This window comes from Emydura macquarii, unplaced genomic scaffold (assembly GCF_026122565.2).
Source record: "Emydura macquarii macquarii isolate MOO-44397 ecotype Brisbane River unplaced genomic scaffold, CSIRO-AGI_Emac_v2 contig_2365, whole genome shotgun sequence".
NCBI classification, from domain to species: domain Eukaryota; kingdom Metazoa; phylum Chordata; order Testudines; family Chelidae; genus Emydura; species Emydura macquarii.
This window is the reverse complement of record NW_027132502.1, coordinates 935,254-1,005,864: the sequence shown is the minus strand read 5'-3', so window position 1 is coordinate 1,005,864 and position 70,611 is coordinate 935,254. Positions and strand designations below refer to the sequence as shown.

At 49.6% G+C, this 70,611-nt stretch overlaps 1 protein-coding gene across 4 annotated transcripts; it reads left to right on the top strand.

Moving 5' to 3' along the window:
* Window positions 1-10,637: 10,637 nt before the first annotated feature.
* IL1RAP (interleukin 1 receptor accessory protein) lies at window positions 10,638-68,657 on the top strand. Of its 4 annotated transcripts, none has more exons than XM_067561013.1 (11): window positions 10,638-10,793; window positions 26,988-27,055; window positions 38,591-38,876; window positions 39,632-39,824; window positions 43,935-44,100; window positions 44,685-44,756; window positions 47,456-47,585; window positions 49,945-50,093; window positions 53,841-53,990; window positions 54,552-54,695; window positions 67,960-68,657. In XM_067561013.1, exons 1-11 carry the CDS (start codon window positions 10,762-10,764, stop codon window positions 68,655-68,657), a joined length of 2,088 nt encoding a protein of 695 aa, XP_067417114.1. In that variant the 5' UTR covers window positions 10,638-10,761. The 4 variants fall into 4 exon arrangements, with proteins under 4 accessions (XP_067417114.1, XP_067417115.1, XP_067417117.1 ...); XM_067561014.1 differs by lacking the exon at window positions 67,960-68,657 and adding an exon at window positions 61,141-62,904; XM_067561016.1 differs by lacking the exons at window positions 53,841-53,990; window positions 54,552-54,695; window positions 67,960-68,657 and adding an exon at window positions 52,460-52,682.
* Window positions 68,658-70,611: the final 1,954 nt, after the last annotated feature.

Genomic DNA, 70,611 nt, shown 5'->3' with positions numbered 1-70,611 from the left:
CCAACAAAAGTTGGTCACTTATGGGAAGTGGTCTTCTAAGAAAAGGGGAGAGGGCAATGTTTGAGGATACTTTGGGGTGGTCTTTGAAGACAGGAGCTTGCCTCGTCAGAGTGGGCTCCTGTGGAAGCTTCACTGCACGTAAGAATTACTTTGCTCACCACTGAAATTCAACCACCTGAGTGAAAGACAGCCACTGATTCAACAGCACACGGCAATCCAGAACTAGAGGTCAAGACCGGAAGGGAAAGGAAGGTATCCATCAGTGCCAGTGCTAAAGGAATGACATATGGCCTCCAGTTACAGATAGTTCAAGGCATCTGATGGGCCTACAGCTTGGACCACCTACAGTCCTTATGAACCATGTATCCCACCCTAAAAACTGAAGTGAAACCTATAGCCGGCAGTGTCAACCCAAGTGTCCACATCACAAAACCCACCATCGCCTCTGGCGCTAGCTGGCAGCCTGGCACCCGCATCATGGAGAGAGGCCAGTGATAAGCATCTCCTCGTGCCTCTGGGGATGGCTCCTCAAGCTCATGGTTAACACCAGGGTGGTATGGGGGAATCTTGCCCTGATACCCCCCTGTGCTGCATCTCTCCTGTGGATAAGCAGAGGACTTTTGGTCTCCAGTGCTGATAATCCAGGAGCTTTCAACAGCACTAGACACAGAGAAACAAAATTAAGTTAACCACAAAATAATAAAAGCTGGCAGGACCTTTGTTTTCTGAAATAGACTAAACTGTGAGTTTATCATTTGTCTCATTTTGGCCAATCACTCTGATCTGAAGCTTCTCTGCTACATTGTGAAACCCGCGAGGTCAGTTAACTCACAACCTGGCCGGTGCATCTTTAAATCGCTGGGTAACAACTTGGAAACTTCACTGGCAGACGCTGTTGCCTCTTTATGTCTGCTAGTTGATGGCTTGTTGCCAGGAGCCAACCAAATGTACATGTGAGAGCCAGTCTTGCCCTTGTACGGTTCAAGGGCTCTGTTTGTCTGCCCCATTCCTTTTCTCTCTGGAAATCCCTTTCTTTTGTGCTTTTCTATCCAACGCATTGTCCCTGGATTCTGCCTCTTCAGACGTCCTTAACGCGTCCTTAATTATGTAGAAAATGCATCTGGAGATCCACTTGCGAGTGCAAGTGCACTTTTCTATGGAGTGTTCTGTGCAGTGGCGCTGCCAGCAAGCAGTGGTTGGAGAAAATGATTGTTTAATCTCGCCACGCATGGAGAATTCTTTGATTTTTCTTCATATAAATTCAGTACCTCCTCCAGTGATTTTTATTGCTCTTTGCCGAATCCTCAAGTAGTCAAAGTTTTTGCAGTTTCCTCCCAATGTTTCAAAGGCTTTTGTCCCCGGCTTATTGCACCCTGAGAGGCTGATGACTTAGGGCTGCTTTGCAAACTTTTGCTTCCTCCTTTTTCCTTCACAGGCAAAGCAAATAGTCTGTTTTCCCCCCTCTTTGTTATCAGGATGATAATGATGGGTCAACAAACTCAGGGCTTGATCCAACCACCATTAAGGTCATTTGGAAGCCTTGGTGGTTAGGCTAGGGAATACTGGGGCAAACTTTGAAAGGGTGACGTGTTAGTCCAAAGTCTCTCCTAATGTAAATCCCCTGAGGTCAGTGGCATTAGAGCAGAATTAAGCTGGGCAATCACCTTTGTGTGATGTGTCCTTTTTTGTAATGATGGCCAGGCATTCCTGAGAGAGAGGCTGGTCTTGTGGCTATGGCATTAAACTGTGATTCTGGGGATCTGGATTCAGTTACTGATGCTACCACAAACTCCCTGTGTGACCTTGGGGGAAAAAAAATTAAATCTCTCTATGTTTCAGTTCTCCTTCTGTAGAATGCCAATACTTCTCCTTATCTTCTGCCTATCATCTTATCTGTTTAGGCTGTAAGTTCTTCCGGGCCCGGACCATCTCTTACTACATGCCTGTTCAAGGGGGTCCCGATAATAAATAACAGCATGTCTGGAAATACACTACTCTCTGAAACGTATTCCAGACGTGCTCCTGGTCACTCTTTGTGGAGGGAGTGTTGGTCCAATCCTGTTTTCATGAAATAATACATGAAAGAACAAAGCCACAAACCCCTCCCCCCCACTTCCTACCAAGAGACACTTCAGCCTGATACATTGTAACTTTGATCAAAAGCTAAAACCTCCACTGACTCATTGTTTTACCCTTTGAAAAGTTCACTTACTTTCTATAAGTCTATCTGTTTTAAGACCATTTGATCTGTTAATTTTACTCACTTTCAATATATATTTGTAAAAACCCTATTTTAAGTATAAGAAGCCACCCTGTGAAATGTCATATAAACACTTTCAATTGTAAAAGACACTGGCAAAAATGAAATAATGTTTGCTTTAAAAATAATATGTGAATTCTTCAGCTAGGAGTTGGCACTGAGTGATTGGCGTGTGAATGGCTGAGCAATTGAGGTGAGTGTAGACAGGGAGAGTGATTGAACAATTGGTCTAAATAAGGGATGTCGAAACAGACGTAAAGAAAACATCAGCCTCACCTAAAACGCTTGAGGAAAGAAGAAAGGAGTGAGGATAATAACTTTTACCATTCAAATGGCCCACCCTGGTAACTTTGGAGCCAGCCCATTTCAAAGAACAAAATCTGATCAGGCTTGCAACAATGTGGGTGATTAAAAATCACACCAAAAATGCAGTTGCAGCATGACAGTGCAAAACCCATAGACTTAAATGGGGTCTTTTCCCTATAAAATGGAACAAGAAGTTGAAGGCTGGAGGTTCGGGTCTACATCACCAACCAGCCAGGAGTACCGATGCGCAGCGGCAGAACCTGGATCCTCATCCTCGTGCTATGGTCACCTGGCCAGTGACTACCACGAGCACCAAAAGGCTGGTAATTGTAACATCTGTGAGACCCCCTGTGTATGTTTGTCTGTCTCCTTGTCTGTGTATGCCTGTCAGTGTGTGTGAGTGTGAATGAAAGCACCAATTGAAATGTGTGTCTCTGTAATCGTAGAATTGATACAATGTTAATACTGTTTTCCTAGTGTTTACATTATTGATACTATTTCACTAAAGTAAAGAACAATATTGATGTTATTACAGTGTTGATACTTTTCTTTTCTTTGATACTATTTACCAAATTTCTGTATTCACAATAAACGTGGCTTGTTGCCTTATCCCCTGAAAGAGATCCTGTGATATTTGTTATTTGAATAACAAGAGGAGTTCTGCCCTGACACACGTTTAACAATGCCAAAAATTCTCAGCTAGTGTGAACTGGTGTAACTCCAATGGAGCTACGCTGGTTTACACTAGCTGAAGATCTGGCCTATTGACTTCAGTGGAGCTTCTGATTTACACCAATGGAGGATGTGGTTGCTTATTTAAAATGTGCTAACTTATAACCACTGGGTTCTAGGTTTTCACTTGTAATAAAACAGTGATATTAATATCAGAGCCCTGCTAAACCCAGGCTGCATTACTCAAATAGCATGTAAGGTTTTCTGCAGTCTATGAATAGTTTCTTTCACTGTAACCTTTTAAGGGTTTTTCCTAAAGCAACCCTTAACTCACTTGCACATAAACTGTGAGTCTAAAGGTTAACAATTCCTTATTGCTGCTGCCGGGAAATTAAAGATTTAAAAGGCCATTGTCAAAAGGATTTTTATTTGATTAATTTAGGGAAAACAATGAACTGCTATTGATTAGAATAACCCTTTGGGAGCTGCGAGTCAAAATGTGTCCCTCTACTAACTGTATATACCTTTCCTGCATTGCATGACCACACTCATTTGTTACTGTATTGTTGTTTTGCAGGAGGTTTGCTTCTGAGAGTTAGCCCCCCAGGGTTTTTTTAGAATAAAGAGTTTTGAAAAATTATTAAACACACACAATGAAATGCAGGAGTTTTACAACCAAGTAGGAGAAAAAAAACGGTATGTTACGTTTTGTGTCTCCTAGCCACGTCAGTCGCCTTGAAATGGTGCCATCCGAGTGGGGCGGTGCAGGCTGTCAGCATTGCTAAGGGCCTTTATCCCCTCGAATGGGCAGCTACAAACTGTCGTCTAGTTGCATTGCACTGGAGCAAGATGATTTGCAGAGGCCTTTGAGCAACAACCCCAGCCTGCCACTCCATGGAATAGAATCTCAGAGTAGGAGACCCATAGGCATGACTGAGGGCTTTTTTACACGTTCTAACTTTATCTAACACCTGAGTATTCCTCTTGCCAAAATGTCACTTCATTGCAACAGCATCAATGAACAGGCTGAGCTAAACCACAGGTAACTGGTGCTCGAGTTAGACGCTACAGATGCTGGCATTGCTCAGCTTGAAACGCTGACTCAGCTTCAGTCGCTCTAGACAAGATGGATTCACCTGCGAACTCCGGATCAGACCATATTGACAACATCTGGTACAGTTTGATTTCTGGTCTGGCTGGAAACAGAGCAGGGAGCAGTTTTCCATTTGTTATTTGGGCAGAAAAATGGAATTAAAATTGCCTATAACAATGGATTTGATCGAAAATGTGAGTATGGGTGGTTAAAATTATTGGTGGGCTGAGAAAACTTGTTCCTTTAGATCTCAAATATGAATCTGATCCAGATTAGTATGAATGGCAGTTGTAATATTAGCTCCAGTGTCCTGGACTAAATCCCCTCTGTGGTTCCATTTGGATGTGCTACATTTCACTCCCTGTCCCTCACTGCTGCAGTGTTCTTGCTGTTTGCTCTTAAACAGCACCTGCACGTCAGCCTGAGTGAATAACAAAACTATCATAATAACAGTAATTAACATCTTTTATACAGATCCTGCCTTCCCAGTCAAACTCTGTATGTAACGAGCTGCTCTTCCTACTGAAGTGTAGTCACCTTTAGGGTGTAACCCTGCAGCTGTTTAACAGCATAGCACAATGCTACCCAACAGGGTGGGGAGTGAAGAATAGCAATATGTAAATTAATCCTCATACCATCCATGAGTCTACATCAGCATATTAGCTCCATTTCACCAATTGCTAGCACTTTTAATCTACAGACAGCAGCTGCATAAAATGTTTGCTGTGGAATCACAGCAGACTGGCCTGATTTTGGGTTTCACCACCAGCTTTAACTTTGGATTAGACTCCTTGAAAGGTTTGCTAATGTTCACAAACCTTTCAAGTCAGCCTGAGGCTGAATCGCATCAAGATCAGGGGCCAATTCTTCGTTTTGCTGCAACGGCCTACATAGTTTGGATAGAGTTATAACTTTAAGATTTCGGGGTGGTTTGGACCTTAGGTGCTGAGTGAAACCCTCTGTGTGAGTGTGTTTGTGTGTGAGAGAGAGCGCAAACATTATTACTGCAATACCAAAGCTCCTCCCCAAGATTAATGACTAAGCACCATACAAACCAAAGTAAAAGACAGTCCCTGCATAGAGAATCTTGCAGTCCAAGCAGACAGTGGGAAGAGAAGTGGGATACAGGAGGGTGATAATACGACCTTGGCTTTTTAGTTACATTTTTCCCCATGACCTCAGGCCAGATGACATTCATATGGTGGGGAGAGGGGTAACCACAAAATATGCATGTTATCTATATACATTCTTTATATGTGCATGGATCACATCCCGGAGAAACGGTTCCCGTAAATGCCTGTCAAGTGGAACACCAAAATTATTCCTGGCATGGATTTTAGACGCACTTCCTGCTCGCCGCTTCACCGCACCAGGGAAATTTAAAGTTAGGAGAATAAATTCTGACAGTAGAGGGCGCCAAGGCCCTGATGTCATGTGTAACCCCTCATCTTCCCCTGGCCCTACAAACCTGAGGGCCCCCTCAATTCAGGAGTAGCAAGGAGGCCTTTCCTTTATGTCTGTGTGTGGCATGTTCCCTTTGAAGAACTGCTTCCTCACAGCTCACAGCTGAGAGACCTGCTATGGTGGTCTCTGAATCGTCAAAGAGGCCATGGACCACAGCAGGGCTATTGACACTACTGGGCAGTGTGTATAAGATGCTTCTTTGCTGCAAACAGGTGCCGTTTGCTCATAGAAGCCTCTCTCAGAGCATGGTGGGCACGTTCCTTCCAGAAGCTGACTCCCACTTCTCCTTTTCTCCTAGGGGGACGCAACCACCCGGATGTAGGGAACGTAGACACACATGAAGGCATGTCACCCCTCAACCCCCATTTGGGCAATACTGTACTTGTGGGAGAATAAGAAGATTTTCCCAGCTTGTAGTTATTAGTGTTGCCCTTGTGTTTAGTTAAACGGGCCCAAAACCTTACAATGGGAATGTGCATAAAGGTAGTAATTGTACAAAGGAGTGCAAGACTTCTTAGTGTGCCCGTGAACCACGTGTAAAAGGCCTGGTGTGCTCATGCTACTCAGGCATTTGCTGCACACTTGCCATTTATTAATCCAGGGGCTGCTGTGAGGGAAGATGAGGGCGAGATGGAGTGGTTAGGGACGGCCCTGTTTTTATGGGACAGGTGGGATGAAGCAGTGCCCTCCACTACCCATGTTTTGATGCGTCTGTTCATCTGCTGCTGCTGTTGCTACAGAAGACCAGAGACGCTCTAGTCTAGGAATTGTGTTGGGGCAGGTCTCTGGGCTGTGCTGTGCCGGAGGTCAGACCAGATGATCACATTGGTACCTCCTGGCCTTGGAATCTATGAAATGGCAAAAGCAAGTAACTAACTTGCCTAGGTCTTTATTCTAATCCTGACCTTTTCTTCACCCGTCAACTCTGGGAGAAGAGTCACCAGGAGCCTGGCTTCCCTTCCCCCTCCCGCTCCGTTGCTACGATGGGAGACTGAGTCCCCTGAGCCTTTCTGCACAGCCTCCTAGCCGTGTGTCTGTCCTTTGCCTCTCTTCAGGTGCTCTTGTTCCTCCAGCATGCACGCCTGTCTCTCAGCACACCGGGCCCAGCATCATCCGCTTGAGATGCCTGGCAGACTTGTCAGGCCTTCCTCACTTGTATGCACGTGAAGGCAGTTTAAGAGCATTGTGGGGAAGGGTCTTTTTTCTTTTGCAAGATGTTTTCAACAAGATATTTAAAATCTCCCTCTTACAAATAGTTCCAGCCTGACCCCTCTGGCTCCGTCCCTCCAGGAGGTTGAAGGGGGGTGTATGAGGCGAGGTATCAAGGGACAGAGGACACAGCAGTTCCTCCCCCTCCCCCACCATCCCTGATGCTTCAGCCCTGCTCTTCCTATCCTCCAGCTGCCTGAGTGCAAGACCATGGGGGAGGGCAGAACCCTTCCCTTGCGGCTGAACAGCTGGAGCATCTGGAAGAGAAAAAGTCTCCTTTTTTTTTTTTTTTTTTTTTGGAACATTGGGAAAGAAAGAATCCCCTCCCCCCCCCGGCACATCTGTAAGGGCAGAGTCTCCCTTCTTCTGCGGCACAGCTGGCACAGCTGGCAGGGAACAATCCCCTTACTCCTCTCCCGCGGTGCCGACACATCTGGCAGGGCAGAGCCTCCCTTCCCCTGCTGCACCTCTGTCACAGCTGGACGGACAGGACTGCCCCCTCTGGTGCTGCACACCCTTCCCTCCTCCGGCTGCACAGCTGGAGGGGGATGATTCCCCTCCCCCCCCCCCCCATCACTCTCCCCGTTGCCTCCACATCTGGCAGGGCAGAATTTCCCTTCTCCGGCTGCACATCTGGAGGGGAACAATCCCCGGCCGCCCCCCGCCCGCCGTGCTCCTTTGCCGGCACATCTGCCCCCCCCCCCCCCCCCCCCCCCCCCGCACAGCTGGAGCGCTCATTGCACAAACTGCCGGGAAAGCTCCTCCCCGCCAATCCCGCCGCGGGGCAAGGAAATCCTCCCTCGTTTGCATAATAAGACGTCACGGGCGGGGGGCGGAGCGCAGGGGTGCGGGGCGGGCTCCGGGCGCCCCAAGGAAAAAGGAAGCGGCCGCGCTCGGGGCTCGCTGGGGCTCGCTCGGTGCGGGACCCGCTGCACCCCCGTCGGGCCGCGGGACCCTCCGCCCCGGGGCAGGTGAGTGAGCCGGGCCGGGCCGGGCCGGGCCGGGGACCCGGTGGGGGGGGGGGGGGGGGCGGATGTGGCCAGATGTGGCGCCCCGATGTGGCAGCCGGGGCTGCGGGGCTCCGGATCGACTCCGCTTTGCTCCGCGGGGCGGCCGGGCGGCTGGCTGGTTCCCCTCCCGCACGCGAGCTCTCTGACTTCCCAGCCTCTGCGGGAAACTTTGCCCGACTAACACGGCAGGTCTGGGATCGAAACGTGAAACCTGGAGAGTGTCGCCGTAAAACTGCCCCGCACCGACACTCCCCCCTCCCCACCCCCCCGTGTGTTCTAGCCCCAGGTCAGTCCCGGAATCCCCCTCCCCAGCCCGCTCCGTGCCTCAGTTTCCCCCCTCCACAACATGGGGAAATTAGTTCGAACCGGTTGAAAATATGGGACTAAAAAAAAAAAAAAAAAGCACAGCCACACCGCAAATTCATACCCAGGCGAAAGTCCCTTTATCTGAAACATGCCAATCAACTCTAATATGTGGGTTTCATTCATTTACATGTGTGATGTGTTTTGAGATCCTTAGAGGAAAGGATTATAGATCACCGCTGGTGTTATGAAATGGCGAGCCGGGTAAATAATGTGCTATTTAACTTAATTTTTTTTTTTTGGCTCCATAAATTTAAATACACCAGCTTTTCAGACCCCTTAGAATAGTAGAAATTAGGCGGAAAGGTCAGCTGCACTAAACAGAGCAAAGGTAGCCCCTTGGTAGCGGGACGCCTCCAGCATTAAAATGACGGTAGCTAAAAAGGCCCCAAATGCACATCTCGGCTGCTTCAGCAGCTCCAGCAGCCTTCTGTTCATGATCAGACATGCAGACTGATTGGGTTGAATTCCCTCCTTCGGACTAGGGTGCACACAGGGAAATTGGACGTGTTCCTTCCTAGCCAGACGGCCACTGGCACGGGGCATAACTTTTATTTTCAACATTTCAAGGGGAAGAGCCTTCAGCAACTGCACTCTTCTGCTGTAGATGGGGAAAAGGGGTGAGCGTGGGGGGCGTATTTAGGACACAACATGAAAACAGAATGAAAAGGATGTATCCTGGCATTCAGCGTTCCCTCCTGTTTGGCAATACAGAAAACAATCTGAAACCAATTAGAGACTGGCGGCAGCAGGGACCCTTTTCACGGTGTATGCTTGTGGAGGTCAGCTTCTCCCAAATGTAAAGCAGTACACTGCAGTATTTAGAGAGAAAATGATTGTCAGGCTTCTTTGATCGGGGCAGGGAGCGAGGCAAAGCATCGGGGCTGCCTCTTGTAAGCTCCGCAGGTCTGTGACCTGTCTTGGTTTCATTTTTATTTGTTTTCCACATGGGTTGTTTAATAAACCCCACCAGGGACTGTCTCTCACATTGTGGTTGTACAGTGTCTAGAATAATAGGTCCCTGACTTTGAGGCCTGTATGTGCTGTTGTGATACAAAACACACACACGCACTTCTGTGATCTTTTTGGTGGCCACACTCAGGGTTCAGCCAGTTATGATGCGCTGGCAAAATGTTTTAAACTTCCTTTACTATTTTAAATAATTGGCGTCGTTTTCATTTATTTTGTCACTGCGCCAAGGGCTTCTGTTATGTCTGGATTTCTGAGATCCCAGCATGTCCTCGATCATCTGTAATTAAAGCCGTGCATTGTCCTGACAGTCTCTTTTTGACTCTGCTGCCTTCTTTGAGGCCCCAGGCCGGTCCCCGAGCAGAACTCCCTGAGCTTAGATTTACACACAGAGCGGGTTTGCATCACGGGGTCCGATATCATGTATTAACTGTACTATAGACCGTATGGAGAGCCATTTACAACAGGCTGGGCGCTGGGCAGTCCTACAGTATTTGCTTATTGCATTGTTATGCGCCTGGCGGAAAACATATTTATCGGGTGAATGGAAAGCGCTGGGAGCCGAGGCCTCACCTCGCTCAAGCCGCTTCATGATTATGTTGTAGGATGCTGTCAGAGGACATCAGGCATCCTGCTCTCTTGTGCCCCATGGTGTATGTGGCGCTGACCGAGGGTCAAAGCCCTAAGGGCTGGATAGGCTGCTCATGTGGAAATACCCACAGAGAGGTTCCACTCTGGTACGGGTTTATCTACAGGAGCATCTGTGCGTGGGTGGTATCACTCAGCTGGCGGGGGCCCGAATTGTCTGGTTTCCATGCCTCATTTGGCTAAGTGGTTTTGCTCTGGCATAACATGGGAGAGCAGGGGAAAGGGGCTGGGCATGGGGCAGCGGGCAGAGACGGGGAAAAGGGTTGTAGGCAGCTGGTTAGGAGGTGGAGAACATGGTGTTGAGGCAGAAACACGGGGGTAGGGGAGCATGAGGGGCAGGAAAGACCTGGCAGACTAGGACAAACTGAGGGGTGGCCTAGGAGTGAGAGGGGTTTGGGGAACATTGGGGTAAAGGTTTGAATTGGAGGTGACGGGTCGCTGGGGTCCATGAGGGTGAGACGGACGGTGGGGACACGAAGGACTTGCGGTGCATGAGGGTGAATAGGAGAGCTGAGAAGTGAAGGGAATCTGCGGGTGAAGAGGGGAGGTCCGGGAGCGGTAGGCTACGTAGAGGCCTGGAGGGATGGGGATGGGGATAAAGAGGAGCCCAGGGGGTTGGGAGAGATATTGAGGCCGAGGACTGGCCAGGCAAGCTGCAGGAGCGGGAGATCTCAGCACTGGAAGGTGGAGGGGAGAGAGAGGAGATTTTGTCTGAGCTGCATGCCTGTGTGACCTTGCGGGGTGCTGAGAGTCTGCCTGTAGAAGCCATGCCGTGGGCTCCGGCTGAAGTCAGTGGGAGGTGAGCGCACCCCCTTCCATTCCCTCCCCTTTCTTATCACCCCCTTGAGTTTTATCTGTCAAACCCCCTCATTTTAGCAGGATTCTGGGCTGGCACAAGCTGTATTTGCCTTGCCGAACGCTTGCTGCTGCTGTGTGGGAAGGAGAGAACCCAGCTTGTCGCTCTGAGCCCAGGATACGTTCTCAGGGCTGGTGGTTAGAAAAGCTGTAACCTGTGTGGGGATGTGTGTAAAGAATGCCAGCCAGCTGCTTCGGCCATGCTGTTTGGGTCCTTCATTTAATCTTACAGTCAAGGTGAATTGAAGTGCTTTAGAAAACAAAAATAGATACACCTAAAAATACAAATCGCTCCACGTTAAGGATGTGCTGAGACGCTTGCAGCGTTGAAGATCTGAGTTCAGGCCCTCCCTGGGGTGTCTTTCTCCAGCACAGTGGGTGGTCTTCACGGACAGGGACAGCAGAGCGGAGAACTGTATCCTGGATCTGTTCTGCTGATTTAGCTGAGTTGGTAGCACGGCAGGACCCGGTGGCTGAGAGCCGGTGTTTCCTTCCAGCAGTGCTGTCTCAGCAAGGTTGAACAGATGCAGTGGCAGAAGAGAAGCTGAGAGCGTTGTCATGTTTGCCATGCGTAAACTGACTTCTCCCGTCCTGCCAATTCCAGGCCACCCTGGAATCTGGAAATGACTTGCGGGCAGAGCTGTGTGGGAATCCTTTTCCAGTCGTGGAGCCGCGTGGCCCGTAACCCTACAACCCACTTGGCTACAAGCTGCCACCAGTTAGGCTGCTGCTAGATTGACACCGAATACCCGCTTAAATTGGGCTTATGTTTTGGATTTTTTCCCCAAAACATAAGGCTCATCAAATATTTCTCTGAAAAAAAAGAAAGCACATCACATTGCAGCGTTCGCAGGAGGGACAAAAGTTGAAGTTGATGAGACATGAAATTGAATAGTCAGCTTTTGTTGTGTGACTGAGAGAAAGGCAGAAGTACAGCAAAAAAAATAATGAAAAAGCAAATTGGCTTTTCAAAGCGTTTTCAGTTTTAGTAATCAAAGATGTTATCAGAATTGCAAGGACAGTTTGTTAAAAGAGAAATGTTTCATCTGTTACTGTCTCTTTAATTTAGGTTTTTTGCAGTGTGCTAGATTCCTTGTATTAGACAAATCAAAAAGCAAGACAGACAATTTTTCTCATTGGCCTTGATTCTGCCTATACTTATGTATGCGAGTAACTTTATGCACATGAATAATTCCGTGATACGCGTGAGTGACTGCAGGAGTGTGGCCTTCATGCTTAGAGCTAACTGGGGACTCATTATTATAAATTATTATTAATCATTATTTGTTTTACCATAATGCCAAGGGGCCCTCATCACGGCTCAAGAGCCCATTGTGCTAGGTGCTGTACAAACACAGAACAAAAAGACAGTACCTCCCCTAAACCGCTTCCAGTCTAAGAGAAGAGACAACAAACAGAGGGATACAGACGGATGGGAGAGTACCAGGAAACAATAAGATAATATTCGTCAGCATGACATGCATAACTTTATCTAGCTATATATTTATACCAGGGTTGATAAGAAGCACACTACATTTTCCTCAGAGGGATTTTACATTTGTTTATGCTTGTAGTTCTTTCTTTTTGTTTGTTTTACCTTAGGTCCAATGTATAAATAATGAGCCATTTGCTGTTAATTCCAGTGTAGGGGAATCAGATTTTTAAAAGGGTAAAAATCATTCCCATCTGTTAGATTAACACTGGTGGTTTAAGGTGTTACATTGTGACTCGGAATTAGGCCAAATATTCTGTTGCTTGATTTAAGATTCTCCTGGTGATATTTAGTCTGGCTTTTTTAATCAGCTAAGAAACAAAGAGAGGAATGAAGATAGATTTACAGAATGCACTTGGGCACATGCTCAACCTGCGTTTTAATAAAACCTAACAGCTCAGTCTTGCTCATGCTGAAGTTACTAGTTGTTTAGTCTGACTTCTGTGAGAATGGGAATGAACCCTTATTCCGGGGAAGGCTTTACTGAAAGACGTCTATTTTTTCATAGCAATAAATTGCCTTTCTATTGCGCCCATCTGCTGGGGCTTCCTGTGTGCCTAGCAAACCAGCCAGAAGACAGTTTGTTCTAAGGAGAGTTGCTAAGTAATTTTTTTTATTTAATCATGATTTAAACCCATGTTTTCAGTGGAGGGTAACCGGTGCATTCATCCATAACACCACCAAGGCCTACAGAACTAAGAGAATTAATCTAATATTTTGCACTTGCCTGGCATCTTCTATCCTCACATCTCTAAAACTTTAAAACCATTGATTAAGATTCACACTTTCCCGGCGAGGTAGGAAAGCGTTATTGTACTCCTGAAGTAGGCGGGGAAACTGTGGCATGGAAAGGATATGGCCCAAATTCTCATAAGCATCCACTAATTTAGAGCTGCTCAGTTTTGGGAGCCCAGATCCTCCAAGGTGTGTAGACGCCTGTCTCCCATTGACCAGTTTGAGTCACCTAGGTCCTGTCTTTCAGAAGGGCTGACGACTGTGGGTGCTCAGTACCTCGGAACGGCAGGGCCCATTGGGTGTCTTACGTCGGTCAATCAAAAACGGAGGTACCCTAAGTGAATGGTCACTTTAGAAAACTCTTCCTAAGGGACATAGTCAAGGGCATAGCAAATCATTTGCTGAGCTGGGAGCGAAACCCAGGAGTCCTAACTCCCAGTCCCTAGCTTTAATTAGTAAACCACACTGCAAAAGGTAGGCATAGCGCAAAACCAAACAAACCCCAGCTCACCAAAAAGTATTCCACCTCCGCCCTCTTCGATTGGTCGATGACTGCCGATAAAAGACCCTGAGATGCGTGGAAAACGTTTACCCCTACGTCTAGGGCTTTACAAACAAATTTGGCATGCAGATAAATGATTTAATTTCCTCGGCACTATCCTGCCCTTATTTACACATGATTCTGATAAGGCAGGGAAATCAATATACTGTTGCTTAACTCGGTCAGGCTGGCAAAGATGTGGAGGTTAGCACACAGGCGTGTGCCCTCAGCCGAGCTGAGTAAGCACACACGCTTGCACAAGAAATGTCGCTGGCTCTCAAAACCACTTGCTTTAGCAACCCTGGCTAGTTAAAGTTCAGCGAGAGGCAGGTGGACGGGAGGGGCTGAATGGAGGCATGGGGGATATCTTGGTGTCCGTTGGACATTCCGGTGCCGTCAGAAAGATAACATCCAGTCAGAACGATGGGCTGCTCTGAGCCACGTGTCTTTACCCTGCTTGTGCAGGGGACATTGATGGTCTTCGCTGGTCCCTCGCCCATCGCTGGGTTGGCTCTGAGGGCCCCTGTTCGCCCCTGCTGGCTCCCAGAAAATGCCCACCTCGCGCTTCCCTGCTGTGTCTGAGAAGCTGCAGAGCCTGCCGGACGGGGGGTGAGCACCGCCCTTAGTAAGAGGGGGCACAGGGTGTGGGAAACTGGCCCAGGTGGCTGGGAGGGGCTTGCCAAGGCGTGGGGGTGGGGAGAACAGTGCCAACGGGCAGCCCTTCAAGACTTATGGCTCAACAGAAGTGGGGACCCCGGGGCCTGTTCTGGGGAGGTGAGGAGCACAGCCCTGCCATGTTCATCTTTCCCTGACGCCCCATGAGAACCAATCCCCCTTCCTGGAGCTCTGCGGGAGCTGAGCAGCCTGGGGTTCTCCTCCCGCTTCCGCTGGAGCCGGAATCCCAGTGGGAGTTCAGTAAGCACGTGCTGCCGGCCAGGCCAGGCAGACCTGCGCTGGGAGCGCTGACTGGTCCAGGCTACGGGGCTGTCGGCTGTTTGGGGCAGGAACTGGCTTTTTGCTGTGAATGTACAGACAGAGGTGCCTCGATCCCTGACTGGCATCCACTAGGCATTCCTGCAGTGCAAATAATAATCAGTAAGAGTCTGGGATGGGAGACCGAATCCATGGAGAGGGGCTGGGAATATCTTGGTCACTGAATGCAGCGTGCCCGCTACTTGGCAAACACAGTGCGTCCATCCCTCCCAGGTGCTGAACCTCACAGAGACACCTACGTGGTGGTTGCCAAAGGGGGTGAGCGTGTCGGTCCAGGGCCGCCATCCTCTTCTTTTCTTGCTTCTGCATTGAGCTGGATACAGCTCAACGGCAGCGGTTCATACTGTGCAACTGCCTATGGGTTTTCAGCTTCACCACTTACCGCAGGGCCAGAACAGCATACGGCAGTGAAATTCAGAGAAGCCCTGTCCATATCCACTGGGTGCACGAAATGGGCTTTTGCTGACAAGCCGTGTCAAGGGGCGAGAGGGGAAATTCCGATTTGTGTGTGTGTGTGCATAGATCTCTTTAAAAAAATTCAGCCGCTGAGCAATAAAGAGGCTTCAGGGTTTGGTTGTGCAGATTGAACAGTGTTAAAGCACCCACTTCCTGGCAGCTGGGACTTGAAAACCCCAGGGATGAGACACTTGGCACTTGAATGGCTGTGGAGGTTTTAGCCTAAAGTGCATTCTCTCTCTTGTTCCTGTGCCTTGCAGCCTCTGGAAATGTCAGCAGTGCATACATTACCTTTTGTTTGTCATTCAGCACGGGAGGCAAATTCATTGACCTCCTGAAATCAATCATATTCTCCCTGAATGATAAATATGAATGATGATCACGGCACTCTGCTGCTGCTTTGAGTTCAATTCCATCCCTCCCTTTTTGTAGCTGTAACATATTGGGAGACAAAAGTTCTCCTAGCAGGCTGCTCGCTAGACACGTTCCATGATCTTTTGGGGGCCCTTTGTTTAACGGTACATTTAATGCTGCTGGTGAAAGTTGCTGAATGGACAGCCCTGAGGGCTGGAGTCATGTCCTCTGGTCAGGCACAGCCAGGACAAGTTCCCCATAATCAGTGATGTGCAGGGGGAGACTTAGGGCCAGCGAGGTTTCCCCTTGTTAAAATCCTCCCTGCCGATTTGGGGAGTTCACGCCCTGATCCCTCTCTCCAGTGGTGGTCTGTCTTCAAGGCTCATAAAAATACTTCTCAAGAGCAGATTTGTTTTGCTGTTGTAATCCAGCCAGCCAATACATTTACCTGGCCCCCATCACCATAGTATCTGAGAGCCTCACAATCTTTACTGTATTTGTCCTCCCAACACCTCTGTAAGGCAGGACAGTGCTATTCTTCCCACTCTACAGATGGGGAATTGGAGCACAGAGAGGCTAAGTGATTTACTCAAGGTCACACAGGAAGCCTGTGCCGGAGCAGAAAACTGAAGCCAGGTCTCCTCAAATCCCAGGTTAGGGCCCTAACAATTCAGCCCTCCTTCCTCTTGGTGCAGGAGATTGCACCAAGTATAAGGTCTCTCCTGTGCTCACCGCTTCCCATTAACACTGCTCAGTGCACTCAGTGTATTTTTCAGGGATAAAGCATAAACCCTGGTCAGCAAAAATCCCAGCCTCAGATGAGTTTGTTTCCCCACCGGCATCTCCTGAGCAAGTGGTTTTGTTTAAATGGGGAAAAAATGAAAAGATTGCACAGTCCCATACTTGTTCCCCTCAGCAACTCGCTCGGCCCTGTCTCCTCTGCACGGGCTTCAGCACAGGCTAAGTGGGATGTGACTTTGCAGGGACCCCTTGATCAAATGACAGCACGACACTGTCCCAACTGCTGCATTTCTAGCTGAATTGCAAACGGCCAAAGGGATTTTAAGAAAAATCAATATATAAATGACATCAAATCCACCTTCTAACAGAGACACAGGGCCTGATCCAAAACCCATCAGAGACAGTGGGAGTTGGAACAGGTCCCAAGTACAGAAAAGCACAGCCCTCCAGGGACGAGTGTGTGAAAACAAAGGGTTGTAATGGACGCAGCTTTAACAAGAAACATTGCTGCCTTGTGTTTGCTATAAAACAAGGAAATTATAGACATACTCCAAAGGAAAATGGATACATGGTTAAAAACAAAGAGCCGGCATTGCTTCTCAGCTAAGGTCTCAAACAATTGGGCTTTGTCTGCACTGGGATTTTAGACAGGGAGGTAGCTATTCTACTACTGCAAATCCTTAGATAATTGATACCAGTGCAGCTTTCACCAGGGTGCGCTGAACTAGTGGAAATCATGCTGCATGAGTGTAAACTGTGACTTTACTGGGAGTTTAGACTGTTGCTGTTCCAGGGTTGGTTCAAATCCCAATGGAGAAGAGGCCTTAGCTATTGGAAATGGTCTGAGGAGGCCCGGTTGCGGAGCTGGAGGTGTAGCAATGTATCTGGGGTTTGGTGGTAATTGCACAGTAAAAGATGAGGCTGGGGAAAAAAGTGACACGTCATGGTTCTTGAAATGGGACCTTGTGACACTTGGGTATTTTTCTTCGCTGACGTCCAGACGAGCGACTTGCTGGGTCGATGGACAGGCAAAGAATCAGAGATGTTTGGAGGGTGTTAACATGGGGGGGGGGTAGGCAGGAGACGGGTTTCCCATCCGACAAGAACGTTTGAGATTTAAAAAAAAATGTCCTATCCCAAATCAGGAATCAAAACGGAATGATGGGTTTTATGCTACATTTTCATGAACTAACAAACTGAAAAAAAGGTTGGTTCAGGTCAATCAAAATGTTTTGTTCTGATAATTTCAAAATGTTTCATTTCATTTGATAAGAACATAAGAACATCCATACCTGGTCAGACCAATGGTCCGTCTCGCCCAGCATCCTGTCTGCCTACAATGTCTGGTGCCAGATGCTTTGGAAGGAGTGAACAGAGCAGGGCAATTAGCGAATGATCTATCCCCTGTTCTCCAGTCCCAGATCTGTCAATCAGGGGCTTAGGGACACTGAGGGCATGGGGTTCGTCCGTGACCATCTTGACTAACAGACATTGATGAACTTATCCTCCATGTTCATGAATTTTGACCTGTTTTTCCTTCTGTTTTTAATATAAATTAAGAGAAATTTTGCAACAAAAAGTCATTTTGAACCAGAAAAAACAATTTTCATTTCAAAATGTCCTGTTTTGACAATTTAAAAACACGTTTACAACTGCATTGAGTTGGCAAGGTCTTCAGAATGAACTATTCCCTACAGACGGTTCTACAAATCGGTATTTTGGCGGGGGGGAGGGGGGGGAAGGTTTGTTGAAAAATTCTCACCTGGTGCTAGTCAGCCTGCCAGGGGATCTTCCACAGCACAGATGCTGCTGGCACACCCAGCTCATTGGGGCATGCCAGGACTGGAATATCCATTCTCGTAATGCAGTCCACAAGAATCTGAAAGGGATCGGTGCCAAGGAGGGAGATGAAGTGAGGCAGGTATGGTGGAGCTAGGAATAAAGGCATGAAATTAAGAAAAGGAAGTGTCGGGGCACCGCCTGAGATGTGCCCTATAAGGAATGTCTCTAGATGGGGTAAAGCTCCAGACATGAAATAGAAGCAGTCCTTCATTGGCCGTGCCCCTGAACTAGATCTTTTCTAGAACTTCTCTGACAGTCTGATCAATGTACTCTATTTCACCAAAGCTAATGGGACCTCTCCTGGTCTCACTCCTGGATCTTTAAATGGCCTCAGCACCGCAGGCTGCATTGGTTGCAGCTGTCTCTTTTTCCAGGCAAACTTTAGTCGTACATTTCTTTTCCGGTAAAGTTGTCAAAAGCCCTGTTTGACCATAGCGCTGCTTTCCAAAATAGAGCAGTCCTGTCTCATGTCATGGCTTATTTGTCTTGTTTATTATAAGTATATGAACTAGTTGTAGGGCTTGAGCAACTGGCTCTTTATTGCACTGCTGGAAGCTTTTCATTTAATTGTTATTCAGGCGTAAAGAATAGAATGTCCTGGTTGGGTACCTTGTGCTTGAACACTGAAATGCTCCTGCAAATTGCTGCTTGAACTGCTTGATGCTGATGTATGCATGTAATTTACCCTGGTTGGTTTCATAGCTCTGACTCAGCCTGTGTCTGGATCCACCCCGCAAATCTCTGCATTACCGAGTCCCAGTTATTTGTCTTGTTCAGGAGTGCATGCATTTCCAAGATATGACTTATTACTGAACTGGTTTATTATAAGTATATGAACTGCGGTGTGCTCTGCCTGCTAAACAGATCCTGAGGATGTAATCGGGAAGCCTGTTAGACTCTGTCAATGCAGTGTGTGTAATCTATAGAGTAGCATCCACCCTCTGCTTAGCGGTACGAGCTTTCAAAGATAATAGCCAATGGCTCTGAAATCACCTCAGCCAATGGACATCCCTGCGGGATGTTTGCCCCCGGACATCCCCACTAGAGCAGAAACCAGAGGAAAGCCTAGACAATGACATTTTTCAGACATTTTTCGGACAACCCCTCCATAGACTTTTGCCTGGAACAAGACACTTCTCATTAATTCTAGCTGTGAGTTTCAAATCTGCTGATTGTGGAGATCTCCAGCAGGTGAGATTTAAATGCCATCATCCAGCCGTGAATTCTTCACATGGCAATCTTCCCCTCGCCATAAACCGCTAGCTGGCATCCCACTAGGAGCTTTCCTCAGCACATTAGCAGCGAACATCTGACCTCCTGTCTAACACAGGCCGGAGAAAACTGCTCCAAAATAATTTCTAGCGTAGGTCTTTTAGAAATACACCCAACCTGGATTTAAAAATGAGAATCCACCACAAACCATTGTTTCCATGGTTAATTACTATCACCATTAAAAACGTTAGCCTTATTTGCCGTTTGAATTTGTCTAGCTTCAACTTCCAGCCGTTGGTTCATTTTATACCTTTCTCTGCTAGATTGAAGAGCCCATTATTATATATTTGTTCCCCATGTCGATACTTACAGACTGTTATCATATCCCTCCCGTATCCTTCTCTTTGTTAGGTGAAATAGATTGAGTTCATGAGGCTGTCACCATGAGGCTGTGTTTTCTAATCCTTTTATCATTCTCATTGCTCTTCTCTAAACGCGCTCCAATTTATCAACGTCCTTCTTGAGTTGTGGATGCCAGAACTGGATGCAGTATACCAGCAGGGATCACACCAGTGCCAAATGGAGTTAAAACAAACTCCCTGCTCGTACTCACGTTTCCCCTGTTTATACATCCCAGGATCCCATTAACTCTTTTGGTCTCAGCGTTGCATTGGGAGTTCGTATTCAGCTGATTATCCACCACAACCTCCAAATCTTTTCCAGAGTCCCTGCATCCCGGGATAGAGCTCCCTGTCCTGTAAAGATGACAAAGGATGTGTTCTTTGTTCCTAGATGTGTACGTTTACATTTAGCTGTAGCAAAACACATATTGTCTGCTTGAGTCCAGCTGACTAAGCAATCCAGATCACTTTGAATCAGTGACCTGTCCTCAGCATTATGTACCGCTCCCCTGATTTTTGTGTCATCTCCCCTCCTTTACTTCCCCTCTCCCCACACACTTTCCCCAAAATGTTCGATTGCTCTGAATGCTGATCCCAGTGTCAGGATAGGCAGTCTTCACCAAAGAACAGCAAAAACTTGTTTCCCTACCTGTTATTCACATCTTACTTCAAGGGCTTGCTTGATTCCTCCTTCATAGTGAAAGATTAACCCTTTTCAAACTGCAGGGCTTCAAGATGATGGGAAGAAGAAAAAGAAACCCTTCTTCGGCTCTGACAGCCCTTGTGCAGGCACTCCTGCAAGAAGCCTGAACTCCAACTTGCCTTCCCATCTGCTGCCAGTCACCCTGGCCAAAGCAGAGTACTTCAGAAAGGCTTATGTGACCCCCCTGAGCCATTGCAATGTGTGTCATATGTTTACGGGGTTTGTAATGAAAACACGTTTACCAAACACCTGCTAGGCAGAGGACTAAAGCTACTGGCCTGCTGGGAAGATACAAAAGACAAGGGCGTAGCAAGGGTGAGGGCCTGATATAAATTAAAGTAGCATCTGACACAGTGTCCCCTGCAGATGGTATTACCTGCCCCGAAGGCAGGTTTTCTGCTAACTCCCAATAGTTAGAGATTGGTTTAAGAGGAGGGTTTATCTCTATTCTGACTTGCGCTAGTTTCCTACTGGTGTCACTCCATTAACGTCAGTGGAGTTACTCCTGACTCTCACTGGCCTATGTGTGACCAGAGTTTTAATTTCTTGGGTGAGGGAAAAGGGAGTCAGCTTCTCTACCTATCTCAGGTACTAATATGGCCCCATTTCCATAGAATCCAAGCGCCTCACAATCTGTAATGTATTTCTTACAGGCGCTGGATTTTCCATGTGGTGGGAAACAGGACAAGTTCAAAATACTTTTCTGTTCTGGAACCAAAACAAAAATTTCAAGCTTGCCTGTGAAATTAAATTCCCCCAAAGTTCATTTCCTGTTCAATACAATTGATTTTGATATTAAAAAAAAAAAAAAAATAGACAGTAAAATAAAAGAAATGTTAAAACAAAAATTCCTGGCCAACTCTAGTTTTTCGCCTCATATCGGCCCTGTGTGCCAGGGCAGGGCTATTATCCTCATGGTACAGATGGGAAACTGACGCCCAGAGGTTAAGTGACTCACCCAGGGTCACACAGGAAGTCTGTGGTGGAGCAGGGAGATGACTCCCAGTCTTCCAAGTCCTACGCTAGTGCTTAACCATTGTGCCGTCCTTCCAGTGGTGATAGGCAATTGTTTTGGGCCTTCATCGGGGCCTTTTATTCTTAATGTGCTGCTGGATCACTCTGTCTCGCTGCTTCTTCTGTGTCACTGTGTCACTCTGGACTTAGTCCATGCTAGATGTAACGCTACTGGCTGTAGTGGAGTCACAGCAGGGACGGAGTTGGCGAGATGCATGTGTTTTTCTAAGGACAGAATTCAGCCTACCCTGTGTGAACGTGTGTAGTGACGCCCCCGTTGCATTCTTAAAAGCTTCCTGCAAAGAGAGACTTTAATGAACATTCAGCTGCCCAGAGAGGAAAGGCTGCGGTCTGAAAACCCACAGCGTCTGCTGCTGCTCATGGTCTCAGCACAGTTCAGCGTGACGTTAGGCTGCTCTGAAGGGCTCTCCGTGGAACGTGCAAACTCACCACAACAGTGATTTGCTTCCTGGGAGATGTGTGCGGAAACACTGATAAACTCGAACAAATGGCAATGTCATTCAATGCCAAAATCGCCTCCGGGAGAGTGATCTGGTCAAAAAAGAAACGACAGCAAATGCCAGCTAAATGGAACGCAGATGGTTTATGCTACAATAATTCCCGCCATTGTTCGATTTACTCCTGCCGATACTGAAAAGCAAGAATATTTCCTTAAGGGCTGAAGGGCCTTTTCCCAGCTTCCGTTAGTGCATTTTCTTTTTGCAGCTGCTTTTGTCGACAGCCCCTTTCTCCCCCTCTTTGATTCTCTTAGCTTCTTTGCTTTAATTACATTTTTTTTTTCTTGTATCCCCTGAATGCCAGGATTAAAAACCTCAAATAAGCAACTAGCCGTCTTCAAGCCTTGTCCTGTGCAAGGACGCGTGGGCCTGATTCTCCAGAAGAGCTGAGCTCGGGGTGGGTGTGTTACCTGTAAATCATCAGAGGGACGTCCTCTGATGAAACAAACAAAGGAATCCTCTCCTCCTTCTGCAGGGCGCTGAGCAGAGGCGGTTCCAGCCATTGGGAGCCATTCCTAGGAAACTCTGGCCCTGCTGCCCCATCGCAGGGAACACATGGCGAGAGGTCCCTCTGCAGAGAGTCCATTGCTATGGGAGGGGAGAAGGGGTAGTTTTGTCCTAAGACCCTGACAGCGCCTGCCCTGTATCTGTCACCCCTTTAGCTGAATCTTCTAGCCCCGTTCCTCCCTGCAGCCCTTCTAGGCAATCCAGGCACTACAGGAGAGAGGGAGTTGCCCTCCTTGTCAGTCTCAGCAGGGAGGCCAGAGACCGAACTAGCCTCTCACCCCAAGGGGTCAGCTCCTTTCTGGCCTGACTTGAGGTCCACTGGTGGGGAAGGATGGCCCAGTGATAACCTGGGATGTGGGAGGCTCAGGCTGAGTTCCCTGCTCTGCCCTCATCTCCCCGTGTGACTTGTCTCCCGGTGCACTGGTTCCCATTTGTCACTTGGGGTGGGAGCGCTGCTCCCAGCGGTGCTGTGAGGATAAACGCACGAAGGAGTATGAGGTTCTCAGCTGCGATGGTGCCGGGGGCCGGATGAGTACCGTAGTGAGACGTGCATCCTGGTAGCCTGTGCCGTGCCACCCATCATCTTCCTCCAGGCCTGCTTTTCCCAGGGGATGAATTCAAAGGGGAGAAATGAAAGCCGATAAAGGGATGGGTGGAACCAATTACTGGCCAACTAGGCCCACCGGCTCAATCCACTTTGCTAGCCTTCCCATATCACCAACCCTGCTCTTGGGCTGAGTGTATTAAACTCCCATCAAAGTCAGGGGCAGCTGAGAGCGCACAGAGCTACTCAGCGCCGTGCAGGATTCACCCTGGGAAGACGTGTGTAGAGAAAGCAATGTGCAGAACCCGCTCCTGACGTTGGGGGCTGTTATTCCCCCCCCCCCCTCCCGAAGTGTCACGTTACTTTAAACGCACTCCCAGTCGGAGTGCTTAGTGGGAAGTCTTCGAAGGGAGCTTTCGTTCTGCATGCAGCAGCTTCTCCGCGAAAAGTAAAAACCGGCCAGGTCTTTGAGGGGGTTCCTGGACAGAAAGGACGGGGCCTCTTCGTGGAAAGTACGGCTTTGTTCTCCTTTAGAAAGGGCACAGGATCTTCGGATAGAAAATTGCTCTAATTACTGTGACAGACGCTCCCTCCTGTGTTGTGTGGACACTGCCCTGGCGTTTGATACACTGTAAAGCAGTGAGAGATTCTGGGTGGCATGTGAGAACCCCAGTGTGTGCACGGAGAGCAGAGTATCCACTTCCTGAATTTGCAGACTTCCTGTTGCCGTTAGCCGGGCAGTAAGTGCCAGCTCAGACTGGTTCCTAGGGTCCAGATCTGAATTCTGTGAAAGACAGACCGTCACCCTGTGCATTTCATTGTACTTTGCTAAATGGCAGAGCCGCCCAGGCAGATCAGCGAAGTTCCTGCAACCTGAGACACTCTGTGTCTGTCCGTCTCCAATGATAAGATCTCTGGAGAGCCTGGAATGAGCCAAAAATAAATCAAACTGGGCGTGGCTCTGGATGATGCAACTGGGAGGAAGAAGCAGAAATGCTGGATCTGCTACTGGGGCCAGTTTGTGGAGCCATCAGGGGACCACCTGGCTCTGGGGAGTAGAGACCCATTAGCTTTCCTGAGACTGTCTGGGTGAGCAAGTCCTCGTCCATACGACTAAAGGATGCACAATCTAACCCATTGAGACTATGGCTAAATTCACATGGTGATGGGTGAGAGTAAAGCTGCCCAGCAGATGGCAGTGGGCCAAACTCAGCCCTGGGGTAAGCAGGAGAAACTCCCCTGAAGCCACTGATGGCATCGGCTTACACCAAGGCTGAATTTGTCCTGTATTGCTTAAATTTGGAGGGACTGGGCTCAATGAAAAGTAGGGAAGAGGGCTTATTTGTGGATTTATCTTGATGAAAAATCAGGGAAGCTCTTACTCCTCCTGGCGTGGACTCTACGGACACAAGAGAACACATAAGATGCTGTGACGTCATCATCAGCATCGACAGCAGCTGTACGGTGCGAGACCCTTGCCCCCCCGTTCTGATGAAATGCATCGCTCTTCCAGCTCCAACCCTCAGTGCTGTCAGCTCTCTGTTCCCAGCTGAGCAGCCGCAACCTCTCTCTTTCCTCCACCCCACCAGCCTAAAAGAAGACAAATAAATAGGAGTTTTATTGTCCGTGAGGGATGCAAGCAGGCAGCAGAGTTGGTGTTTATGTTTTAGCCCCAGAGACATTCAGAGTGACTCCGGGAGCCATTTATACAGCATTTCACTTTGGAGGAGAGAAATGCCATGAAAAGACTGGGTAATTGGCTCCCCGAAGAAGAAAATAACTCATGAAAAGCAAACACCTGGATTTTCAGGTTTCTGCTGATCTCTAGTACTCCGACTCTAGAGACTATCCTGGTACCTGCCAGCAGGAATTGGCTCCCTCCATATTTAGAGAGCGAGCCAGTGAGAAATTAGAGTAGGATCTCATTTGTAATGTCTCACAATGTCTCCCAGGGCTGTCTAGGGACCATCCCTGTGGGACACAAGGCTGTGTAACGCTAAAGCCAAGCACATTCAACGTAAACCCGCCTGCCAGTAAAAGGTTAAAGAAGCTTAGTCTGTTTAATAAAAGAAGGCGAAGAGGTGATTGAACTTGGGGCGTTTTTGGAGAGTAGAGGCTCTGTAGCAGTCAAAGGCAGACCAAGATGTCTTTCTAAAATAAACATGCTTTAGGCTCAATCCCAAGACATGGTCTGGATACAGAAATTACTGGGTGAAATTCTCTGGCTTGTGTTCTACAGGAGGTCAGCTGGTTGATCACAACCGTCCTTTCTGGCCCTACAGTGTTGCTGGTTTTTACGCGGGTCTGGAGAGGAATAACTTTCCTTCCTCCCCTTCCTCCTCATCCCTTCTCTGAGCAAAATGAGCTTCCCAACGCCACCGTCTGAGACCCAGAGGATGGCCTCCTCTCCCAGGGGGGCAGCAACCTGGCGCTCCCTGTCCCATCACCCTGCCCATTCCAGGCTCCATGCTAGCCCCCTTCCTGGTGAGACAGGCCCCATCAGTCCCCCTCTTTCCCTCCACTGAATCCAAAGTCAGGAGAGGTTTGGAAAGAAGCAGCAGGCTGGGAAGGCAGAGTGCTTTGGGAAGGCTTGCTGGGGACAAGGAGGGAGGGTTCCTGGGACAGATGAGGGCACTCGGTGAGAGAAGAGGTGGGCGAGGATTCATTTTTCCAGGAGCCCCGATCCCGTGTCTGCTTCACACACATGGAAGCGGCTGCGTGGGCGTAAGGGCTCATTGTTTAGACGAGGGTCTCTGTAGGCTCCCGCAGTTTGTGAGGAAGTTGATGGAGATGCCCCATAGTACTCTCTGCTCATTACGCTCTGCGTGGAAGGCTGTGCTGTTGCATCGCTTTGTTCTCCGTTATTAGCCAGTGGAGCTTTGCTCTTTGCCAGGCCAGCCATTCACAGCCCTGCAGCTGCCTGCTGCCTTTCGCTGGAGACTCTGCAGAGAAGAGCAGGATTCTTGCATATTTCTCTTTGCTGCTAGGCAGGGGCAAGCATCATGACCAATAATTTCAAGTGCAGGCGGCTGAAGTTGGGCCCTGAGACCCATACCCTGGTTTGCAGAGTTGTTGAGCACACACGGATCCCACTGACAGCTAAACTTTTGATCAGGTTCGCCTTAGCCACTTTGGTTGTCTGCCTGCCTCCATGATCTCCTGGCACCTGGGAAAGTCAACTGAAGATGTCAATCCCACTAATTAGAGCATCTATTTAAATGTCAGTTTTCATAATCTGCAGCTTATAGGCTGCACCCTGGGAAGGCGTGGAGATGCAGGGAACTTTGTTTTTAAATGACCAAGAGGATTTGTGAGAGCAGAATGCTAAATGTCAGATGTATGTGTTGGCTCGAATTCCTGTGCCCTGAATTTGTAATGAATTGCACCAGGCAGAGCACAGGACGGGGAACCAGAAAGTCTTGGTTCTGTTCCCACTTGTGGAGATGGGCTGATTTAAAAAAACAAACCCCTCCTGAAGTGACCTGCCTGAGGGGTTAGGTACTGGGAGCGGGCGCCTTTTACTATTTATAGGTCACCGGTTCCAATCTGGATTCGACCGAAAGCGGTTGCAGTGAAACAAGAGCCTCATTCCCCAGTGACATGCCCACTGGAGCTGGGGGAATGATTTGCAGTGAACAATTTATTTGTCAAACTTAGCCTTCTCTCCTCTTCAAATCAATGGCAAGCAGACTTCGCAACTTCAGAGCGTAAAATGTGTGCATTACTCAGAATCATTAGGGGAATGCTTTATGCAAACATATGGCAGCCGTATGCTTCCTTCCCATGTTGTATGCTTGCAGGTGGCAGATGACCAGGGTATCTGCGCGGATACGCTGCCCCTGAATGTTACACCGAGCGGACATGGTTGAACTGAAGACATGATTTCCACTTTCTGACTCTATGCTTTGGGCTTAGGAGGCTCGTGCTCCCATGGTGTCGCTCTGTAAACTTTTAAACAAGCCTTAAAAATCAGATTCAGGGGCGCTGGAAGGTGCCCGAACAAAACTGCCAAGGACAAAACTTCCCTTCAATGAGAAAAGAGCTTAGAAATAACTGGAGCTTCTTTTGTGTGTTTGTGTTGACAGGATGAAGCCTCATTGCCTCCTGCTAGGTACTTTATGGCTGGGCGTGGCCATCCTCAGCAGCTGCTCAGGTAAGAAACGCTCTTCGGGGAAATGCCGTGCAATATATTCGGTTCTACTCGTCCAGCTCAAACTCATCCCTGGGCCTTGAAACGCAGTGGGGGTGGATTTATCGCCTAAAAAAAAGTGTTTATTTTTCCCTATTCCTGGATGCAATGGCCACATTTAAAAATACTGTGGTGAAATCGATGAACGTGGTATTAGATCTTTGCATTTAATGTGTAGGTACTCAGCTACTGCAGGAACGAACACGATCGAACGCCTAGATAGATAGATAGAAGTGTCCTCCATCGGAGCATCTGAAAATGCTTCGCAAACACAAGTTTCACAACACTCTGGGCACTAGCATAACCCCCTTTTACAGCTGGTAAAACGGGCACACAGTGATGGGGGGGGAAGGAGTTGCTCGAGATCACCCGCTGTCAGGCAGAGCCGGCAATTGAACCGAGACACTTTCCTTCCAGAGAGTGAGAGTCTGGCTCTTGAGTTCTGACTCATGCCTCAGTGCCGGAGGCTGAGAATAGAACTTCCTGAATGGGACAAGTTCGCATGCCGGGCTCGTTGAGTCACATTCCTAGCAGGAAAGATGCTGTAATCCTCGCAGCCCCGCATTCAGCTGGGCTGCTCGTGAAGAGGGGGATTGTGTCTGTGTCGGCCCCAGGCTTCCTATTTGGGGCAGAGGAGAGATGTTGTGATTTACAGAAGGAAAACGGAAGGGGTGGGAGGAGGGGAGAACAGGCTGTGGCTTTATTAGGGAAAATACTTGAAGAAATAAACGTTCCAGGCTGGCAGTGGAAGGTCAGTAGGTCCCTCATTCGGCATCGGCCTACCCGCACTGTTTACCGAGCCTGCCCTTGGACAAAACCTCCAGCAGATGGACAGCCACAGAATCCTCATGCCATGCCACTTGCATCAGCGAGCTGGGCCAGATCCATCTCTGTCCTGGTGCAGAGCTCAGCGCAGGGACCTACGGCCGGGGCTTGTCCTTTTCCCTATCCTGGGGCTGCCAAGGGCCAGCTGGGGTCCCTGTGCAGGCTACGGTGAGGGCTACCCTAACTAATATCCTGGCTGCCATTGAGCCTGTGAGATGTGGAGCGGCTGAGGAGAAGCAAGGGCGAAGGAATGTCCTGGCCCTGCCTCCTCCACCGGGGTCTGCCCACAACGTGCCGCCTGCACTGGGGGCTCTTGCAGAAGTGGGGCTTCCAAGTCGCTCGGGAATCCCCCCGCATTGCGTCTGCTTCAGGAGGTGAGGTTGTGCCACCCGCTGGGGCAGCGTCGTCACAGCCTGACACCCAGCGTGCAGTGAACTCAGAGTGCTTGAGAAAAGGGCACCCGCGTGTGGTCACCAGAACTACCTGGGGAACACGGAAACTGGGCACCAGGGCAGCGTGCGGACCCTGGTGTAAGCTGGAGCTGAGGTGCGAGTACCATGGCCTTTGGGGCACCTGGTCCGTTACCCTTGGCTAACAACAGGAGGCATCTGACTGCATTTCCCTGATGAGGCTCAGTGTGCAGGGCATCTCTGTCCCCTGACCCAAAGCATCCAAAGCACCCCTTCTCGACTAGTGTATTGGACTGCAGGGAGGGCCTTTGAGAATGTCTGCAGAACATGGAAGACCGGGGAGGGCTTTTCCCAAGCCTGTGCAGAGAGTTTCCTTTTACCCTTTCACTCCTTTCAATTAGTTCGCCTCTCGCTGTGCACACAGCGGCTCTTGCCTGCCTTCTGTGCCCGGGTCTGGGGAAGGAAATGGCAAACTGGTCTGCAACACAGCCCGTGTCCGCGAACTGTTTCTCCTGCTGGCTCCCTTTGTCCCAGGGCAGGGTTCTGTGATAGTCCCTGACCACTCTGGGACTCAGCTCAGGTTGTCAGAAATATAAAGCGTTTGACTAGCAATTTCACAGGACTAGAGAGACGATGATAATCATCCACACTGAGCTTTACGACAAAGTTAGTAACCAAGAACAGGGGCTGTGTTTATACTGAGACAGAACGATTGACCTGGACCTACAGTGGGATGGAGCTTTTCTCTTCCTGTGAACCCTCTTGAAGAGCCATGTGACTACCTCTGAAATCTCTGGGTCAAAAGCTTCCGTTAGCATGCTGAGATTGTGTCGTCCTGTACTCCTCTCTTGCCTGGTTGTCACACCTGAGTAGCAAAGCCACATTCCTTTTTGAATATCTGTTTTGGCTCGCAAGATCTTTTCCTTTCCTAGACACACATGGATAACAGGCCACTCTTCCTTTTAAGTTCAGTACCCCTTCCCTTTGTGTCGATGCTCTTAACAAGTCTGGGGGTGCTGCCCAGTCCATTGTTATTGCTAAGTTTTTGGGGAGGCGGGGAGAAGGCCGTGGGGGCAGTTTTTAATAGCTGGCCATGCCCTTGATGTTCATTTTAATTCGCAGGCTAGGCATAGGATGGCCGTTAGGGCAATAACTACCAAACAGAAGAAATAAATGCAATAGAGAGAGAGAAATTTGAGAAGGCCTTCTACTGACATGCCATTTGTGCAGCTCCTCGGTCAGTTTCCCACACTGACAGTGAGCAGCTGTCTGTGCAAAGGGTGCAGAGCGAATATTGTCTAAAGCAACTGGATCTGGGCCACCCTGCCATCGGCTCATGCAGAATCACAGATTGACTTCAATGGTGCAGGATGAAGACTTTCAGTATACTGGTGTAAATCCACAGTAACTCTTCTGCCCTCAGTGTAACAGAGGCCAGAAGTAGGCACCGGGGGTCAAAGTCATCCCTGGTGTAACTTCCTAGCAGGGGTGAATTTAGCCTGTCTGTCTTGCACTCAGTATAACAGGGCTACTTCAGCCAGGGATAATTTGAGGATTAATCAATTACTGTCTGTAAAGCACTCTGAAGATGCAAAGCCCAGTATCAGTTCCTAGGAATTATTGCTACACGGCTGTTATTCTAGTGACAGCGATCCAGAGGCCTTATTTTTCTTATGATTCGTGACAGTCCCAGAAGCCTGGAGCTTGCGTATGTTAGTGTGAAAAGTAACAAGAAAAGTGGATTGAAATGTCTTTTTTTTTTTAAATGCAGAACTGTCCCCCTCCCCCTTCCAGTAGTTCTTGCCTTCTTCCGCTGTTCACCTCACCTGGCTGCTGCAATTGCTGGCATCCTCAGAGCTCAGCTGTGTTTTTAGGACCTGCTCCAACCAGTTTTTAAGCACAGTTCTGTGGCTGCCTTCATCTTAGATGAGTTTGTTTATGATGCTTTGGGGTTAGTTTGTTCCCTACCGGACTTTCCAAGTGAAGTTGTGCTGGGAAAGGAGGCCTGATTCATGGCCTGGGAAGTTACCCGCAGGTCTAGAAGCAGTGCCAGCTACCCCCATGTTATACCTACCAAAGTGCATCAACCCTGAATTGCAGGGATTCCTTCTGCAGACAAGAAAGGAGTTCAGTCTCCATGTCCGAGTCACAAGGGGAACCAGTTGCCCTGGGGGCTGTTTTTGTGTGTGTGGTGTGAATGTCTGTCCGCCAGAAGCTGCCTAGTGTCACGGGCACGGGGCTGTTTGAGACAGAAGCTTCCAGAGAAGCTATGGGAAAATAAGGATCCTGAGATCACTCAATACCAGGCACGTTTCCTCTGCTGTCCTGGCCAAATCGTTGTACCCTGAGTACCTATTGCACTTGTAACTGGCTACAGTATTCTTCACTTCTGGTCTTAAACTGGTGTTACTGGGCGCACACAGCTGCTGTGTTCCAGGCTGAAGGTGGCTGCATCTCAGCCGTGGTAGAACGAAGGTAAAGCCCTTGGGGATCCCGCAGGATTATGAACAAGTGATTCCTGAGGCAGGGATGAACTGTGATCCATGTTCCACAGAGGAGGAAGTGGCGCACGGAGAGGTTAAGTAACTTGCCCAAGGCTACACAATGAGCCTGCGGCAGAGCTGGGACTTGAACTCAGATCTCCTCGGTCTCTAGGCTGAGCGCTTTGCGCTGATTTGTCATGCTACCTTCTTTCAAAGGTTGTTTTGCTGCACTCGCCACCACACCAGGAGCTAACCGGCAAGTACTGCCCTGCTCTCGCCCATGTGTCAGTTTCCTCATTGAAGTGCGTGGGAAAGTGGTGATTTACTTCTCGTTTTCCTCAGGCTTAAAAGCCGCTCAGAGCCCCATCTTTATCGTTTCACTCTCGGTTTAAAAACTGCTGAGCCTGCCAGAAGACACAGCATGTTCCGTTGTGCCCAGGCTGCTTTAGGGTCACCTGCGCACCTTATGATAAAGACAGTTTTAATTTTTAACCCCAGATGCACAGTGAAGGCACAGAAATCACTGTGCCTGTCAGAATGTCACAGGCAGCGCCGCCGAATGGTTAGACAGCAGGGCTGTGAGTCAGGAGCTCCGGGGTCTGTGACTGGCTCTGTCACTCTTTGTAGGACTTCTGGTGAGTCTTTTAGGGCCACTTGGAAAAGTGGCTTCTAGTTCCATGTAACATAATTTTGGGGTGTCCAGCTTTGGACACCTAGGGGTGAAATCCTGCTCATGTTGAAATCAATGGCAAAATTCCCATTAACGTCAGTGGGAGCAAATGGTGACATCCAGCCGATAAAGAGTAGGGCCTGATCCCAAGTCGGTTCTTCCCTCTCCCCCCCCCTCCTCTCTTCTGTTGAGCAGCTACACACGTACATAGGCCACGCGATGGTGTCGTATGAAGGTTTGCTCGGTAGCATCTGCCGTGTGCCATTTCCCGTGTATAGGAGGCACGGCGGTAGAATGGGCGTGGGCTGGAACATGTGTAGAAGTCAGAATCCTCAGACACAGTCTGTGTGAATGGAGTGTGTAATTGCACAGCTCCCGCTGCCTGTGTGAGCAGACCCCCATTTGGCTGCTGGCACGGGCTAGTGTACTCAGTTTGCCTTGTTCTCTTCCTCTGTAATGAGCAAACCAACCTCTGCAGTCTTGGCTTGGAGCGGAAGGTGGGGGATTTTTCGATCTTTAATACTTTGTACTTAATCGCCTTGCATGACCAACTTTCCGTGCCTCATGGACGCTGATTCTTTATCAAGCTGAATGTGAGCCTGGCTCTCTCTCCTCCCAGCTCAGCGTATTGCTGAGGCTGAGTCATATCAGCTGTGATTAAGATAATGAGGCAGCAGCAGCTAAAGGTGGCAGGAAGCTGCTAAGCTGATAGCAGTGCTGTGGTTTTCAACCGTTGTTTCATTTGCGGACCCCTAAAAAATTTCAGATGGAGGTGGGGCCCCTTTTGGAAATCTTAGACATAGTTTGTGGACCCCGGGTCCATGGACCCACAGGTTGAAAACCACTGTAGTAGAGCACTGCTGTCTGTTGCTTCTGAGATGGGTGTGTTGGAGGAAAGCCCAAACAGATTGGAGGGAGCTAACTCTGGTGCCTGCTGGAGTAAAACAGCAGGAGCTCGTCTGCATAGCCACTAAGAAACGACCAACATCGCTGGCTCACAGTCTGCTCTTATCACGCAATCAAACGCTTTGGAGGGAGGGCAGCCTTCCAAGGATTCAAGACCATTAAAAAGGATGCATCTATTTGGCAAGCGGCGTAGTAGTAGGTGCCAGCAGGGTATATGGCTTGTTGCGTAAGCAGCTCTTTGTAATTCCATCTCCAAGATTTTAATTAGTGATGGGCAAAACTGGGGGTGGGGTTGGTTTGGCAGAATTTCATTGCTCAGGAGTTTGGAAAAGCAGAAAATGAAGAGGAACTGGAAAGGGCCTAGAGCTGGGTCCTATTTCTTTGGAACCACAGAAGTTTGTGGAAGTTGGGATAAAGGATTCTGGATTTGGCATATCTGTAATTTAACCACTTTTAAGGGAGGAAGGGCTGCTTTAAAGTCCTTCCCCTTGTGGCAATTTACAAAAGAATGTACTCAATAATAATCTCTCTCTCTCTCTCTCTCTCTCTCTCTCTCTTATATAGCTCAAAGCACTTTACAAAGGAGGTCAGCCTCATTATCCCCATTTTACAAATGGGGAAACTGAGGCACTGAGCCAGGAAGTGATTTGCCCAAGGTCACCCAGCAGGCCAGAGGCAGAGCCACGAATAGAATTCAGGTCTCCAGGGTCTCGGAGCAGTGCCCCGTCCACTTACTGTGTGTGCAGGTGTCTGATGAAATTTGGGCGTGTGTGCGCGTACGCGCCTGTGAATCACGGGTGCGTGTGCTGTGCATGTCTGGGGGGAGAGCATTTCTGATTGGCTGCGTGTCCCTAAGGGGCGTTCCTAATGAGGGGGAGGGAGTGTTGTGAATGAAGCTGCATCAGATTTCCAGAATGTTTCTTTTCTCCTTTTCGAAGGTCTAGCGACTCCGTTCTTTTCCTTCCTTCCCGAGCACCTTCTCCAGCGCTGCTCTGTGCAGAGTGGAAACCCACCCCCAGCTTTGGTCAGCTTTTGAGCAGGATCCTGGCTCCTGAAGAAACTGATTTCCTGCTAAGCCTGATCCCACGCGGTACAGCCAGGCTGAGAAAGAGGGCAGGTGTAGAAATCTCACTGTGGGCGAGGTCCGTGCTCTGACACCCACAGCCCTGGCCATTCAAAGTTCATTCCCCCATCCCTCTGTTAGCTAGTTTTCCGGGTGCATCAGAGAAGAACTGTAGAAGGAGGGAGTCCGTTCTCATCTTTATCTCAAGGAACATTACACTAGCGCGTGGCCTTAGAATGGCCTTTGTCTCTGCTCTCCACCCTCCTGCGGCGGGAGTTCATCCCTTGCTCCTGACACTCTGCCTAGAACACGTTTGCCCACCTGCCTACACCTCAGTTGCTCCCTATCCCTTTCCCATGCAGGACTGTAACCCAGCCTCTGAACAGCTAGTTCCACACCCCGCTATTAACTGCTGCTGGCTTTCCAAACCCTGTCTCCTTCTCTTTGTTTCACATCCCTCTTCTCCTTTCGCCTTCTGTATGCGTTACTCCTCTTGCTTACACAGTGAGGTAGTTTGGTGGGTGTAGGGTATTGGAGTGGGACGCAGGAGAGCTGCGGCTGATTCCAGCCTCTGCCGTGAATGCCCTGTCTGACCTTGGGCAAGTCGCTTCGTCTCTCGGGAGCTCAGTTGCCCTCTGTGCCATTTGAATAGTAATGGCCACCCTTGGCCAGTTCAGACGGTAAAACTCTTCGGGGCAGGGAGTGGCTCTTACTCTGTTTGTACAGCAGCAAGCTGAGTGGGACCTCAGGCGTGAGACTGCAGTGGTACAAATTCATACGAATGACAGTGATACTTGCATGAATTATTTGAAAATTGAACTGTATTGGCATCGCCAGGGTGAGTATCCGCGGACTGTAATTGAGTTTTTTCAGCTCTCTCTGTTAGGCATCTTTAATACGCCCATTGCTGCAGTCTCTGAGGTTCTGTCTACACAGCGAAGAAAAACCCACCGCTGGCCCATGCCAGTTGGCTCGGGCCGTGGGGCTGTCTCACTGGACTGTGACAGCCAGAGCCTGAGGTAGCTGAAACCCAGGTAGCTCCACTGACTCCACTGACTGCACCCTGAGTTCAGGCAGGTCCTCTGGCCCTGATCCAGGAAGCCCTCCTTGGTATCGTTGTTCCAGTCAGGGCACAGGGCATTGTGGATTATGGGCGCGGCGGAGCATCCGCTTTGAGCAAGGGTGGAACTCTAGATGACCTCCTGAGGTCCCTTCCAACCTAATCTGCTATGATCCTATGAAACCCTGTGTGTTGTGGAAAGATATTTTACGGGATTTGAAGTGTCCTGGGAAGGACGAAATGCCCTTGTCACTACTGACATGGCCACTGGAAGTGTTATGCGCTCTCTGGCACCAGCGGCAGATAGGTTTCTGCACGTCTAATGAAGCCTGATGGATTGGGGCGGGGGGAGGAGTGGGGCAGGGAGCCGGCTCACAAAACACTGCTGAACACAAACAAATCAAGATCAGTTTCCAGCACCGATTAGATCTCCTACATCCTGGGAAAATGATACAGCCAGCGCTCTCCAGGCCTGACAAACCCAGCAGGTTCTGCATTGTTCTGCTATAGTGGCGAGTTAGTCACAGCAGCAAAGGGCATTAGCCGCACTGGGAAAAGAGCCACTGAAATGAAAGAAAAGGGTGTGTGTGTGTGTGTGTGTGTGTGTGTGTGTGTGTTTTCCTTGACAAAACCCAACCTCTCAGGCATGAGGCACCGACTATTGTAGATCTAACTGCACATCGGCACGGGAGTGCTGGCCACACGGCTGCATCCTTTCACAGCAGCCTGAGCCTGGTGGAAGGGGCTAGAGCGGAGTCCAAAGGTTTAAACGTCAGATATACCGCTTGTTTCTGCCATCCACATTGCGACTGACAGGCCTTGGCTTTCTGTCCTGCGCCCTTGCAGTGTTCAGAGGGCTGGGAGCAGTCACTGCCTCCCTGTTATCATAGAAGATGAGGGTTGGAAGGGAGCTCAGGAGGTCAGCTTGTCCAACCCCCTGCTCAAAGCAGGACCAAACCCAACTAAACCATCCCAGCAAGGGCTTTGTCAAGCTGGGCCTTCAAAACCTCTAAGGATAGAGATTCCACCACTTCCCTAGGTAACCCATTCCAGTGCTTCACCACCCGCCTGGTGAAAAAGTTTCCAACCTAGACCTCTCCCACTGCAATTTGAGACCGTTGCTCCTTGTTCTGCCATCTGCCACCACTGAGAACAGCCTAGCTCCATCCTCCCTGGAACCCCCTTTCAGGTAGTTAAAGGCTGCTATCAAATCCCCCCTCATTCTTCTCTTCTGCAGACTAAACAAGCCTAGTTCCTTCAGCCTTTCCTCATAAGTATTGTGCTCCAGCCCCCTCATCGTTTTCGTTGCCCTGCTTTGGGGTGGATGGGGCAGCCATTCTTTAGCAGCACGGTCACCTGCTGCATTCACTGAGGCTTGGAGCCTGCACCGTCTCCAAGCTGCGATTCCTGAGCATGTCTTGACTCCTGGATCCAGGCAGCAGGTTCCTTTTGACAGCCTTACTAAACGGTCAGGAAAACGTACCCAGCCCAGCTAACATGTCTCCTTGCCCACCTGTTACCACAGTGGTTGCCAATACTGGAAAGCCAAAATTATATTTTGCTTGGCCGTCCACAAAACACCCCCAGCCACAGGTGCTGGAACGAGGCGTACGGCCGCATGCTCTGGCTTGAAGTGGTTTCCATTATACACAGGGTTTACGATTTGGTTCCCTGGCTCTCAGCACCCCCCACTGTAAAAATTGTTCCAGCCCCCCTGCCACCGCCACGCCCTGGGAGGATGAGTAAGCAGAGTTTTACAGTGCTGCCTGGGGGGTTCTTCCAGAGTACAAAGGATTGTTCAGGATTGCAGAGCTCGTTGGCCCTGAGCCCAGGAACTTCAGCCCGGCCATTTTCACATAGGTTTCTTTCCCCGCTGGCCCTGCCATTTGAAGTAATAAAGACGACGGTCACCGCCCAAGGGGCTAGAGTGACCTCAGTGGCAGACAGAGCGCAGGTGAGAACGGACCCCAGGAGTCCCGTTGTCCAGTCCCCTGATCTGATCCCAAGACATCACAGGGGAAGGACAGCCCTTCCCGTCCCTTCATGGGACGCAGAGGCGGGGATGAGGCTGTAGGCTTTCTTTGTGAAAATAAATAGCCCTAAAGCAAATGGCAGTCAAGCTCCATCATGCATGTAGCAGGCAGTCACTGGCTGAGCTGTCTGCCTTGTTAATAACTTTGAAGTCTTGCCCTTGCGTAAATCAAGAGGCCTAGACCTCCTGGTTCTAAGCAGCGTAGCAATGTACTGGTCCCATTCAGCGTTGACTGTGATGCCGGTCAGCAAATTCCCACCTCCCTGTCTTGGACTTGCAGGAAAAGGTTTTCAATACCACTTCACCTTGGCCTGACTCTGGCCCCAGGGCAGTCCGTAGGAGTTTTACCACTGACTTGACTAGGAGCAGCATTAGGGCGATGCTGTGTGCTTTTGAAAATACCGTCCCGAGAGTTGAAAGGGAAATGATTTTTAATTTCAGTTTTCACTCTTTATGCCGTTTGCTTTCTGCACTCAGATTGAAGAAGGACATGACTCTGCTCAACTTGGCTTCGGGTTTACCGTTTTCACTAAGTTTCTCCTGCCAGTTTGGGCTTCTCACACGCCCAGGGAATACACATTCAGTTTTCATTTGCATTTTTAAAATCTTGGGCAAACGTTTATATGCAGATTGGGCCAGATTCTTCAACTCATACATTTAAGTAGCTCTTAGTTTTACAAGCTAGGGTTGCTGAGTCCTGTTAGGTTGTGTTAGCTCCGCTCTTCACCCTGTTGCAGATTTTGGGCCAAAATACTTCCCACAGTCCCTTTGAGGAAGAGAATGTGCCAAAAGGGCCTGGTCCCTCAAAGGCAACGGGAGAGAAGGCAATGGGAGACAGCAGGATTGGCCCAAAGAAAATAGGTCTGAGGACTCTGGTTTTCTGCCTAGCAATGCTCCTGCAATCTCTGCACGCATGAGAGGCTCTGTGGTAAATCCACTCCCGCCTGCATTGTCATAGTATCTGAATGTACTGCTGCATCTGAACTGTTTTCTGTGTGAGTCACTCTGGTTTTCTGGGTTAGCGTGAGTAGGCGGCTTTGCACTAGCTGACACCTCCCACCTGGCAACAAGACACGGCCCTGTGTCCTATGTGTGCCCTCGCAAATGCTGGGGAAGCGTGCCGGGCTGCTGTCTGAGCCAGGATGTGGTGTCACACCACTAGCCTCCCTCAGCCAGCAGAGGGGAATTGGCTTGCCAGCTCGGTGGCTTTGGGATTCAGTTCCATCCCGTGTCTGATTTACTGGGGCACTTCCGTGCTGATGCAAACTCAGGAAAGAGAGACGCCCGCTAAAGAACAATGGGCCTTTTGCCTGTGACGTGTCTTTATTCCTTTGTTATCGAGGAAGATGCATGTGGGTTTGCTCAGCAGCTTCCCTCCTCCCAGCCCAGCTCCTGCCTCTCCCAGACCCTGCAGTGAATGCCCACAGATGCTATTTTATGACGTGGAGCCGTGGGAATGCCGCTCAGGGCTCTGTTCCTTTTCCCGTGCTGCTTCCTATGTCTGGAGAACCTTCCCCAATGGAGTCCACTGTGCCTCCTTCCATGCCACGTCCCCCAGCTTTACTACCAGCAACCTTGCCACGCTATCATATAAACAGGTCCCTGTGTAGTTGGCATCATAGTGCCCCTGAATTCTGCAGCAACCACCCCTAAGTTCTGTGGCAACGTTCATTGAGTCTATCGCCACGAAATATCCTACCTTCCCGGCCCAGAAACACACACAGCTGCGGCGTAATGTTCCATCGAGGAGTCATTTTCAGGTAGGATTTCTCTCCATGCTCTCCAGGAAGCCTGGCTCTACCAGCTCATGTCCTGTGATGTGGCCCTGGCAGGGACGCGTGTCTTAGGAAATTGTAGGAAAAGCACAAAGAAGGCCGCTGGTGTCCATGTGCCCGGTATTCTGAAGGCAGCATTCTAGCACACCAGCGCAAGGGGCCATCTCTGTCTCCACTGAAGTCACTAGACGTGTTGATTTCAATGGGAGCAGGAGCACATACACAGCCGTTCTTTTCTGCCCGCATGAAAGCTACGTTGTCTGTTCTGCTCCTAGAGCGCTGTGATGACTGGGGAGTGGACACCATGAAACAAATCCAGGTCTACAACGGGGAGCCAGCCAGGATCAAATGCCCGCTCTTCGAGGCCTTCTTAAAGTACAACTACAGCACGGCCCATTCGGCTGGCTTAACCCTTATCTGGTACTGGATCGGGAAGGACTGGGACCTGGAGGAGCCAATCAACTTCCGTCTCCCGGACAATCGGATCAGTAAGGAAAAAGACACCCTTTGGTTTCGACCCGCCCTGCTCAACGACACTGGGAATTACACCTGCATGCTCAGGTAAGCAATGCAGTAGGGCTCTGGGTGTCAGACTTTTAGGGCACTCAGATGCCTTGTATGTGACAAGAAATGTGTTGCTAGCTTGATATCTTAATGACGGGTGAAGGCCACGTAGGTAAGAATGAATGGTGAAGGAATGTGACAATTAAAGCATTCTCGGCGCCACGTGAATTCATATTATAATAAGGCTTAGCACCTGGCAGACATTAATGCACGTGCCTCTCGGTGCTAACTGCAAGAGAAGACTGGCAAAATCCACACGCCCTCTCCTTTGAGGAACAATCTCTGTATAGGGAGTGGAGAGAGCTTCAGATGCAGGGTGATATGCCAACTGGATGCTAGTTTGCCAGAGTTTCCTGATACTCAGAAAGAGTTCCAGGGATTAAAACCAGCTCCAAGCGCAGGAGAAAATGAATGGAGCGTCCCCAAAGCAACAAAGAGATCTCCATCTGGCTTCCCCGTCATGCCTCAGACCCCCTTGTTTTCATTACAGTCGTAAAGGATGGTACAGTCCATGAGTTGTCTGTGCATGGGGAAAACAGTCGTTAGGCTTTTCTAATGCATTGTACGGCTGCTGTGTCTGTCGGGAGTTTTCTTCCGACATGCAAATGCAACCATTCAGGCTGTATCTACCTCCTCAGAGCCGTGATTTCCACGACACGAACCGTGGCTTTTAATTTGATTTCATTCGATGCCGTAAGTAAACTAGACCAAACTAATCGCATTTCCCTCCCCGTACCCTCCTTTGTCCTTAGAAACACAACCTATTGCAGTAAGGTTGCTTTTCCCCTGGAGGTTGTTCAGAAGGACCAATCTTCTTGCGTCAGCCATTCAATAAAACCCACCGAACAGTTGTTCTATTTGGAGTATACTAACGAGAAGATCATTTGCCCCGATATTGATGGATTTTATCCACCCAGCGTAACGCCGACTGTCAGCTGGTACAGGGTAAGAAAAGGAGCTTTGCCGTTGGCCGGGCAGCGGGTTGCAGTGCTTCTCGTCCGAAAGCTGGGCCATTTAAGAACCAGGAGACAAACTTCTACCCCCAAACTCCCTGCAGCAACTCAGTTGAAATTAGCAGAGCTGCTGCTATGATCTCGCTCCCTTTGAAATCAGCAGTAAAACTTCCCTGGCCAGCAGTGATGCGGGATTGGGGGCCTAACAAGGAAGAGTTTAGCCTCAGGGTGGCCTTGTGGGAAGGGTGGTAGACTGGGACTCTGGAGATCTTGGGCAGGTCACGTGCCTGTTCTGTGCCTCAGTTTCCCCATCTGTAAAGCGCTTTGACATCTATGGCTGAATATTACCATTCGGTCAAGAGCTTTGAAAGTGACGAGTGATTTTTGGGTGCCCGACTGGAGGTTCGACCTGAAAATTAGGCCCCTTTCTGGGGTCTACAGTTGGGTGCTCCTCGCTTTTGAAAACCTTGATGTCTTTTCTGCGGTTTTCTTTATTCTGACGAGAACGAGATCCCCCTGGCCCTGGCTGGCGATAGTCAGAGCAGTGTCCCGCTCTGCTCTGAGTAGGACTAGATGACACAGTGGTAAGGATGTTAGTAGCTAGTCGAGAATCCCCTAGGAAGTCTCAGTGGATGTGCGGGCTGAGAGGCTAAAATCACTGATGTTTATACGGCACATTTTGATTCTTAGCTGGAAGGTGCCATAGGCATGGAGCTGCTCACTAGCGACATTTGGGAATCAGTATATCTGGTCTCACTAAAACCCTTCCTTTTGGGCCAAGAGGAATGTCTTCATTTTGGTGTTGTAAATGACTAATTTGCAGCATCCATTGGCATTCAAATATTGACAGTCAATTAGCAGAATGAACAAAAAGCCCCATTTAAATCATTTTGCAGACAGCAAGCCATTCTTTGCCTCGTAAAAGCCATTAACAATGGTATATTTCCTTTGTCTTAAACCGTTACATTAAGATAAATCTGAGTTGGAAATGCACCATTCAGAAATCATCTCTTAGAAAATGTACAAATCTTTGGCTTTTATGACAGTCAAGATGTCATCAGCATAACCCCATTCTGAAAAAGGACCTTGGCACTTGGTACAGGCTTCTTACTTTGTCTGACAAAGAGGAAGGCTTATTAAAGTTCCTGTACAGTGGATTTCTTTTGGTCAAATCCTCAACTGACCTCAGTTAACATAGTCCCATTGAGAGCAATAATGCTGCTCCAATTGACACCCAGCTGAGGATGTGTCCTTGAAACTTGATATCAGTTTGTGAATACGGTGAAGTTTTCTTCTCCTTTTTTTTACTTTTGTATCTTTCTTTCTTCTGGGATCCTCACCCTTCCCACAGCTCAATATAGCAAAGAGCTCTTTCTCTTACAGGATCTGATAAGTTAGAGATGGAATAAATCTACTAGGTCACTATCACCTTGCCTATTCAGGATAATTTCCTACAGAACCTGAACTCACTTTTGTAGAGAGAAAGAAGAGGCAAAACCCAACACAGATAAAGGGGAGGGGTGGAGACAAATTTTTATCCAGGCAGTTTTCTTGGTACCCAGATTCTTCAGCGATAAAAGCATTAGAAGTGCAAAGATGGTTAAGGTTTTACTTGCCACAGTGTTCCATCACTTCCCTTGCAAACCTTTCCACAGCCCCCGTAGCTCTCATAGGAATTTTCCTCTGACATCTGGCCCGAGGTTTTCCTTTTTAATTTCATCCCATTACTCTGACTTTTACCCCTTCGGACTGATCTAAATTCTTCTTCTTCTTTCTTGGTGTTTATACCCTCCAAATAATTTGTTGATAGTTATGTCTCCCCTTTGTTCACTGCTTAGCTGAGCGGTGTGCATTTATGGGCTAATTTTCAGAGGTGCTGAGCACCCACAGATCCGGTCAGCATTAGTGGGAGCTCTGGGTGCTCAGCACAACTTTGAAACTCTGAAAATCACAGCCTAAAAGAGCCTCGTGGCCCAAGGAGTTTAAGGAACGTTATGGCAGGAGTCCCCAGCTGGCACTGTTACAGTCTCACATATTCGCCTTCATACTGTGTGAGCAGTGTAAGTCTGAAGACACTCTGTCTTGTTAATTTTGTGATGTGGGTTCTTCGGGGGAGCTGTTGTAAACAATGAGGGCGTTCGCTGTGTCTTCATCTCTCTAATTCTTGATGCAGAGCTGCTCCCTGGGAAGTGGGTGTTGGTGCCTGGGCTGTTATTTCTGAAAGAGGGGATTTGCCTGCAGGCTGGTTGTGTCATCTTCTGTTCGAGGACAGATGCCTATAGTGTGAATAAAGAAGTGAAACTAAGGAAATTCATAGAATCATAGAATCATAGAATATTAGAGTTGGAAGGGACCTCAGGAGGTCATCTAGTCCAACCCCCTGCTCAAAGCAGGACTAACCTCTGCTATATCATCCCAACCAGGGCTTTGTCAAGCCGCAGCTTAAAAACCTCTAAGGATGGAGATTCCACCACCTCCCTAGGTAACCCATTCCAGTGCTTCACCACCCTCCTAGTAAAAAACTTTTTCCTAATGTCCAACCTAGACCTCCCTCCCTGCAACTTGAGACCGTTGCTCCTTGTTCTGTCATCTGACACCACCGAGAACAGCCTAGCCCCATCCTCCCTAGAACCCCCTTTCAGGTAGTTAAAGGCCGCTATCAAATCCCCCTCACTCTTCTCTTTTGCAGACTAAACAAGCCCAGTTCCCTCAGCCTCTCCTCATAAGTCCTGTGCTCCAGCCCCCTAATCATTTTTGTTGCCCTCCGCTGGACTCTCTCCAACTTGTCCACATCCTTTTTGTATTGGGGGGCCCAAAACTGGACACAATATTCTAAATGCGGCCTCACCAATGCCGAATAGAGGGGAATAATCACTTCCCGTGACCTGCTAGCAATGCCCCTCCTAATGCAGCCCAATATGCCATTGGCCTTCTTGCCAACCAGGGCACACTGCTGACTCATATCCAGCTTTTTATCCACCGTTACCCCCAGGTCCTTTTCTGCAGAGCTGCTGCCCAGCTCGTCGGTCCCCAGTCTATAGCTGTGCATGGGATTCTTTCTTCCTAAGTGGAGGACTCTGCACTTTTCTTTGTTGAACCTCATTAGATTTCTTTTGGCCCAATCCTCCAGTTTGTTTAGGTCACTCTGTATCCTATCCCTACCTTGCAGGGTATCTACCACTCCCCCCAGCTTAGTGTCGTCCGCAAACTTGCTGAGGGTGCAATCTACCCCATCCTCCAGATCATTAATAAAGATGTTGAACAAAACCGGCCCCAGGACTGACCCCTGGGGCACTCCGCTTGTGACCGGTTGCCAGCTAGACATGGAGCCATTGATCACTACTCGTTGAGCCCTATGCTCTAGCCAGTTCACTATCCATTTTATAGTCCATTCATCCAACCCATACTTCTGTAACTTGCTGATAAGAATACTGTGAGAAACCGTATCAAAAGCTTTGCTAAAGTCAAGGTATATCACATCCACCGCCTTCCCCACATCCACAGAGCCAGTCCTCTCATCATAGAAAGCAATCAGGTTGGTCAGGCATGACTTTCCCTTGGTGAATCCGTGTTGACTGTTCCTGATCACCTTCCTCTCTTCCAAGTGCCTTAAAATGGATTCCTTAAGGACCTGCTCCATGATCTTTCCAGGGATTGAGGTGAGGCTGACCGGTCTGTAGTTCCCCGTGACCGGTCTGTAGTTCCATTTCTACATCAGTGATTTCTCCATCAATGGGAAACTGACCTGAAGAGCCCCAAGAACTCACACTGCTTGGAAGAGAGGCAAAAAGGAGATAGACATCCAGTTAACTGGGGGAGGGGTGCTTAATTCCTTCCAGTTCCTTTGACTATCCCAGCTTTAACCTTTCCTGAAAAGTAATTCGCTCCATCTGGGGAAACTGAGACACTGGGTGGGCAAGTGGCCCCCTCACCTTATTGGACTCATGAGATTTTGATACAGTAGGAACTAGACCTTAGCCTGAACTGAATCAGAATCCAAATGCTGCCTCCTAGGCTTTTCCTGTAGGTTTTTATAGGAGGATTTAAAACAAGTTTCTGTAGTCTAGTTCCTAAAGCGTAGCTTTCTTCTGTCTGCTTCCAGAACTGCGTGTTGGTGAAAGGCTTCCATGACCGATATCCGGAGGGCCCAAAGCTCATCATTGGCATCGTCCGCAGTGTGTACGAAGGCAACTACACCTGCATTGTGACCTACAAGGAGAACGGACGGACCCACAACCTCACCAGAACCATAAGGGTGAAGGTAGTAGGTAAGGAGGAGAAAGAACCTGCAGCATTGTAGCCGCAGGAATGAAAAGATCTGGAGAAGGCTCTTGTGGGTGACTGACGATTGGTCTCCCCTCAGACTCCTGGGCATAAATAAATTGATTAACTTGCCACTGCCAGGAGTGCATTTTGGTTTGCGGGGGCCCAGCCTTCCCTGGCACGTGACTCCCAAGGACACATCTCAGGCTAGGCGAGAAGTTCCAGCGAGGATGAGCTGATCTGGGCTGGCCTCTGCTGGCACGTGAATGCATAGCCCCTGTCACGGTTGTGTAGTGCAGGTTAAAGCCTGTCTGTGTTGATCTCGACGCACTATTAGAAATGGAGTCTAGTTTTTCTAGTGGCTGCTGTATATTCCTGCCTTCTCGCAGGCTGTAGGATCTTCAGGGCAGAGGATCTCTCTTCAGAGCTGCCCATAACGCGGGAGAGGGGTACCCGGAGGGAGTGAATGACCCTAGGGTATGGACCTCACAGACGTTAGAGTGTGGCATATACAGTGGTTAGTTACTATAAGATAGTCTGAAATAATTCAAAATCCTAATGAAATCCGATTGTCTTTTCTTGTCTGCAGGATCTCCAGAGAAGGCAATGCCCCCGCAGTTTATCTCTCCAAATGATAAAATAATCTACGAGCTGGAAGCAGGTAAAACACACTGGTAGCTGCCCATTCTCGCGCCACCCGGGAAGCCTGCATGCGGTGATGGGGAAGATTATCTTAAGCCATGAAATTGAGCACAGAGGTTCTTCTCGTTTGCCAGCTTTCCCACGGCTCTCTTTCATGCCTTTATCCAAAGCATCTGCGGGGCCGTGATTGCTTTGCAAGCAGCATGAGACGCTGTCCTCTCTCTAACTTCCAGATTGCCGAGGCCCATTTGTGGGACACGAGAACACAGCTTAAAAAGGTTATTCAGAGAACTTCCTGCAGGTGTGACTGGACTTTCTCTGCTCGGTGCTGATTGCCTGATTATACTAACCCTCCCCTCCCCTCACACAGTCTCCTTAGCTCATCTTCACTCCACACCTGCCCCTCTGCTCCCCTGCACCACACCCATTTCTTTCCATGTAGCCAATCTCCTCCTAACTAAACGCCCCACCAGCCCCCACAAAGGAAGTCATGGCCACCATCACATAGTTCACTCTGCTGGTGTGTGCTACCACTTCCCTGACCCTGTGTGTGTCTGGTCTCTTTAGACTATAAGCTCTTCGGGGCAGGGACCCTCGATTATGCTGGGTTTGTGCGGCACCTAGCCCATTCTTCATTGGTCATGAGGCACGGACAGCTTCCAGGAGCTGCAGTATTACAAATAATAAATAAAGAACAAACATGAGTAATAATAACCAGGAAGATTTTGTATTGGAGGCACTGGATTCACGCTCAGAAGAACGGAGTTCAGTCTGCGTCCTGCCACAGACTTCCTGTGGGACCTTGGGCAAGTCACTTACTCTCTCTGCACCTCAGTTCCCCATCTGTAAAGTGGAGAGAATAGCCCCGCCTTGTCTCCCGGGCGTGTTGTGAGAATAAGCCAATTCTTGTGTGTCGGGGGGGGGGGGGGCGCGGGGGGGAGGAAGGGGGGGAGGCACTGTCACCCACCACAGACTTTGCTGTCTTTTCCCTGCATCTTTCCTAACCTGGTTCCCCCACTCCTCCGGCACTGCCGGCCCCACAACTCCCTCCCCCCAGGGAGTAAACGTAGGCTACTTGCCTGGGTGGCCAGACACACTGCTCTTCTCCCAGGTGGTGACTGCAGTCTGCTTCCTTGCAGCCCCCTTTGCTGTCAGCTTCCTGCTTTTGTAAACCCAGCCCGGCCCGTTCCTCCCTCATTCCACCTGATTCCCCTCAGCTATGGCCTGGCTGGTTGACTGGCCCCCTTCTTAGCCTACATTAACCCCTTCAAGGCACGTGTGGGGTGAATACCCCATGATAGGCGCTCACACTGTGGTGTTAGGAACCACAACGGTACCTGGGTAGGGAGAGATTTTGTGTTGATATTCGTAAAAGAAAAGTGAAATATTCCCATTATCACGGGGTGAACAGACATTTGAAAACGTTTTTTGGCCTCATTCCTGTAGGGAGAGAGAACTCATAAGAACGTAAGAACGGCCAGACTGGGTCAGACCAGTCATCCACCTAGCTAAGTGTCCTGTCTTCTGACATAGCTGATGCCAGGGACTTCGGAGGGAATGAACATAACAAGGCAATTATCCAGCAATTCGTCCCCTGTCGTCCACTCCCAGCCTCTGGCAGTCAGAAGTTTAGGGACACCCAGGGCAGGGGGTTGCATTGCTGACCATCTTGACTAATAGCCATTGATGGACCTATCCGCCATGAACTTACGTAATTCTTTTTTGAACCCGGTTATACTTTTGGCCTTTACAACATCCCCCAGCAATGAGTTCCACAGGTTGACTGTGTGTTATGTGAAGAAGTACTGCCTTTTTTTTCTTTTAAATCTATTCATTTCATTGGGTGGCCCATTGGATGGTTCTTGCATTATGTGAAGGGGTAAATAACACTTCCTTATTCACTTTATCCACACCAGTCATGACTTTATAGACCTCTGTCATATCCCCCCTTAGTTATCTCTTTTCTAAGATGAACAGTCCCGGTCTTTTTAATCTTTCCTCATATGGAAGCTGTTCCACACCCCTAATAATTTTTGTTGCCCTTCTCTGTACTTTTTCCAATTTTAATATATCTTTTTTGAGATGGGATGACCAGAACTGATCAGTATTCCAGGTGTGGGCATACCATGAATTTATATAATGGCATTATGATAATTTCTCTCTTATTATTTATCCCTTTCCTAATGGTTCCTAACATTCTGTTAGCTTTTTTGACCTCTGTTGCACATTGAGTGGATGTTTTCAGAGAACTAACCATGATGACTCTACAGTTTCATCCTTGAGTGGTTATCGTTTTGTGTGTCTAGTTGGGATTATGTTTTCCAATGTGCATTACTTTGCGTTTATCAACATATTTTGCTGTTAGTGTTTGTGTCTATTGCTAGTTTCTCTTCAAATTCTTTTTTGGCCTGCCAGATTTTATACTCCTTCCTATTTCCCTCAGTAGGATTTCCAGGTTTTAAAGGATGTCTTTTTATCTTTAACCTTCTCTTTTACTCTGCTGTTTAGCCATGGTGGCATTTTTTTTGGTCCTATTCCTGTGTTTTTTATTTGAAATATACATTTAGTTTGAGCCTCCATTGTGGTGTTTTTTAAAAGTGTCCATGCAGTTTGCAGTCATTTCACTCTTGTGACTGTTCTTTTTAATTTCCATTTAAACTCGGGCCATAACTGGCTCTGGAATACAGAAGCATTAAGCTGCTCTTCCTTGTCTCCTAGGGGCTGAGCTTGTTCTGCCCTGCGAAGTCTACTTCACCTTTCTGAAGGACTCCCGGACAGAGGTTTGGTGGACCGTTGATGGAAAAAATACAGACGATATTGCAGACCTGAAAATAAAAGTCTCCGAAGGGTAATGTTCAGTCAGAAGGATGTTCATTTTGTAGCTCTCTGCTAGCCACACAGGGGATGCCACAGAGGGCCCTGGGCCACTCAACGGCATTGTGGCAACACCTGGCGCTCCTGATGGAAAGAGCCTTTTCAGGTTACTGGCAAATCCCGCACTTTAGGAGCCAAGGGATCGCTCATTTCTTGGTATTCATGAGATCAAATTTCTCCAGGGCCCAATGCAGCACCTGTGTGTAATTATGATCCTTAACTGTAAGCTGCTCATTGTTTGTCACCAAGTTTTCTTTCAAAAGAGACATTTTTGCGGCACTCCATAAGCTAGAGAGAGCTCATAATTGGTAATATCCCCACAAACTAGCTAGTGTGTGCCAGTGCCCTCTAATGGAGAATCAGAGAACTGCATCACTGTGTGTCATAGACCCTGTACTGGCTCTCTCTTTAGCTCAGGAGGTTGTTTTTGGAACAGAAGGATGCGAGTTCTCTCCTCACCATCCTCACAGGGACCTGAATTTGTAGATAGCAATAGATTTGTTACGGTATCTTCCATCCCTATTACGTTTTTCAGTCTGGAAGATCCCAAAGTTCTTTACGGCCTATGTTCAGAGATCACTTTGTAATGAACCGTGACCTCACGCGCACACACCACAGTCACAAGGGCGAACGGAACCCCCAAGACATTAGCACCAAGTACACAAATCTTTCCTCCTTGAAATGAAGAACTCCCCTCGCTGTGAGATAGTAGCAGGCTGGGACCAGACACTAGAGGGAGACATGGTCACAGTCCGTTACTACAGCTTTAGCCGCTTCAGGATAGACTATAGGAAGTATGCATAACATTTTAGGACAGGAAGAGAAGAGAAACGCCCACTAGAAACTGAAAGGGCGCTGCAAGAGGCTGAGTAATTACCCAAATCAGAACGTGCAAGGAGACTGAGATGCTCAGAAAAAGTGCTACGATTTGTCTGAAAAACAGCACTGCACCCCCTAGCATCAGGATAGCACCTTCATTCAGTGCTGACTTAGATGCCAGAATACCCTGTGGCAGCTGGGATTTCCTTGGAATTGTCTCATCATGGCATTTAGATTTAGCATTGCTTATGTAGTGTCAGGTTAGCACCTGCAGGCGGTTCATGAAGAACTGGGTGAATTGTGGTTCTAGAAATCATTTTAGGCAAGTTCTCTGGCCTGTGCTATGCAGGAGGCCAGACTCAATGATCACAACAATCCCTTCTCGCCTTGGAATCTGAGACTCTATGAATAGGTATTACAGGAGCACATAGAGGTTCCAATCATGGTTGGGGTCCCTTGTGTTGGTGGCTGTACAGACATACCAAAAGACAGTCCCTGCCTCAAAGAGTTTACTGACTAGACAGACAATACAAAGTGGAGGAGAAAGGAAATCTTCTTATCCCCATTTTACAGATGGCTAATTCAGGCACAGAGACTAAATGACTTGCCCAGGGTCCCACAGAGAGTCTGTGATAGAGGTGGATATTGAATCCAGGTCTCATGGGTAAGGTTAAGATTTTGTCATGGGAATTTTTCATCAAAGTCAGGGACAGGTCACGGGCAGTAAACAAACATTCATGGAAGCCCGTGGCGTGTGGGTGGTGGGGGACTGACAGTCCAAGCCCCGCTGCAGGGGGTGGGGATGGCTGAGAGCCACTCCAGCCCCTGGGGGGGAGGAGGGGTGCAGAGCGGTTGCTGAGAGCTGCTCCAGCCCGGGTGACGGAGCCGTTCCAGCCCCGCTGCTGCGGTGGGGCTGAAGCTGAAAAAGTGACAGAGGTCCGTTAAAGCAATGAAATCCGTGACTTCCGTCACTCCCTGGCAAAATCGTATCCTTACTCATGAGTCTTTGTCTAGTGCCTTATTGCAAGCCCACTCTTCCCCTCTCAATGCCCCACAACCCCAGGTGATCAATCAGATACCGCACACCGGCAGTAAGAACAAATAACGCCAAGAAAATTAAAACCAGATCAGTTCACAGAGCAATCAAAGGGTTGAACTGTTCTGCTGTAAAAGTTTCTGTGAAAAATGAAACAATTCCTAAGGATGGGTGTGAATTTGCAAAAAGGAAAGGCTGAATTTGGTAAAAAAAAAAAATAAAAGTATTCATCACAAACAGTTCCGGAGGGGTGGCCGTGTTAGTCTGTATACAGTAAAACAACGAGGGTCCTGGAGCACTTTAAAGACTAACACGTTTCTGAGGGCATAAGCTTTCGTGGGCTGCAGCCCACTTCGTCAGATGCATGCTGTAGCCGCAGAAATGTGTTAGTCTTGAAGGTGCTACAGGAGTCTCTTGTTTTATCACAAACAGCACAGCCAGCGTTAGCGGATGCAACACTTTAACTTTTCTGTTCCAGCGTCTTTACTGACCACCTTGAAAACAAGCAGATAACAAAGACTCTGGCCATTTCCAAAGTCACACTCAAGGACTTGAAGCGCAACTACACCTGTCATGCCAAAAATGCCAGAGCGGAGGTTCACCAAGCGGCTGTCGTGAGAATGAAAGGTAATGAAATTGCACAGCAGTGACTTAAAAGATGCAGTGAGGAAACATCTTAGTTGCATGGTCGAACGTGGAAGAAATGTCCTGGGGCAAGGTGGGCCTTGGCCAAATGTGCTCATACAAGGGAATAGGGGGAGTAAATATTTCCTGCCCCCCTGCTCCTGTGTAGCCTTGTGATTGCTGCCCAGATTGGAAGAGAGCAGAGGCTGCAAGTTGATATTTCCCACTGCGGTCAAGTGGGTGGGGAGAAAGATGGGGGTGTGGACCATGGCTCTGTTCTCTCCATTCACCAAGAAGTGGAGCAGGGCCAACGAGACTGGTAAGTTGCACCCTGAAAGGAACGAAGTAAACTCCCCCAAAGCAAGGAGGGAGCAGGGGGAGAATTCTGACCGAGTCACGGTTCCTTCTTGATGCTACTTCTGAAGTGGTGCAGCTGCTTGTCACCCTTCCACGGGGCCGAGCCCAAAGGCTCAGTTTAGCCCTCAGAGAGTCGGGGTTCAGGGCCAGTGAGCTGCCAGTCCTCTGTCCCTAAGGAGTTTTCCAGTTCAGGACCCAGCACCACATTGTTACCCTACATCGGCTGTAAGACCCCTCTGGGAGGTGCCATCCAATTGCTTGCTAGAGGTCCGTTCTCTCCCTGCTGCCTGCCCACAGTTCCCATTTATCTCTGTACCTTGGGGAGCGGGGAGAATACACATCCTGCCGCAGCCAAACCTGAATGCTTTTCTAAGTTCATTTCTTCTGACCCAGCCTGGCTGTGCCGCCTTTTTTGCACTCTGATCCTTCCTCGAAAGCTCCAGGGAAATTTATCCTGGAGGCTGAACTACATAAACCGTTCTGCCCTAAACGAGGGAAGAATATTTTCCTCCCGCCCTGTGCCAAAGCGGTATGTGCAGTGGGTGTTGTCAGGGGCAGGGGGGGCTTTTGCTGAGACCCGGCATTTCTGGGCTGTGCACCAGAAAATTGAAACAGCCACGAGCTAGACTTGCCAGTTGAGCTATGAGCTGAGCTTCCCCTTGGCGTCCAGCAATGGTCACCGTTCCAGGCACCGCTCGGTGTCTTTCCCCCTGGCTTAAACATGCCACAGCTTTACAAGAGGGTCAACGGAAACTCCCCAGTGGATGAGAACATAAAGTGCTTCCAGCCAAAACGATTCGTCTCCTGCCACACGCAGCATTTTTTGTATGGGGTGACCCGTGTTATGTGCACCCGTAAAACACGCCCCTAAGGGCGGACTTCACTTCATGAGACTACCTTAGCCAATGCCTGATAACTGCCCCTCACTGGGAAACTCATCTGAGCAACCTCTCTAACCCTGGGGCCTCTTCGAAGAGCAAAGACTTGCCGTCTCTCATCATGGGTTTCCTGACAGAGCCTCTCTCAGGCCGGGCACCTGCTGGTTTCCCAGCCAGTCTGACTGGAAATGCCTTTTGGAAGTTGCTGCGCTTGCAGCCCTTCCACGCTGGTTTCCTTGGAGATGCCCAGACGGAGACTAGGCAGACAACCTCAGAGCAGGAAACACTCATCACAGAGCTCTGGTTTTGCCTCAGGGACTGTTGGAGATTGATCTAGAGAGAGCCACTGCCAGGACCGTTGGCAGATTCTGACCCACGGTGGAGACAAATGCAGTTCAGAGACATGGACCTCGCAAGCAGGCTCTTTCTCCAGCTGTTTCTCTCTTAACCAAAGAGGTATTTTTCCTGTTTCACACACCCATTTCACAGCAGCCAAAAGCCTTTCTTCAGGCCTGTCCACACAGGGTTTCCTTAGCCAGGCAGACATTTCTGTTACCTCACTAACCTCAAGGGGTTGAGAGCGCTGGAAATGGCAGGCCGGAGAGACTGCCCTGCTGCAGTTCAGAATCCGTGCGTCAGGAAAGACGGCTTGTTTCTAAGACGCGCTCCTGGAGAGCAGCCTGCCCTAATGTCGCTTTATTTCAAACGTCAGCGCTTGTCCCCTTTTTCTTTGTCGAATTGTCCACTCCAGACAATCTTTTCGTATCCCTCCAGAAAGGAGCCCCAGACAGAGCACGCAATTAATCAAGGCCAGAGTTTCGTTAGAGCCATCTCTATATCCACCTATCTTAGGCTTTTCTCTGGCAGTGTCTATGCACTTACTTCTTCATGGATGGCAGTGTGTACAGGTGTGGGAAATGGAGATCCCTGGCGTGCAAACCCTTTGTTTAGAAAACACCGGCATCCAGGGCCTCCCCAGAATGCTGTTTCTTGGCTGACTGATGCTTGACTGTCTGGAACTCTCTCTCCTTCCTGTCCACTCTGCCAGACCCCCGAATAGTTGGCTGGAAGCTTCTCTTTCTGTAGACAAGTTCCTTATGTCCTCTTTTCTTTTTCTGCTCCATTCCACAGCAGAATGCAAGAACCGGCCTGGATCACTGCAGGCAGAACAAGCTTAATTCAAAGCCAACTGGCTGCCGACCGTCACATCATTGCCACGTGCGGCTCAGGCTTGCCAGAACCTCACTCTTCGTACCGTTTGCCTTATCAATGTTAGCCAGCGGGCTTGTATTTCTTTGGTGTTGGCTATAAAAAAATGTCCCCCTCTCGCCTCCACTGGTTTGTATTTATTTCTGGCTCCTGGTCTTCTTCTTCCTGGGCTTGTCTCTTCCATTGTTTCCCGTGTCTCTTGTATTGTTCGTTACCCATGGAGACTCGTTGGGTTCTGTCAGTTTCAGCGTTCGCTTTCTGCTGCTCTGGTGTGTTCTCTAATAAAGTTCCGTGGCATCCAGGAGTTTTGTGCTGCTTCCACTTAGTGCTGATCTCTCCCTCTTCACACTGCCACTGTGCATGTCCCCTAGTTCAGCTATGCCCATTGAAAAGTCAGGGTTTGCCGAGACACAGTGACCACGGTAATTCCTATTCTGAGCAGAAGGAGGAACGGTGGCAGCTCAGATACTACTGTTAGCAAACGCTGGCTTCTTGAGAGTGTCTGCCACACCTGCGTCTTGTTTAGTACAGGTAGTCTGGCCTCTTTGCAAATATTTCCATCTTTCCAAGGTCATCTCAGAGCTTTCCTTCTGTCTGTTGACTAGAAAAAGTCAGGTTATGGTTACTGACGTACTTCTTGTCCTGTTGGGACGAAGCAGGAGAGGCGCATAACATGGTTATTCATTGCGGAAGGAGTATGGTGACCATGAGTTATTCTGCCCCAGGCTGTTGGTTTTGGCCTGGCTTTCCCCAGATCCATGCACTGATCATGCCCACTGCACTTCCGCACGCTGTGTCTATGGTTATGTTTGCTCCTGAAAAGGCTGCTTTCACAGTCGTACTGTTTGGGCCCAGGCCCAAGTGAGGGCAATCCTGTGGCTGAAAGGAACGGTGACTCAGAGATTCCTCTCTGGCCACCTGTCTTGCTCCGGGAAGATGTGGGGAGTGATTAACTTCACCCCTCTCCAGCGTCAGTGCAGGTCACAGAAGCAGGCCGTCAGTCATTTTGCTTCCCCTTCAATTGCCTCCTTCACGGTGCAACCACCTAGCCCCCTATAACTGCCCAGGCCCAGGGCTGCTCCTGTGTGTGTGTGTGTGTGTGTGTGTGTGTGTGTGCTCCTCTGTGTGTGTGTGTGTGTGTGTGTGTGTGTGTTTAGGCATTAGCCTTTGATGTCCTACAGGAGCCATTTCCAGTTGGGCTCATGTTCTATTATGCCACTCAGCGGCCTGCGACCCAGCCATGTGTCCATTAAAACGGATGCCCGGCCCGTTCCATGCAAAAAGCCCTGTCTGTTTTTAACCCCAGTTCTAGCTCCGAGGTACACCGTGGAACTGGCCTGCGGACTGGGAGGCACCATCTTGCTGGTGGTAATCCTGATAGTCATCTACCACGTTTACTGGTTGGAAATGGTTCTCTTCTACCGGGCTCACTTTGGAACGGATGAAGCCATTCTAGGTAAGGGGCTCAGGGGGTGACAGCAACTACTTCTGGCCACCAGTCCCGCTGGTTCTGCAGGTAACTTTTGTGTCCGGCCATTTCTGCCCTCTTCAGAAGCAGGGTAGCACTGGCCTGAATGTCCTTAACTCTTACTGCTTTTCTGGGTGAATCTCCTCTGCGAGGGGAGCCAAACACAGGGTTGGGGAGGGGGAAATCCTCTCCCAGTATCCCCGGCGTAGGTGCAGCATGACCACAGCAGTGTAAGCGCTCCACGCTTTGCTCTGTTAAGATCCCTCATGGGACCATCTCAGGGGACAGGGCTATGCTAGCCAGTCTCTGGCCTCTCTGCCAACGGGGTGGGAAGAATGGTCTGATGGCTCAAGCCCAGAACTTGGCATCAGGCTTCCGCTGGAAAGGCAAAGCCTCGTCTGGCGAGATCGCTCGTACGTCCAGGTTCACGCTGCGTGTTAGACTTGAGAGTGAGCAATGGGGGGGGGTGGGGGGATTGAGCGCTGGGGACAGGCCCCAGGAGCCAGTCACTGACGCGTCTCCATGGTTCTCTCTGATCTCGACTCTCAGACGGAAAGGAGTATGACGTTTACGTCTCCTATGCACGGAATGCCGAGGAGGAGGAGTTTGTTTTGCTGACCCTGCGTGGAGTCCTGGAGAACGAGTTTGGATACAAGCTGTGTATCTTTGACCGAGACAGCCTCCCTGGGGGAAGTAAGTATTTCACACGGGACGCCCGCCCTTCATGCCCTTCCTCTTTACTGTGTTTGAGGCCCTGGTGATTTATAGGGGAGTGATAATGAACTGGTCTTGCAAGTTAAATGTTATGTGAAAGCAATCTCCCCCCGCTCCATTACACATCACTCTTAGCCTACGCGAGCATCTTTCTTCACCTGATGTTGCACACAGCTGCACATATTGCAGGCCAGCGTGTGGGAGGGCTACTGTGGTCAAATGATCATTGGTATTTTTCAGTGCCCTTTCCCGGAGCAATGCTGTACGCTGCTCTCAAAGCAGCCCAAGGCAACCGGCCCCTATCCTTAAATAAAACTTCTGAACTGGTGTAAAGAGGGGAGGATAAAGCTGGAGGGTGGGGACTGAGGAATCGGGGGGAATTATTATATTGGACCAGATCAGTAATCCATCCAGTGCACTATCATGCCTCTGATAGTGTCTAGCACCGCTGCATCAGAGTAAGATGCAATAAATCCATTGAAGCGGTGATGGGATTACCTGTCCCCAGGGAAAGTTTCCTACTAACCCCCATTCGTTAGAGATCAGCTCATCCCCTGAAGCACCTCTCACTTTAGCAGATATCAGCATATTAATAACCAGGAATAACAAATGCTCCATTTGTGTTTATTGGGTGCCCACCCATGGATGATAGACCAGGACATTTGGACCGGGAGTGGCCAAATCCAGGACCCTCCTCAGATCAGTTATGCAAGCCTGGGTTTGCCGGCGCAAAGATGCACGAACAGCTCATGCTCCAACCGCCCCATCTCCTGGGGAACCCCAGCTGGCTACAGGGCGCACACAGTGTCAGAGCTGCAGGAGGAGGCTAGATAAAGGCCTAATCCACAGCCTCTGCAGTCAGTGGGAAGACTGCTCTCGACTTCCGTGGGCTTTGGGTCAGGGCCCGATTACGTCAGAAGGGGCGCTGGTAAAAACCACTAGCGAGGAGGCTCAAAAGTAGAGGCCTGCTTTGTGCAGCCCGTTAACCTAGTGCAAACCCGGAGTGACTCCACTGGAGTCAGGCCCCGGTCTAAGGCGGCTGTAAACGAGAGCCGAAGTCCTTTTGCTCTCCTATTCCCGTGCAGAGTGCATTGCCAAAGCACTCGGCCACCGCCCCTTTTCGGCATATAAGTAAACAAAGACGAGTCACCCAAGCGGGTGACTAGCTAACGCCAGGGGGCGGCTGGGTAACATGGCCTGAAGGAAGAGGCGAGTCATATCCTAGCCTGTTTGGTCAGACTCAGGACTCCTGCCGCCACCCTGCACAGATCAGTCCAGCCGCTGTTCTCTTTGCTGAACTCTGGGTTCACGCTACATTGCCATACACGTTCCTAGGGCTGCCAGTTTTGGTTGGAAGAATTCCTGGAGGTTTCATCTTTAATTCCTGGAGACTCCAGGACAGTCCTGGAGGATGGGCAACCCCAGCTAAGGACAGGGATCAGGGGACGGAGGCCTTGCATCCCACACGATGAGAGAAAGGGGAAGGAGCTTGGCTCCTTTTTCCTTCCACCCACTGAGAATACCAGGTGGGAGGAGGTTCGGGAGAACCATTTTTATGTCACCGAGCTACAAAGCCAAGTTTAGCAGGGACCACAGAGCAGTGTGTTTGCACAGGTGTCACTTGACAGCATCCTCTGTTCCTTTACAAAAACGTACCCTTTCGTAGCAGGCTCCAATCTTGACTGGGGGCTTTGTGAAAATAGCAGGTTAGATCTGCCCCTGCAAAGCGCCAGACGGCTGAGGGAGGGTTTGGTGGACACTGATGGTTTAGCGTTCGGGGCTAAACCTCCAGGGTTTGTTCTAGTTCTTTACGCTGTTTTGAGGTGGCGGTGGACTAACGAGCGCGGTTCTGTGCTGAGAAGGGACGGTGCAAAATTGGCATCTCCTTCCCCAGCAGATCTGCTCCCCGTGTCTCTTCGCCGTGGGATCTGCACGTTGATCGTTTTATTGTTTTCTGCTCCCGTTTGCCTGGCAGACCTGATCCTGCGCTGGGAGAGCGGGCTGGATTCTGTTCCTTCTTGTGCATCAGCAGGGTTGGTTTAGTAAATTCCAGTCCTGTTGTGGCACAGGTGTCACTGGAGCACATAATTCGGCCTACCCGGTCTTCCTTGCTGGTGGTGATGTACAAGAAGGAGAGAGTCCAGCTTCACTCTCTGATCCCACGTCGGGCTGGCTGTCAGCTGTAAAAAAGGGGTTGGCGCGCAGGAGATCTGGAGTCACCGAGAGGCGATAAACTTGAATCCCCACAATGTCATTTTTGCAGTAAGCTCTGAGTAGAGCAGTTCATTAAGGGTGAGATGGGGATGCGTGGCCCAAAGCCAGAGCCAAGGTCCCAGTGCCCCAGTGTAGGAGCAGTGATGGCAGGAAAAGCGTAGGCTGACATCACTCAATGAGGAGGAAAAGAGAACAACAGAAAATGAAAGTTCTCCACTTAGGAAGGAACAATCAGCTGCACAAATAGACAAAGGGAGTGATTGCCTAGGAAGGAGTGCTGCAGAAATGGATCTGGAGGATACAGAGGATCAGAGACTAAATATGAGTCAAGGGTGTCACACTGTTGCAAAACAAGTGAACATCCTTCTGGGATGTGTTAGCGGGAGCGCTGTAAGCAAGACCCGAGAAGTCGTTCCTCCGCTCTGCTCTGCACTGATAATGCCTGCACTGGCGTATTGTGTCCAGTTCTGGGCACCACCTTCAGGAAAGATGTGGACAAGTTGGATAAAGTCCAGAGGAGAGCAACAAAGATGATGAAAGGTCTAGAAAACATGAACTGTGAGGAAAGCTGAAAAAATTGGGTGTGTTTAGTCTGGGAAAGAGCAGACTGAGGGGAGACATGATGTCAGTTTTCAAATACATAAAAGGCTGTTATAAAGAGGAGGGTGATAAATTGTTCTCCTTAACCACTGAGGACAGGCAAAGAAGCAATGGCTTAAATTGCAGCAATGGGAGATTTAGGTTAGAAATTAGGAAAAGCTTCCTGACTGTCAGGGTGGTTAAACACTGGAACAAATGACCTCGGGAGGCTGTGGAATCTCTGCCTTTGGAGGTTTGTAATACTAGGTTAGACGAACACGTCAGGGATGGTTTAGATAACACCTAGTCCTGTCTCAGTGCAGAGAGCTGGACGAGGTGACCTCTCGAGGGCATTTCCAGTCCTAGATTTCTACAGTTCTGCTCTGAAACCAAGAGCACATGGGGCAGAATGTCTGAAGAGCAGATTGGCTGGCTGCTTTAAGAAGTGCTTAACTCTTTCCTTTCCTTCGGGTGTTAGTCCTAGAGGCCCATTAACAGACTGCTCCCTTTTCTCCCTCGTTATGGTTCTTGTCTCTGCTCATTCTGTTTCACAGCTATTTTAGATCAGCGGGAAGGAGAGCTCTGCGTCTGCCCTGCAGCTCCACTCTGTTCTATTCTTGCCTTGCTCTCAAGGGGTGCTGACTGCTGTACTCTCTCATAACCCAGCAAATGCACTCTCTCCTTGGGAACTAACTAAGTTGTCCTCTGCCTTTCACTCTGGTGGTCTCACGCCGCTTTCTCTCCATGTGCGCTATCACCCACTCTCTGCCTCCTCACGGACTGATCCAGTTCGAAACATCAGAGCATCTTCCATCTCCAAGGGCCCAAAGAGCATGCACAGGGATTGCTTCATCCACCTCGTGTGTGGAACACACAGCACACAGCACCCCTGTGCACCAGTTTAACACAGGACAGGAGGAATATCTTAGCCACATGAATCGCCTACAGTGAAAAGTCCCACGGGAATGTCTATGACCGCTGGTGGTGAGCGTGGGAAGATAGTGTTTCCAGTAGCATGGTGACTAAGCACCATATGGGAACGTCAGTTCAGCCTGTCTCAGTGGGATAATCATCTCTAGAGTGGGACAAAAGTTATTCACAACTTTCATCACACGATTCCAATTATTTGGTGAATATTTTTTACCGTTATTCAACCAGCTCCAACTAGCATCTGCTGTCTGGCCAACTCCACTCCCTGCAGCCCCTTGCTGATCCGGGACACTCTGCGAGCCAAGTGTGGACACCGCCTCCCTCTGCTTGCCTTGCTAGATGTGGCGGGATCATAGCTGCAGATGGCAGGTCTGCAGGCAGACAGCTGTATCCTGCCCTCAGGGCAAGCCTGATCCTCTCCCTAAACTCTCCGCAGAGAGAGAAGCGGCTGAGAGCTGGTTTAAAAAAATAAAGAGCTAAGCAGAAATAAATCAGCCAAGTCCAGCACTACGTATCCGCAGCTTGCTGTGCTGAGGACTCCTGGTGAGCTCAGCCGTAAAGTGGGTCATCGACAGAGTAGCTGTCACTTTGCGGTCTGACCTGCTGGGCTCTTCTGCTGCGTGTCCTTGGCCAAAAAGAAAAACTCCTCGTTTAAGACCCCCCTTGTGGCATGGTGACATCTGGCACTGCGTGTCGGGCGACACCCATCCCAAGGGGACGCTGGCCATGCCTTTACCCTGTCTGAAGAAATGAAGCTGGTGCCCGGCTCAAAAAAGCCTGGCCCACGGCTGCCTGTCGCTACTTCCAGCCCAGCCTCTGAGACATGGCCACAACCACCTGTGACGGGCTCCGGAAGCGAAGACCCTGCTAGTGCCCCGTGGACGGGTGGAACAGCGAGGGCAGAAAGGGTTCCCTCCTCCTCCTCACCCCTCCCTTGCAAAAGGGTATTTAAAGTGCACCAGCCCCCTCCCGTGTACACACGAGAATTCGCCAGATAGCGCGTGAAGCTCAATGCATGCTGTAGTCCCCACCTCACGTCCGCCTCTCGCTCCCTGCTGCCTGGACAGTGGAAAGGCTGGTGTCCGTGTTTGCGAGACACCGCTTTCCAGCATGGGAATCCGCTAACACTTGGCAGGCCACAGCGAATCCTACAGACGGTGGGTCACGGAAATCTGCCTGCTGCGCAATGCCTTGAAGCTTACCTTTCTTTCTGTTGCTCTGCACTCGGTCACGTCTCCGCTTCTCTCTTTCCTGCCCATCTCCCTTTCGCAGTATCGCTCCCTTCCAACCTGATCTAGGGACCCCTCGCCTTTAAGCATCACCAGGGGTGCCCCAGAACCCCTCTGTATGATGCAGCCTCACCTCAATGGTCATCTGTCGCCTCCTTCTGGTTAGGTTCCCCCAAGTACCAGCCCGTGCCCTCCTGGGCAGCAACGCGGTCATGTTTAGTTGCTGGCCACATGGAGCTTTGCTGCTGCTCCCCCATCACACACAGCTGGGCTTCCGCTCCTCTGCTCCTTAGGGAAGCATGAGAGGCCATGAAGTAGTTTCTGGCAGCTTGTATCCTGCCTCCAGAATGTCACAGGTGGAGGATTATGCTGTCCTTGATGAAGAAGCTGTGGGAGATGGATTATCCCAACAGTTCTGCTGATAGGAACGAATCACACACCCGTGGCAGCTAAATGACGATATATTTCAGTGTTATTTTCTTTCCCATTACATTTTTCTGACCAGGTGAGAGCACCTCCATGTCAGTGAACTATGGAAACAGCCGCCGGGAGATGCGCTTTCAGGGCTTCACCTTAATGTTGTGAAGGTGGCTAAGGCAAATCTGCTTTCTGCTGCTGGAAATGAAAGGCATCCGTCACTGACTACCAGGTCATTGACTCTCGTGGGGTCACTTTAGAGACACCCCTTTAGAAAACCTCATGTGGCTGAGCTCCTGGCATCTGGAAACTTTCTGGAGATGCTTTCATTGCGGTGATGAGGAAGCCAGGAGCAGTAGCTTAATAAGAGGTCAAGGAGACTAGTTAGGACTCAAGCAATTCAAAACTAAATTAAGCCTCAGAAAACTCCCGTGGCTGGATAATTACTATCCCCATCTCACGGTGGGGGAAACTGAGGCAGAGGGGTGCAATGGTTTGCCTACCCGCCCAGCTGTGTCACAGCCGGATTAAAACTCAAGACATTCCTGGCTTCTGTTAGATCACATCTCCCTCTAGCTGAGGAGACAGCATTGCCCAGCTGGCTCACACCCCATGACCATCTTGCTTTGTTCCGATACATGGCGTGGCCTCCCTATGGTTGTCCTGGATAGAAGTAGGATAAATCTGTGCTGGCTCAGAGGAGCCTCGATCTCCACGCAGCGATCCAATTGTCTCATCGTAATATGGCATTTACCTAGCAGCATCTGAGCTGCCCCAGCCATGCTCTGCCTTTGTGGAGCCTGTGGCACGGAGAGCAGGGCAGTGTGGACCGGGCTTGGAAGTAGGTAGAGGTTCCTTTGTGAATGAGAGAAGGCCCAGCCGCTGGGAAGGAGGGGGGCGAGTGGCTGCCGGAGCGGAGGTCTGAACTGGGTAGAACTGTCTGAAGTGGTTGGGAAATCCCCAGGCCCTCTCATGGAGGGGGTCGGCCTCCCAGGCAGTAGCTCGGCGGTGCGTTCTCAGCCAGCACTAACCAGCTCGGTGTCTTTCTCTCCCAGTTGTCACAGACGAAACGCTGAGCTTCATCCAGAAGAGCCGCCGGCTGCTCGTTGTCCTGAGTCCCAACTACGTCCTCCAAGGCACGCAAGCCCTGCTGGAGCTGAAGGCCGGTCTGGAGAACATGGCCTCCCAGGGTAGCATCCGAGTCATCCTGGTCCAGTACAAAGCCATAAAGAAGAGCAAGGTGAAGGAGCTGACGCGGGCCAAGACCGTGCTCAGCGTTATTAAGTGGAAAGGCGAGAAGTCCAAGTACCCCCGGGGCAGGTTCTGGAAGCAGCTGCAGGTGGAGATGCCAGTGAAAAAGAAGACCAGGCGCTCTAGCATCGCTGAGCCGGAGCTTTCGTACTCCTCCCTGAGAGATGTTTGACAGAGGAGGGAGAAGTGAGGCTGGGGATGGGGCAATCCCCTGTTGTCTCACCTTAAAACCTTCCATCCCTTCGGTTTAGCGGCTCACAGCAGTGGCCAGCCCTGCAGGGCAGCCCTGGGGCAGTTTGAACACAGTCACCAGGCCCGCTGTTATGCTTTCAGGAAGGAACCTTTAAGATGGGAGTTGCTCATTCAGACACTGTGGATCACAGATTTCTGCTTCAGGATGGGACGTTCACTACAACACATGCTCACTCACAGCACTAGGCTGGCCCACACCGTGCCGGGACGTGTGTCTATGGGAACGACTCTCTGGAGGGACTTTGCACACGTGAAGCAATTGTCACAGAAATGTACTTGCTTTTGTGTTGAAGGGACTCGGTGGGGGTATTTGTTTTACATCCCTTCTGGCAGTAACTGGCCCATCTCAGAAACTCTTGGCAGTCTTCTGAGTTCCCCAAACCCCTGTGGAATCGAGGCGAGTTTCTCCACGAATGCAGTGCCGCAGATCGCACCGTCACAAGCACATGTGACCCTTAGAACAAGCTCAGGGACTTCACAAGGGTGGCCAACAGCTCCACTCTGCTGAAGAACAACGTCCCTTGTTCCGCCTACGCTGCTGGCCATTGGCAAGCACTGTGGAAAGAGCTAGAGGGGACGTTTTGTCGCTGCCACAGGGTGCCTGCTCCACCCCATAGGACAATCTTCCAAGCTTCTTTTAATCATAACGACTTCGGTGCTGCTTGATGCTCCTAGGTGGGTTGGAACAGAAAACACATCACGACCACATAAAGCGGTGGTGGCTCTCTGGAAACAGGGCCCAGGTTTAAACCTGCTTTGATTTTGCAAAGCAAATCTCCGCCTCAGAGGGTCTGTAAAACAGAAACCACCCCCAGGTTTTGTCATCTCTCTCCTAAATGGAGGCAGGGCAAAACCAAAGACATGTATCAATCATTCGGCCCTGCCCACAGCACTGCGGGTTTGCGTAAAATGAAACTCAGGTCAACCCCGTCCTTGGGTTTGATTTTGTTTTTTCAAAACCAAAACCCAAACCGACTCCCTCCAAGTTCTGCCCAAGACCAGCTGCACTTGGCTTGTGAGTCAACAAGCACATCTGCTGTTGCCAGGCACGCTTGGGGCAGCCCCTCGGAGAGCTGCCGCTCCGCTGGGATGTGAGCGCTCAATACTCCCCTAGCGCAGAAGTGCAGCAAAGACAACAGGCGAAGTGGGCACCATTGCTGGTATTTCACGGTATGTAATGGGCAGACCTCAGCAGCTCTTCTTGAGAGCCATGGTACGGAGGCTGCATGTGCTTTCCAGATTTTCAGGGAGGGCTGAATGCAGCCTGCCCAGATGTTTAAGGAGCATCGACCAATAAAGCATTTTTATTTATTTTCTCCGACTTGTATTGATTTTTGCTTTTGCAGATCCACACTTCGGAAAACCACAGATCTGTAAGTATATTTGCCAACCTCCACTGTGGGTCTGAATTCCCGCTCTCTGCAGCGAGAAGCACCAAAGACACTGGCACGAGGATGTGCTGGGACCAGTGCGACACATGAGTGGAGCAGTGCTGGGTCACCAGTCCATGTCTGGGGCTGGTGCTGACTGAACTCTTTCCCTGCCTTAATGGTGCCCCTCGGAGCTGGGCCCCAGTACTGCCTGCCTTCCAGCTGTTCCTTCAGGCGCTCAGCCTACACTCAGTGTTCGCCTAACTTTGTTCCCTCCCGCTGAAGTCAGCGGTAAAGCCCCCACTGTCGTCACCGTCGTTAGGCCAGTCTCCGGGCACTTTGGAAAATCCCACTCTGGGCTGTTCTACCCTTGCTTAGATCAAAGGTACTAGCACTGGCCGGAATAGGCAAAGGCTTGGCGTGCTAAACCACTGCGCTGGAGTGGAAGCTTTCCCCATTGTGAGCTCTCGGGGGCAGGCACATGTCTCTCTATCTGTCTTATTACAGAGCCCAGCACAGTGGAGCCTGGATGCTGGTGGGAGCTTTGAGACACTGCTGTGATAGAAATGTTTGCTAATGATTACTGTCAGTGGACTCCCAGTCCTAAAGGACCCATCACTGACCCCAGAGGAGTTGCACCCTAGATCTCTCACCAAAGACAACGCTTTAGCCAGTGCTATAATAACTAACTAGATGTATTAAGTAAGAGAAGAAATGAGAACTATTTACAAGGGTAAAGCAGGTAAACATACACACCCACACGTGTTAGTCTTAGGCTCCAAAAGGGTAATAGAAGCTGGTGAAATATTCAAGCTCTATATTTCCTTTAGGGCTAACCCAGGCCAAGCCCTGGGGAACTCTTGCTTATGCTTAGAAATCTTCACCCCTCCAACTTCAAGCAACAGAGCACCAGTTTCGTCTCACTAGGGCTTGTTATTCTCTTCCTCCCTGAGTTCAAACTGATGGGACGAGTTCATGCGCAGGTCTTCTCCTCTGGGGGAGAGGTGGGATGCAAGTAACAACTTCTTTGCTCTTTGATGTTTCACAATGGCATGTTTGATTTCAGTGGGCCTTCTTGGCGGGCAGGGCCTAACCCCTTCTGTAGGAAGCCAGCCTTTGACATGATTTAATGCTTCTTTCCTGTTTGATGAGTGCCACAGTTACAGAGATTTACAATGCAAACGCTTAATGTTACCTTATAACGCAGGCTACAGATGTTAAGTGAGATTAACACATTCAGCATTCTTCAAATATTTCATAGGAGTCTAAACACATTTTTTATAAATCTAATACTATTTTAATAATACAAACACACAGCTGAACCAGCCAGGCTTCCAGCTGTGCATTCAGCAGTGTTCAGTTGCGGGCCAAGGGGCCTTAGCATGAGCTGGCACCTGGTCTGCCGGTGACGCCTATTGGTAAGCCTTGGACGCACATTGTGGAACCATTGTTAAAAAAGAGACAACAGTTGTGCACCATCCATCCAACTGGGCAGGAATGGTTGGGCTGTGTCAGAGATACAACCCAGGAGCCCAGCTGGTTTAGATCCCAATCCTGCAAAGCCCTTAAACGCATACTCAGTGTTAAGCAAATCATAGGATCATAGCAGATTAGGGTTGGAAGGGACCTCAGGGGGTATCTAGGCCAACCCTCTGCTCAAAATGAATAGTCCTGGCGACTCCAAGTCCCAAGTGGCTTTCTTGAAGTCAATAGACCTGCGCATTTGCTTAGAATAAAGCATGTATTTTGCTGTGCTGGGACCGTCATCTAAAAGACTGTGTGGGTTTTTGCCTGTCGACTCAGTCATCATGGTTTCACTTGTGAGATAATCATCACCCCACAGTTTACAAAACTTTGCTAAACCAGGATTAGCCTGTCGCTTGCATTGTTTTGTCCAGTTTCTTCCTGTTGGTTCTGGAATCGCCGCATGTTCAGCATCTCCTCTCTACAAATGTAGCCGAAGCTGCCTTCCGGCAACTGTAAAATCAGCAGGCAGGGTGGGAGGCGTCAAATCACCACCAGATCTCTTTTTGTTTTATTCTAAGTTGACTTACAAACTGCAGTGCATGCATGGACTGTGAATGTGCCTACCTCTATCAGCCATTAGCATCTTGCATCTCACAGATGGCGTAGGTACTGAGAGAGCCTTTATTACTAGATTGGTAGATGTTTATGATAGGAAAGAAAATCCCCTTGTTTTATGTTCCTTGTTTGATTTTAAGAGTTTTTTAAAAAAATAACAGCCCAGCTCCTCCTCTGGTGTAAGACAGCGTAACTCCATTGACATCAATGATAGGCTAGTGCCTATTCCCAGACGGGATTACCGAGAGGCAGGCAATCCCCATCAACTAAATGAAGACTAAAAGCACCCAACAACGCAGTAAGTTAGACTGTTTTAAAGCGCCAGGGTGAGCTTTGTGCTGCTCCTTTTGGGAGAGTTTCCATTGACTGCAATGGACGCTCTCACGCCAGCATTTGGCTTTTTGAATGTCCCATGCACGGGCCAGATGGTGAGGCCCATCCGAAAGCAGCCTGTCCACGTGTCTACGAGTGGCATTTGGTTCCCAGTGCCAGGTCTTAGCACAACTTGTACCTTTAATTGGGTGCATTCATTTGACTCTGTGCTGTAACTGTGCATTAGTCAACAGACAGCTACACGAAAAGTCCTTCATTTCATCCCACTGGCAGGGAGGAACGGCTTTGCATACACGGCAAAGGACTTTGCTTTCCATTTCCTTTGATGTTTTAAGGCTGTTCCCGTTTGCCTTTTTTTTGCATTCTCCGTTTGTCGTTGGGTTTATATATATCATTTTTTAAAAACCTTTGAAATAAAATGTGTATGTTCACTTTTGCATTTCAGCCCTTGCATGGTTCTCCTGAGTTTTGTTTGACCCCACATTTCTTCCTCAACATATATTCATGGCAAAGGAAAAATGTGCTGTCCTGGCAGCAACATCTCCTGTCAATCAAATCCTAGTGGGTGGAATAGACCCTGGGCAGAGGCCCAGCATCACAAGGCCTGGGCACCACCTCGGCCGCAGGTTTGCCATCAAAAGAGTGGTGACCATTCGTGTTATAAATTGCACCCAAAGGCCCAGTCAGGAACAGGCCCCTTTGTTCTAGGGGCTGCGCACACCTAGTGAGGGAAAGTCCCTGTTCTGAGAGCTTTCAATTGAAAAAGACAAAATGGAGCAGGCAGGGCCATTACCCCCATGTTACAGGTGGTGAAACTGAGGCACCAAGAGAGTAAGCGACTTGCCCAAGGTCACACAGGAAGTCCGTGTCAGAGCTAGGAATTCATCCGTAATCAAAGTCAACCTCACCCTGAGGCTTATTCTCCCGTCACCTGTTTGTCTGGGAAGGGTTCTCATTTTGCTCATGGTTGCCTCGTCTCTGTCTAGTAGGTTGTTGATGCACAAACCAGCATTTCCTGACTACTACCGAAATGAATGCTTGGGCACTAGCCTTACTCTAACTTTACAGCCGTTAACTAGCTAGTCGCAATGCGCAGCGTCTAGATTCCTTTGGCCTGTAACTGTGGGGCGCGCTGCGGTGCACACAGATGCTAGAGCGGATACCAAAATGCTGCAGGAAAAGCCAATTACGGGCTCTCCCCCCCTCGCTGCTAAAGCTGGGTCTGCCGTGAGCAGCCATGGCTATACTAATGGGCCAAATAAGGATCCCAACAGCTGAGGCCAGACCAAACTTCTTGTTAAAACTGCACAAAAGAGCTGAATGGTGCAGCAACGTGACGTTCGTCCCGTGTGCCAGCGCCCAGGCTTCTAGGATCTGAATGAGGGAGACTGCAGTTGCTGGATTTGCTCTCCTGTGCAAAGGAAGCTCCTGGGGGGGGATTTTTCTTGTGGCCTTTATTAAAGATCTCCCTCCCCCGGGCAAACTCAACCAGCCTCAGCTACCCTCTGCCAGATGCCATCACTCCCAATACCTGGCCAGCCCTCCTGTGCTCATTGGGTTTTCATGGTAATGTCACTCAGGGTGAGATAATTTGCTAAGTGGCACAGCCCTATTAATCCCCACCCTGGACACTGTGAAGCCATTAGCCAAAGCTCTTGCATTTATAAACTGCTGAGACACTAATTGTGTAATCTGCCTCATCTGCGCTATAGCCAGAAAGGCTAAGGGCATTCCTTGGTCCTGTTCCATTCCGGTACTGTTAATAATAATAATAGTAAATACACGGGTGTTGTCCAGCACCTTCCCATCTAAGGATCTCGCCTTACTGTGCAAACTTTAATGACCCTCCTCTGCAGGGCAGTACTTTCATTAGCCCCATTTTACAGAGGGGTGAACTGAGTCATGGAGGAGTCAAGGGCCTCCATTCTCAAAGGTCTCTAGTTTTTGGAAGTCCAACGTGAGACAAGCATGGGTGGCTTTCTGGAGTTGCCGAGAAGCTCCCCCTTCCTCCAGTGACATCAGCTAGAAGTGCAGACCTCTGACAAACAGGCTCTTGGGGCCAGATTAACTGGTTGCTTTCATTGAGTCCAAGGCCAAAAGGGACCATTGGGATCATCTAGTCTGACCTCCTGCACAGCACCGGCCAGAGACCTGCCCCACAATAATCCCGAGAGTCTCTCTTTTAAAAAACCATTTGCGTTGCTCTAGCGATACAAAATAGCTGTAAACCCGACAGGTGGGTAATTCCAGAGCCATCCCTTGGGGAGACTCTTGCGCCTTCCACTGACGCAGGTGCTCCTGGCACTGCTGGGGACAGGCTGGTCTGACCTGGCATGTTAAGCTTCCAATTCATTAACTCAGCCTTGAAACAGAATCTGCCGGCCAGCCCTTCTTGGGATGGTGATGCGGACTGAAAAATAAGCTGTTGATATTTGTTGTGGGCCGGGATCCTGGGCAAGTAGCATTTTGCTGGGCTGCACTCACAGATTTCTCTTTTCTCCAGATGGGAAGGGCAGTGCATGTGTCCAGTGAACCAGCTTCATTTGCCTTTGTTCTCCTCCCCCTCTCCCACCCTTGCGTCTCTAGATACCACCGAAACGGTTTTCGACTTCATTCAGCGGAGCCGGAGGATGATCGTGGTCCTGAGCCCCGACTACCTGACGGAAAAGAGCATCAGCTTGCTGGAGTTCAAGCTGGGCATCCTGTGCCAGAACGCCATCTCCACCCAGCTCGTGGTGGTGGAGTACAGGCCAGTCCAGGTCACCCACCCCGCCATTCTCCAGCTGAAGGAGTCCGTCCCCTTTGTGACCTGGAAAGGGGATAGATCCGAGCGGGCCGGCTCCAAGTTCTGGAAAGCCTTACGCCTCGCTCTGCCCTTGAGGAGCCTCAGCTCCGGTTCGGGTTGGAACGAGAGCTGCTCCTCTCAGTCGGACATCAGCCTGGATCACATCCAGAGGAAGAGGAGCAGGCGGAAAGGCCAGCTGGACCCGCCGAGCTCCAGAACAGGTGCTGCTGCTCAGAGCGGGGCCGCCCCAGCCCCCAGCTCAAAGACCAAGCACCGGGCCAAGCCCTTCCTGCCGTGCCAGTGCTGCGTGACATATTGCAACCACGACGATAAACTCAGGCAGAAGAGCCGAGTCGTGGCCACGTCCAAATGGGAGACTCACCTCTGCAAGCCAGTCTCAGGCGGAAAGAGACTGGAGCCCCCGGCTGCACAGCTGTCAGCCCTTGCCCTCTGCCAGTACAGCGGTTTGTCCAACAACAACGACTTCTGTGTTCTCTAGCCGCGGGCCCAGACCGCCGCCCATCCCAGACCACGGCGCAGCCACTGGGGATGCAAAATGAATGTGCAGCGGTGATGAAGGTTTTGGGGTTTTCCCAGACTGGCTCAGCTTGCTTCTGCATCTCCTGGTTCATTTCCAGCCAAACAATGGCCACACAGGAGGGCCGGAGCAAAGTTCCACCCGTTGACATCTGAGATGGAAAAGACCATCTAGTCCCAAACAGATCGAAGTACCTCTGGGGTCCCACAGGACTCTTGCTGGTGGGCTGCAGAGGGCTGGCACTTCCCATAGTGCTGGCTCCCCCTCCATATTGCTAACTGGCAAATAGATATAAAAATACATCAAGTATTTACCTTATGTTGCTTTCTCCCATCAGCAGTTGCTGTAGTTGGCTCAATGAAGCTGATGTTCTCACGGATGGGAGAGACAGAGGCATCCCTGTGTGATGAATCGTAGGGGGGTGTCCACTAAACAGTCCCTCCAGTCAGAGATGGAAAAGTGTGACCTGACCTCAAGCTTCATTTCTGATTTCAATGGGGACAGGGTCCAGCCCCTAGTCCGACCTCCTGCCGATGTTCTGGGTGCTTTGGCGTGGTCTGGTTTGAAGGGCCACCACTTTAAAAACGAATGCCCTTCTCTCTGTGAGCCTTTAGCGTGCCACTGTTAGAAGTGACTTTTAAGGCCATTGGAACGGAAAGAGTGAAAACCATTGTTCTCCAGATAATATTGTGAGCAGGGCTCGGGGGGAAGATTTTTAGAGACACAGAAGGCGTGAAGTGGCCCCCCGTCCCCGCATTGTACTTTCAGGAGTCTCCCCCTTTGTGCACCAGCCATTTCAATGTTGTCCCAGGAAAGTCATTCCCCCCATTGGTTGGGGTGGGCCTTTCACACAGCCATGAGCATTCAGAGACACGGGGCTGCCAGCCCCAAAATAGACAGGGGATAACGCCTGCAGCACACTTCACTCCACTTTTGACACTCTAGATTTCAAAGGGACTGTGTCTCATTAAGTGGCTCACAAAAAGGGCCCTTGACCACCTCCCTTGGGCGGCTATTCCCCCGTCTGCCAGACCTTACCGTCAAGAAACGTTTCCTGGTCTTTGTCCTGAATTCCATTGCCCTGTGCTCGGTTTTTATCTCGATAACCGTTCCCCTCCACCCATGGGGCTTTCAGACACTAGCACCGTCACCTCCTCGGCTGTCAGTGTGATATACCGTCTGGCTTGGCCAAATGAGTTCTGCAAACCTTTCCCTGGGAATTAATCCCTCCCGCTCTTTAATCGCTCTGATGGCTTGTCTCTCTTAAGACTGTTATTCATTTTGACTGTTTGACTGTTATTAATTTTTCTTCTGTGTTGGAGACGTGAGTCAGGAACCCCTGTAGGAGGCCTGCAGCTACCAACCCAGAGGCTCGGTCGGTGTCAATGGACACAGCAACACAGAAGTCACTGGGGCAGTGCAGAGCTCTGGCCTGCTTCTGCCACCAGTCAGAGCACAGCAACTCTCCCATCGCTCTCTGCAAGTCACACGTGGCATTCAACAAATCTTACACCCTTTCCCCTTTGATGGACGTAACCCTGGGGCTTTCCAGTCACAACTCATGAGGAGTTAAAACTTAAGAGCCCGGCTGAGACAAATGTTAGGCGTGAGTGGGAGAAATAAAAACATGATTGTGGAGTAATTCCAAACGAAACTTGGGTCTGAACTTCGCAGCCCTGTTTGTCGTGGAAATTGGAATATTCTCAAGGTCTTGCCCATCAGCCCACCCACAGCAGATCTGTTTCTTTCTCCAGTACTTCATGCTGTCAAGTTTTATGTGACTCAGGCGAGGTTTGTATAATCACATCAACCTTGAGTGATTATATATAGGAGGAGGACTGAGCATATTTGGCAGGAGAGATAGCAAACTGCAGAGTTTTGTAAAAAAGAAAGAAAACCAAATAGCTTCCTCCGT

Excerpts from the sequence above, each read along its gene's own strand:
- IL1RAP (XM_067561013.1), top strand. The coding sequence starts at position 10,762 with ATGCCGTGGGCTCCGGCTGAAGTCAGTGGGAG. Across the intron at positions 39,825-43,934 it reads CGACTGTCAGCTGGTACAGG|AACTGCGTGTTGGTGAAAGG; the intron begins GTAAGAAAAGGA and ends GTCTGCTTCCAG. Across the intron at positions 44,757-47,455 it reads AATCTACGAGCTGGAAGCAG|GGGCTGAGCTTGTTCTGCCC; the intron begins GTAAAACACACT and ends CTTGTCTCCTAG.